The sequence below is a fragment of the Vicia villosa genome, unplaced genomic scaffold, assembly GCF_029867415.1.
Source record: "Vicia villosa cultivar HV-30 ecotype Madison, WI unplaced genomic scaffold, Vvil1.0 ctg.001555F_1_1, whole genome shotgun sequence".
NCBI lineage: Eukaryota > Viridiplantae > Streptophyta > Magnoliopsida > Fabales > Fabaceae > Vicia > Vicia villosa.
In genome coordinates, this window is record NW_026705663.1 from 82810 (window position 1) to 154898 (window position 72089).

General features: G+C 31.6%; 3 protein-coding genes across 3 annotated transcripts; all 3 read right to left on the reverse strand.

Moving 5' to 3' along the window:
- Positions 1 to 21831: 21831 nt before the first annotated feature.
- On the reverse strand, positions 21832 to 23108 carry LOC131635812 (putative dehydration-responsive element-binding protein 2H). Its single transcript, XM_058906457.1, has 2 exons — positions 22939 to 23108; positions 21832 to 22658 (listed from the first exon to the last, which is right to left on the reverse strand). The coding sequence occupies exon 2, from the start codon at positions 22636 to 22638 to the stop codon at positions 22078 to 22080; it is 561 nt and encodes a 186-aa protein (XP_058762440.1). The 5' UTR covers positions 22639 to 22658; positions 22939 to 23108; the 3' UTR covers positions 21832 to 22077.
- A 16059-nt stretch (positions 23109 to 39167) lies between these two features.
- Positions 39168 to 41015, reverse strand: LOC131635814 (xyloglucan endotransglucosylase protein 6-like). Its single transcript, XM_058906458.1, has 4 exons — positions 40764 to 41015; positions 40456 to 40556; positions 39919 to 40112; positions 39168 to 39789 (listed from the first exon to the last, which is right to left on the reverse strand). The coding sequence occupies exons 1-4, from the start codon at positions 40921 to 40923 to the stop codon at positions 39369 to 39371; spliced, it is 876 nt and encodes a 291-aa protein (XP_058762441.1). The 5' UTR covers positions 40924 to 41015; the 3' UTR covers positions 39168 to 39368.
- Positions 41016 to 49335: 8320 nt separating this feature from the next.
- Positions 49336 to 52418, reverse strand: LOC131635830 (uncharacterized). Its single transcript, XM_058906477.1, has 4 exons — positions 52235 to 52418; positions 52011 to 52165; positions 50004 to 50712; positions 49336 to 49859 (listed from the first exon to the last, which is right to left on the reverse strand). Exons 1-4 carry the CDS (start codon positions 52416 to 52418, stop codon positions 49336 to 49338), a joined length of 1572 nt encoding a protein of 523 aa, XP_058762460.1.
- Between the last annotated feature and the right edge of the window lie 19671 nt (positions 52419 to 72089).

A 72089-nucleotide genomic window follows, 5' to 3' on the forward strand; every position in this document is an offset into this window, starting at 1 on the left:
ACATAATGTCACGACATCAGTTAGGACATCTGGTTTTTCCTGTAAGCTCATACTCAGTTGTAACAAGAGATCAAAATGTTGTGACATGTTGCTTAACATATTTCAAACACCATGTTTTAGCAAAATTCTCTCAACCCAAAAACAAAAAACTATAAACAATAATCATTGAGTGGCCCTCCCTCCGCTAGAAAGATTTTTTTATTTTTATAAATAAATACATATATTAACTTTTCTAATCGAAAATAATATAATAGATACCAAAAATTTTACTTAAATGTACTATTTCCAAAAGTTAACTTTCATTCAAAAATTAATACCTGTACTATTTTCCAGCTATAAAATTAAAATCCAAGGTCATATTTAGGGCTGACCTTCTTCATCAACTAAATTAATTCGATGATAAAAATTTTAAAATACAAATTAGGAGATACATAATTGAGTATATAATCATGAAATATGGGTTAAATCTTTTACATCTTCCCGTTTGGCTTAAATGGGAAAAGAAATCTATATATTATTCCCTCCGTTTTAAAATGAATGTCGTTTTAAAAAAAAATTGTTTTATAATAAATGTCATTTTTACTTTTTAATATAGCAATGATTATTATTTTTTTAATTGTATCCTTTAATTATTAGTTTGTACACTATTTCTAAGATATTAATAGTGTTAATTTAGTAAAAGTGTTATCTTTTGAAAATATTATTGTATTTCTTAATTTTTGTGCAAAAAATTTAAACAAGAATATAATATATATTTTATTGATTTATCAAATTATTATAATCTATCTGTTTTTTTATAAGAAAAGTCGTTTCTAACCTCTGAATTATTCAAAAACTCTAAGACTTAAAAAATATTTCTTAATTTTAGAATTCTGATTTTCAAAACAAACTTAAAATTCTAGAATCGAACAGTTATTATAACATAATATTTTTTTACCTCTCATTTTTTGTTTTGCTTAAACAGACAATTTCCTCTCTAATAGTCTAGTGTTATAGACTTAGGGTGTGTTTGTTTTAAAGTTACCAAAATTATTCCTGGGAATATGAGCATGGGAATATAATATTCCCATGTTTGATTCAAGTTTTAAAAAGTTATTTCAAGGAATTTTTTATTCTAAGGAATATTATTTACACATAGTTTTTCAATTCTTATTCTAAGGCATAAAGAGTGGGAATAAAATATTCCCATGGGAATAAGCTAAATCAACTCTAACTTCCAGCTATTACTCATAATTATTTTTATTTTTATTTTTTTATAATTTAAAATTAAACAAATTTTATTATTATATATAGGAATTTAAATTTCTACCAAACACATAGGCGGGAACAATATTCCCGCAAATAATAATCCTTGGAATAGTATTACCAAATATATAATCTTAAGCCATGAAACAAACACACCGCTAGAAGGATTAACTATGAAAAAATTCTTAACTATGAAGAAAACAAGGAATCATGGAGCGAGATATTTAGTCAAAAGGCAATGTAAATTTCTGAGCAACTTTTTACATTTCCATGTGGAAGAAAGAAAGTACTTTAATTTTTTTCTTATTACTCTAACAAAAAATAACCTCAATGCAGCTTCCTTTCTCTATTATTTTTATATAAAGAAAACGGGTAGTAGTAATTGAAGAAGAGGAACAAAAAAATAATGTAAATAGACAATGTCAAATGATATCTATAATACTCCCTCTTATCTTATTTAAAAGAAAAGATTTTATTTTTAGATACATCGAATAAATAATAAATAATGTAAATGGACAATATAATATATTGTCCAAATACATTATTTATTTAATATATCTGAAAAATGACCGGAAATAGTACAATATATGAACATTATATTTCACTTATTGAAATAAATCCTCAGCATCATTCTCACTCATACAAAAGGATCAACTCCTTTAAAAAAAATCGTTTCAAATCACCATTTTCTTCGTAATCCCTCCTCATATTAATACTAAAATTATGAATATAAAAAAAATGAAAAGACAAATTAGTTGAGCATATCAACCATTGGAGTTGGCATATTGAAGAATGCTTGAGTCTTGAGATGTCTTCCTCCTAAAATTTCAAGTTCGAATTTTGCTAGATGATAATAATTTCTGTGTAACTTTAAATGGGGCACACAAATTCAGTCGGGTGCTATAACAATTTTTGTGTTACACTAAGTTCATATCAAATTTTGTTCTGTCTTTAAAGGGGCACACGTTGTTATGAACATAACTTTGAGGCTAAGAGAAATAGAGAGAAACTACACTAAAAGAAGCTAACAAACTTAAAATTAATTTTTCCATTCATTTCATTGATAATCTATTACATTCAAAAGGCACCTATTTATAACATTGCAATCCATTAATTAATCACTATCTAGATCCTTCTAAATAGTAGTGACTCATCACTAACTAATGGGCTTAGGGAACTTGGGACAAAATCATTCATTACATTCCACCAACCTTGGCAAACAACCTTGTCCTCAAGGTTGTAAAGCCTTCTTGCTATGACAAACTATCCTGGATCCAACAGTATGAAGAGAATGACTGCTCTAGTGTAGATATATCCAAGTACCTGAACACACCTTAAAAACCAAGCTATCAACCAATCCATCTCATTATAGGTATTATACACAGCATGTGTCTTGAAAAGCAAGTACATTTTTGGAGAAAAAAATGTTGTAGTACTCTCATATTATGCTACTTTTCCATTTGTTCTTGCATTTGAAAATGCTGCTCCATTGGGGAGGATGTAGAAACTAAAACAAGATTTGAATATGCTCAAGAGAACTAATGCAAAATTTTGCACCCAAAAGAAAATCCTACAAAAATAGCTAGTAGTGAACCAACTATTTTGTGTTGTTGTTTCAACCACTAGGCCACTTTTGACCATAACAAGCATATGGATACCAACAATTATTAAGAATCTTTGGGTAATCAATAAGAAAATTCTTTGCTCAGCTTGTGAATTAATAAGTAAACCAACATAAATACCATCAATATCAATAACACAGGCCATTGTTGAAGGAACTATTAATTTTCTCATCATTTTCTCATACCTCCGGGTTGAATTTGGAATCCAAACGCCTCTAAGTGATGAACTAGGAGCCACCATATATAGCTTCCAAAATGATGGACACCAAAAAGAATATGTAGAATAATATTCAATCCATATAAAAGCATGACTATTTCCAACAAGGATTAGTGGAAATTGTATGACCTCCATAAATTGATGTATCATGTAGCCCTCATGGATCTCAAAATTTCTATCTCTTTTTCCTAACACCTACACAATGGGTTGCCTTAGTGTATCCTAATGCAGTGAATATGGGGTCATTAGACAACAATAGAGCAGCATACATTACAGAAGATATCAATGGATCACTTATGACTATTGTTGAGAATAATATCCACTTAATAATGGGAATCATGCTGCCAAGATTCAAAGTACCCCTCAAGGAACAATCCATGAGCCATCTTGGTCCACCAGTTCGTGTTATGGGTGCTAGAGTCAACAGTGAGCATTCTGAGCACAACAATACAACATATGACTTATATCTCAGCAATAGAAGAAAGTTTTTCTCCATGTAAACATAATGAACAATAACACAAGTAGAATGAGATTTTATGTCATGGATAATGGAAGTAGGAAAATCATGATGTAAATTGTAGGTTGTGGACTCAAATATTCGCAATGAATACGTTGGTTCATCAAATTCGTGGACAGACATGAGACAACCAAAACTAAGAAAAATGTCATTTGCTGTATACCTTGGTTGTGTTGTCTTTCTCCATAAGGTTGACATTGATGAACACCTAACACTATTGTAAAGCATAACTTTGGAGCAACTTGTCAGAATCATGTTCATGGCTAAGAATGAAAATTTCGGTGACGGTGGACAAATGGTGAATCTGTATACTCTCATAAAGGCTTCATAAATGCTTCATAAACGCCTCAGGTGCGCATGTTCTTTCTATCTTTGAGATATCATCCAGAGGTTTTGGTGGAATTTCGTAATCGACGTCGTCGTGAAAATATCCACGGTTGGAAACATCCGCTAGCCACCTCGCTGGGTCGGGATTCATGACAACTCTAGAACAATATCTTTCAATTGCTCTTTGACATATGAGGATAAATCCGAAAAAACATTAGCTTTGAACTCAGAGTTCACAATATCAACGTTATCGACTACGAGCTCTGAATTGATGTTCGATGGGGTTAAGGTTGGAACGAGGATTTGAGTTGCAATCGGAATACTCAACCCAGCCTCATCATTTTCCTTGACAAGATGTTCATCGTTGAAGACGAAGGAAGACAACTTTAACTGCTTTGTGGGAATGATGATGTCATTCGGATGTGTCGAAGAAGATTGGAACGATGACTCCTCGTTGTCATCATTCGGTACTGCGAAATCACTGAATCCTTCTTCCATACCTGATAATTGTTCATCGAAACTCTCACCTTGCTGCAACTGTAGTGGTTTAAACTTTGGATCCCCTTCATCATTGAGTTGTGATTTTGCGATTCCATTCACAAACGGATCCAAGAATGATGCAGAATAGTGAGAATGATCAATGAAGGGAAAATGTTTGTTGGATTTTGTTGAGAAAATGGAGAATGTGAATAACATGGAGAGTGTGAATAACATGGATTTGGCGTATGGTGGTGAGGCGTAGGTTTAGAAGGGGAAATTGCATAAGGGTAAACGGGGTGGAAATTGTGGTGGCTTAAAGATGATAGGTCAGCATTAATGGATGAAAGTGTGTTAACACAGTTGGACATCGTTTGGAAGCAAATTTGTTGAGAATTCAAGATTTGTAGTATCAAGGATTTAGTGTAAGAACATGGGTTATGAGGTGATTCCATGGAGGTTATGGGTTTTAACAAAGTATGGGTGTTGATAGTTGTAGAATCATGGTGGTAGTGATGATAGTAATTGTAAGGAGGAGAATCCATGGCAATGAAAGCACCATTTATTATGAACATAACTTTGAGGCTAGGAGAAATAGAGAGAAAGTACATTAAAAGAAGCTAACAAACTTAAAATTAACTTTTCCATTTATTTCATTGATAATCTGTTACATTCAAAAGATACCTATTTATAACATTGCAATCCATTAATTAATCACTATCTAGATCCTTCTAAATAGTAGTGACTCATTACTAACTAATGGGCTTATGGAACTTGGGCCTAAATCATTCCTTACACACTTAAATAGTATGTTTAATTTATAAGTGTGATTGTCTTTAAAAGGGGCACATTATAAGTGTGATAGTTCATATTAAATTTTTCAATTAATTTTTGAATTCTACTATGAAAATTAGTTGTTTTTCAAGCATAAACAAAATGTTCTTACTATGTCGAATAGAGCTGTTGGCAACTTGACATTACTTTTTCAGGCAGCTAAACTTTTTGAAACTACGCTGAACTACTACATTATGTTATAAAATACAGTGTAGTATCAACATTTTGTGTAAACTTATCAAACCTCTTTTTATAATTACACCGAAAGAAAATTGGAGAAAATAATTTTTTAATTTATAATACAGATTAGTACTAAACAATAGAGGCACCGACCTTTACTTTGTTCTAGATAGATAGAAAGTTACAATAGATATAGGTTGTATTTACCGCCCCACCCTCTTGAACAACTAAAATAATTCAATAAAATTGTAAATTAGAAACAAGGAGATACAGAATCAATAGTGTATAATGATTAATTTATGTTTTTTGTTTCTAGCACTAATCTTTTAGATTTGCCTGTTTTGCTTAAAAAGTATGGAATGCAGCAGATACTATATTATATGTTAGATAAAATATCTAATTTTATAGTGCTAGATGGATTAACAATGAAGAAAACCACAAGGAATCCTGAACTGATACTTCGGCAAAAGGGAATGTAGATTTCTAGTCACTTTTTACACTTTCATATGCAAGAAAAAACACTTTACTTTCACTCTTTACTCTTACAAAAGCATAATCTCAATGCACTTTTTTTTTCTGTAAAAAGAAACAGAGTAGTAGTACTAGACGAAGAAAATATCCGTTTAGTCATATCAGTTGATAGTTCATGCAATGACTATTAGATATAAGGACATGGGTTCAAACACGCGACATTCCACTCATTCATTTTTTAATGAATTTCAGACACTAGACTACTTAACAAAAAAGAAGAAAATTATCTGAATAAAATTTAATTTTGAATTTCATATATGTCCTACACATTACAATATAAATAAACAATACAAAATGAACCTGCAATACAATAACATATGAACATCATATTCCTATCATCAAAATAGATCCTCTGCAGCTCACTTAAACAAAGGATCAACTCCATCACCACCATCCTTTTTCCTTGTAACACGAAGGTAACAAAAAACAACAGCAAAAGTTGCAGTAACAAGCCCACCTATGATCACACCTCCACCAGCCACATCCGATGAATGAGAATGATGATGTTTTCCCATTCTTCTAATATCTGGACCCTCTGCTATTACACTTTCTTCACTCTTGTGATAACTTTGGTGAACTTGTCTCTCATGGTTAAGCTTCAATGGAGCTTCGGAGGGCTCTTGTGCCATCGCTAGCAAGAAGATGTGGGTTATTAACGTTAGAGAAACCAAGGTAAGGTTGTTCATTGTGAACATTAATGTGTGGAGTTGTGATAGTTGTGTTGAGGTTCCGGTTTATGGTTTGTAGAGAAGAGTAAGTGTTACGCAAAGAAATGTGAGGGAGTGCATATTGGGTAGAGGGGGTTTTATAGAAAAGGAATTATGGGACCACTTGTAATAAATGACAGGAGTAGGAGGTTGGTTTTCGGAGTAAAAGACTAAAAAGTAGACAAAATTTAATAATAATATTGTTTTTTCTATAATATTTCATTTATTTCACAATTTCATACACATTACAAAAATAAAATATATAAACAAGTAAATTATATTATTTCTTATTAATATATTTACTATTATTTTAAATATAGAGTTAAATAGATTGACTTGAAAATATGGGTGATAAAACAAATGTGATCCGCCGAACATGTCTGTTTTTGCCGCAAATTTGTATGTCAGGTCAAGAATTTAAGCCACAGTCTATACTTTAGAGTCAACCTTGAGTTCGAACAATTGGGTTCATGGCCCAGAACCTCTCAAAAATAGGAGCTTCAAATATATTTTTCGTAAGTTATAAATTTAAAATAAATAAATAAATAAATAAATAAATATTAGTTATCGAATTTAATATTTTTTTAATCTGGTTAGCATAGTGGTACGAAGTTTTGTTTAAAACTCAAAAGTAAGTGGTTCGATTTATGATGCATACACTTTTACTATTTAAATATATTATTTTATAAAAAATGTTAAAATGTAATATTATTTCCCTACTTTTTTTTTATTATTTAGGCCAATTTTTAAAATTTGTTCAACTCCTCTAAATTATGGACCACGGTCCAATTAATATTGTGTCAAATTCTGTTCTGCCTCATTTTTTTGGGACGTATAACGATAAATATTAGTTAACAAATTAAATTAAAAGTTGAAAAGTGTTACATCCAGTACAAATTAACTTATATAACATATTAACATGTGTCCTTAAATTAAGAACAGGTGTTATTGAATTAAATATATATAGATAAAATTTTAAAAAATATTGAACACGGTATTTCTATTTTTTTGTATAACGTAACATATGCAATGCAAACTACATGTTCGCATCTATGACACTTTATTTATTATTGCACCATTCGCTTTAAGACAGATGAAATAATTCAAATTGAACTTAAACTTGGTAGTTGATAACATAGCTCAGAGCAGCAATGAACTTAATTATTGCATTTAAAAACTTACGCGGAATACCCTCTCAAGTCTCAACTGTGTGTTTTATTATGCATCTTCTTTTTCCTTCCTTTATTTATACACTTACCTTTGGTGCTTTAAGTCATCGTTTCTCTTTTTGTTAACTCTAATTTATAATTTATTTAATGTTTGTTTTGATACACTTCGTGTCTGTACCACTGCGACTACGAGGTATGGTCTGCTTTAGATTTAAAAATTCTCACAACTTTATTCTTTAAAAAGAATGTATAGTTAGTTTGAGGTGTATGAGTATATCCTTGATTCCGAAATAATATGATATTATTTTAGTCAGCCCGAAATAGTTGTTCCTTGTCAAGGCTAAGAGGCATACATGAGTATGTGGACTCGGCCTTTCTTAGTATTGTTATTTCGGTTGAATTCAAATCTAGGACAATGCGCCTACGAAGTATTGTCTGTTATGGGTGAGAATTCTCACGAGTTTATTTATCTTTTTAAAAGAAATATCTTATTAAGTTAAGATGTATAAGTATTGTATATAAATTATCTTTAATCTTGATTTTCAATCAATATGAGACTATTTTAGTCTGTATAATCGAGAATCGAGACTAAGGGGCAGGTGCAAACATGTGGGTCTGACCTCTTTTTCTATCACCAATGTTTCGGTCCACCAGCGTAATTGCGACTACGAAATATTGATATTTTTGGATATGAAGAGTCGTGGCCTTTTAAAAAACGGAATTTATTAGATTAAAGTGTATGGAACTTTTTTTTATGGATTTATCACCATCGGTTTAGTCCGGTTCGGGGGTCAGTTCTGACATCAAGTGATTTCAGTCCGCTCCTAATCGTAGTTGCGGGGATTAAACCGTGATCATCCCTACCAAATTCAACGTCAATCACCATTAAACTAACTAACAATTGATAAAGTATATGAACCTTTAAAATTGATTTCTAAGTAATATATAATTATTTTCTCCGGCCATAAACAATGTTCATTCAAAACTAACGTATTAGAAATTAATTGTTTGGATGTTTATAATTCAATTAATACTCATTCAAAACTCTATGTTTACAACTTTTGATCTAGACTTGTGACCTCAACGGGCATATGCACAGTGGCATGACGTATAGAATTTATTCTTCAAAACGTTATCGCATTTATTTCAATTTTCATACTGAGGACTAGAAATGCAGAGAATAAAACCCTATTCAATACTTTCCTAATAGAGTTTGGAAAACTTGGAAGAAAACAGTTGACATCATTTTGTAGCTGGAAATTAGAAGATAGAAAGATTAATGCATTAATTTCCAATCACTTTCATCATATATAGATATACCTTTCGGGTATAACTAACACTAGATAACAGTTCCTAGTCATTTGCCTCTCCCCACATGATTTTGCATACGTGGCAAATTGAGTTTTTTATGATTTTGTAGTTTGATGGAACCTAGTATTAAGCATAGTAGGATTATTAAAGGCTTAAAACCACAAATCTAACGTTTGCAAGATGCCAGATTGAGTGATATGACATAACAAACCGTGAAACATAATTATTATTTAAAGCTAATTATGAACTGTGGCTAGAAGAAGCCAAGTGATGATGATATGGTTCATGTGTTATCAATGACAACTTTTACTTGACAAAAGAAAGAAGGTGAAGATCAAGGCTCAATTGATTATAACATGAGGAGAGGTCCACATTTTATTTGGATCATTAATAGTTAATTAGGTCATGGCATGTGCATACTAGATTCTATTCCTACACATGTACTAGTATTGAATATGGTCTTTATCAAAATCCATAAACCCTTCCTTTATCTATTTTGAAGTTGTCTCACATGGGTTCTATAAGAAACCCGAGTTTTTAGTCGTTTAAAAATATTTATGCAACTTTCCTGATTTCAGCATACTTGATCGATTTTCACCTTTACTTGAAAAAGAAGTCTACACTTCTCGCTACTTGGACGAGGAATTTTAAAGGATTACAATGTTACGGAAGTGTTCAAAGATATCGGCTTGAGGAACTTCATCTTTGAAGTTCCTTAAGAGAGATTTCTGAAATGGTGAGGTTGTTCTATGCAAATATCTCTTACTCTAATGGTGTTCTTAGCTCCGAAGTTAAGAAGCATCTCATTGAAATATACATTGAAGAGTTTGCACGAATATGCAACCTACTATTCATCAATCAAGAGTATGATAGATCCATCTCCCGATATTCCTACTCTATTCATCGTTTCATTATACGCCTAGAAATTCGGTTGAATCACTATACAGTAAATCATGTTCTCTTTCCAAGAAACTCGATCACCATACACAAATCAGATATACTTCCAGTTTGGTTTTTGGAAAATCGCGTTTAGAAAAATTGAGTCGATGCTATGATCCATTATATGATGGATAAAAAAAGAAAAACATGAATTTATCATATGGTGAATTAGTTATGGAAATATTGGAGTACTTCAACTTCAACATGGATGACGCATAGATTAAACATTCAAAAATAGGAAGAAACATTTTAAGTCAAATGATGTACGTCATCCAAGAAAGGAAATCATCTCTCTACCTCCAAATGCACCATCAATAGCAAGACAATAACAAAGGAAACAATGATCTTCCTACATCCTCTTTAAACATCCTCAATGCCATCCGTAAAGGTCATAAAACAATGAATTCAAAACTTCGCAAACTCATCAAGAAATCGTAGAAATCAACTCTCATATCTCTAATGGTGTCAAGAGAGGGTGATAATGAGAAGATGAATTAGTTATTTGCTTATTTTCTATTATTGTTCCTTTTGTAATTCCCTTATTTTACTAAAATTTGCTTTAAATTGAATACATTGTTATTTTCCTTTTCTAAATGCTTGTGTGGCTATCTGCTTGCATATTTATTTTCCCTCCTTGTATTTGTTACCTGCCTTTTTTATTATGACAAAGGTTGAGAGGCATACTCTCATGGGGAGTAGAGTATACTCTCTACTCAATTGAGGGGGAGTTTTAACACTCCATTTTTCTTTACTTGGTCTTTCTTTTACTACTTCTCTGAGAGATATGTTGTCATAATCAAAAAGGGGGAGAATGTGAAACTATGTTCTTGTAGGTTTAATCCATAAATGGTCAAGCAAGTTATGACTATCATAGTTTGGTTTTGGTGATGACAAATTGTGAAGATGAAACCTTTGATGACAACTTATGAATATTCAATTTGACCTTAAAAGCATAGAGACAAACAAATATGTCAAGCAGTTAAATATACAAAAGATAGTTTGTTCAAGTTCTTCTTCCGAATCAACCTGATGAACTAGGGTTTTGATGATCTCTGTAAATATCTTATGATGATGGTATCCAAATTGAAGATATCTCAAGCCTCAAGAAGACTCAAGCAAGTGCTTATATGATTGGTATATTTGGAAAAGTCTTGAAGCTTCAAAGTACGAAAGAGAGAAAGTATAAAAGCTCGTATGATCATGTGTGAGTGATCTGTGTTTCGTAAAAACACAAAACAGTTTACGTAAATTATTATGGCTAAATCATACAATCACTAAAATCTCTTTTAAAGCCTCTATTTCTCTAATAAATTAACCTAATTTTTTAACCTAGCCAAATGAGTTGGGAATGATTAGAATGATTAGGGAACATTTTTTGAATTATTGATTGAAGTATATTCCCAATAAATTAGATAAGAGAAAATGGCACCCATATTTAGTTTTTATCGGGTTATATGTTCGTGAAAAATTTACAAATAAACAAGACTTTATTGTTTGTCAACATATGCTACATTGAGTGTGCAAAGAGGCTGGGAAATTGGGGTTTAAGATTATAATCGGAAAGTATGACAATGGTTCTGATGGAGACTTTCCTAGTCAAACCCGAATGGTCCCAAGTATCGTTGATTGACTACCACGTCTCTTATAATAAAGGGATGACCCATCAACCACGTTCATTAATTGGTCAATGTCATACTTGTTGGACAAGTAACTCTAAACACACGAGGGAATTAAACTGTGTGGGTTACAAAATGATTTTCAATTATCAAAATATTAGTTTACTAAAAGGTTTAAGTTAATTTTATAAATAGAAAAGAGAATAAGCAGCGAAATAATTAAAAGAAAGAATCAGAAAGATAAGGAAATGGAAATACAGCAGAAAAAAATAAAGACCTGAAATGTAAAGAGAAATGCACCAACGACTTATACAGGTTCGACTTTACAACTTGGCTTACCCATGTCCACGAGAATTTCTTCTTGAGAGTTTCCATTAATAGAGTCGCGAGCTCTTCATAGGTTATGCCCATAACAAACAGGAGGTTTTACATTGGGTTAATCTCATAACTAAACATGGCTTTTACACCAGGATGAGCTCAGGAAGCAAACAAAATTGTTGACGGCTAAACTCAATAACCAAATGCAATATTTTAACAGGTTGAGCTCAAGAACCAAGCAAATATTTTACCTGCCTAATCTCAAAAACCAAACAAAGCTTTTAACTAGTTTAGGGCTCTCAAATCTTAGGTATTTTATATCATTGATTGGATCATCTGTGATTGGAAAGACGTCTATAACAATGATGAAGTCTTTAAAGAAAAGACATGTTCAATCTCATGATTATAACTCAGATTTTAAGGAAGAATAGGCGACCTTCTTGGAGTCAATTGGTTGGACTATAAATCAAGTCTGAAGACCCAATAATTTTAGGTGTTTTTGTGCTCAATTTGTTTTGGCCCTTATAACTTTATACAAATATTTTTCATGATGCCCTAGCTTTGTGTTCAACATCTTTACTATTGGTTTTTATTTGTCTACTCCGGATTTTTTGTGTGTATGTGCTAACATACTAACCTCTATGATGATTGTCCAATATTACTACGGAATACCTTTGCCAAATTATGGAAAAAATAGGAGTAATGGTGTGTAAGGGGGTAGTTTCACTGACTACTAACTACCGATTATTAGGAAGGTGATTTCACCTATTCTCTGATGTGTTTAGTATTAATTATTTTATGTGGAAAGCACACATGCTACAACATCTGAAATGTCATATGATACAGATCTGTGTGCGTTTGTATTGTTATGTGTTAGTAGTAGCTTCTGATCTTTGACTACCGACTACTAACTGATGTGTGTTCATGCATGAATGATTGCATGACTGGGTGTTTTGGATCTTTCTATTGTATGATAGTGTAGCATTCTCATGTGTGTGTAACTACCTCATGACTCATGCGTGTGTAACTACCTCATGACCTCTGACATGCAAACTCATGTGTATAACCACCTCATGATTTTCTGTATGTTCTACAAATTGTTGTTATTGCTCTGACTTTTGCTGCTACTGATATATCATCTAATGGTTTGACTTCTTCTACTACTAATGACTATTCTAAGTATGGAATATTTGATACTCAGTTATGTTTTCTGCTTGAAGATTTGTTTTGCCAAAATTTGTCAAAAAGGGATATTGAAGTTCCTTTTGGGATGACTACATTATGCAAAACAACATAGAGTTTGTTCAATCAAGTTATGGTGCAAAAGGGACATATGTGAAATCCAATGTTCTAACATGTGTGATGCAACATCTAGTCTTTTACAACAGATAGGCGTTATTGCAGTTATGGTTCTGAGTTATTCAATCCAAAATTCACTATACAAGGAAGATCTACCGATTCATGTTGAAGAGTTAATTTGGATATTCTAATGCAACATGTTAAACATGATGCTTCAACATGTGTGCAGTGCAACATCCAGCCTTGACAGCAAGTCGTATGGATGTTTCTTGGTATGCAAATCATGATTAGGATTTAATGAGATTCGCTGCAGTTATTTTAGCAATTTTTGTTTGACTTGTTTGACAGCTGGACATGTTCAAATCGGATTTAAATGGAGATTTGAATTTGAAAGATAAGAAATCATATATTGTTGAAGACAATCATGGAGAGGATCATATACAACTAAATCAACTATTTTATGGACTAAATCAAATCAGAAATCCAAAGGATAAAAGGTTGAAGACATTGCTATATAAGGAGGATCAGTCTCACGTTTAAAACATGGATTTTGTGTGCATGGTTTGAGTCTTTGAAACTTGTATTCCACGCTAATGCCATCATAAAGGTTGGGGTAAATATTTGTGTACACAACTCTATGTTTCAGTAATTTGGCATAGTTGTTGATTTGACTTAGTTGAGTTGTAATAATCAACATTCAATAAATAGCCCTATTGAATTTGATCACTAGAAATTAGTGGTTGAGAGAAAGTGAGAGGAGTTCTCATATTTATGGAGATACCTAAATAGAAAGTCGTTATGACTAGAAAGAGGCATTGAACAACATGGGGTTGCTGTTCATAGAAGACTAAGTGTACTAATTCAAAGTAGTGAATTTCCTTTCTTGAATAAAGTGCCCTCTAGACGTAGGTGTTGTTTGCACCAAACTGAATTACCAATTTTTGAGATTATTTATTGCTTTTTCATTGATTCCGTGTTACAATCCCCCTGTGTGTTAAATATATTTTAACTTGTTGGACCAATTATTCCAACATCGTGTCCAGCATCTGTACCCTCGTGAACAAAATTTAAAATTCTAAAATTAAGGCTCTCAAACTCAATCATACTTGGACCATTACTGAGTTTTCCAAAGGAAAAAGCTAATTAAATATAAGTGGGTTTATAAGGCCAAACATAGAAACCATTGTTTTATAGAGATACATAAAGTTATTGTGAGATTTTGGATCGAACTCTAGTATGGTCGAAGGGTAGCTTCTTGGTTCGACAGGGTTAAGCATGAAGTCGAAGGTTGTTCACATGCTTGTGTCGAAGATGCTAGGGTTGTTAGCATGTTAAATTAGGTTTTAGTGTTTAAACCCTAATTTGTTAAGTTAGCTTGTTTATTAAGTTGACTTGTGTAATGGGCCTTGTGGAAAAAGCCCATTAGTTAGTATGTTAGGTTTTATTATAAATAGCATACTAGTCTCTCATCATTGCTAAGCTGCAAATCCTAATTTAGGGTGAGAGAGGTTATTTGTTATTCTTGTAAACTTGTAATCTTGTTTTAAGAGAAAGTGAAAGAATAGCAGTTATAACCAATTCTTGTGTTCTTATTCTCTTCCCTAATTCCCTATTATACTTTGTTATTGGTATCGTTTTTCACAACAAATTGGTGCGGTGAGCGTGGAGAAGATGCCTTCAACAAAGTATGAGATTGAAAAGTTCACCGGAGTGAATGATTTCGGTCTGTGGCGCTTGAAGATGAAAGCCCTACTGGTTCAGCAGGGTTGTTTGGAAGCGTTGAAGGGAGAGGCAGCCATGAATGCTGCATTAACGGCAGCGGAGAAGACAACTATGATCGAGAAAGCACACAGCGCAATTCTGTTGAGCCTTGGTGATAAGGTTCTCCGGCAGGTATCAAAGGAGACGACGGCATCAGGGTTATGGGTGAAACTTGAAAGTTTGTATATGACCAAATCGCTGGTAAATCGACTCTACCTGAAGCAAGCTTTGTATTCATTCAAGATGATTGAAGACAAAGTATTGGCTGAGCAGTTGGATATGTTCAACAAGCTGATTCTTGATCTTGAAAATATTGATGTGAAGATCGATGATGAAGATCAAGCGCTGTTACTATTGTGCGCTTTGCCTCGATCACATGGTCACTTCAAAGAAACTCTCTTGTATGGAAGGGAGTCCCTGACGTTTGAAGAAGTTCAATCAGCCTTGTACTCTAAGGACTTGAATGAACGAAAGGAGCATAAACCTTCGACTGTTGGCGAAGGTTTGGCCGTTAAAGGAAAACTCTTACGAAAGGATGGTAAGTTCGACAAGAAGAAAGGCAAAAGCCAGTCGAAGACTTACAATGGCGAAGCATCTGGCATTCGATGCTACCATTGTAAGAAGGAGGGTCACACAAGAAAGGTGTGCCCTGAACGCTTGAAATATCATGGAGGTAAGGATAATGGCAACGCTGCCATTGTTCAAGATGATTTCGAATCATCTGATGTTCTTGTGGTTTCAAGCAGTGACTCTAAGAAGGAGTGGATTATGGATTCAGGTTGCACTTGGCACATGACTCCAAACAAAGACTTGTTCGAGGAATTATGTGATCAAGATGGTGGATCAGTATTACTGGGAAACAACAAGGCTTGCAAGATTGCAGGTGTTGGATCTGTGAGATTCAAGCTCCATGATGAGTCAATAAAGTTGTTGACTGAAGTCAGGTATGTTCCTGATTTGAAGAGAAATTTGCTTTCTCTTGGTGAATTCGACAAGAAAGGATATGTTTTCCAAGGAGAGAAAAGTATCCTAAGAGTCATGAAGGGTTCGAAGGAAGTCTTGAGAGGCGTGAAGAAACAAGGCTTGTATACCCTTGAGGCTGAAGTTGTAAGTGGTTCGACAAATGTTGCATCCACGAAACCTTTGTCGAAAACAGAAATCTGGCACATAAGATTGGGCCATGTCAGTGAAAGGGGTCTGGTCGAATTAGGGAAACAAAATCTGCTTGGTAGAGACAAAATCGAAAAGCTGAAGTTTTGTGAACCCTGTGTACTTGGAAAATCTTGCAGAGTGAAGTTCAACAAAGGCAAACAAAGAACACATGGATCCCTTGATTACATCCATGCTGATCTTTGGGGGCCTGCAAGGTGTCCATCACATTCAGGAGCAAGGTATTTTCTATCCATAGTAGATGATTATTCCAGAAAATTATGGGTATTCATCCAGAAGACTAAGGATGAAACTTTTGAGAATTTCAAAAGTTGGAAGACTCTGGTTGAAAATCAGACTGGCAGAAAGGTCAAGAGGTTGAGAACCGACAATGGCCTTGAATTTTGCAATGAGGCATTCGACAGTTTTTGTGCTGCCTCTGGTATTGCAAGGCATAGAACTACTGCAGGTACTCCACAGCAAAATGGTTTGGCTGAAAGATTTAATCGAACTATTTTGGAGAGAGTCAGATGCATGTTGACTAGTGCGGGTTAAAGAAGGTGTTCTGGGCTGAGGCTGTTTCGACAGCAACATATCTGATAAACAGATGTCCTTCGACAGCGTTAGATATGAAGACACCTGAAGAAGTTTGGTCGGGACATCCACCAGATCTCGACAAACTGAGAGTATTTGGCTGCATAGCCTATGCTCACATTAGGCAAGACAAGGTCAAACCTAGAGCTCTGAAATGCATGTTCATGGGATACCCTGAAGGAGTCAAAGCTTATAGGCTATGGTGCCTAGAGCCAGGTCACAGGAGGTGTATCACCAGTCGAGATGTAGTTTTCAATGAAGCTGAAATGGCTTTTAAGAAAACTGATGATGTTGGTCGAAGTACAGAAACATCTGACGAAGAGCTGGAACAGGTAGAGATTCCTGTTGAGGTGGAGCATGTTGATGCTGAATTGCATATCCCAGATGAAGTCGAAGAAGAAGCAGAAGATGCTGAAGTTGAGGAAACTGACGATGACTACCTATTGTCGAGAGATAGGTCGAGAAGAGTCATCAAGCCACCTCAGAGACTTGGATATGCAGATCTTATAGCTTATGCCTTAATCTCTGCAAGTGAGGTTCTAGACGAAGAACCTAGAGACTATAAGGAAGTTATGAGGAGTCGAAATAAGACTGAATGGCTGAAGGCCATGGATGATGAGATAAAATCTCTTCATGATAATCATACCTGGGAACTGATCAAGAAACCTGCTGGGGCAAGGTTAGTCAGCTGTAAATGGATTTTCAAAGTTAAGGAAGGAATTGAAGGAGTGACGTCGAAAAGATACAAGGCAAGGTTAGTTGCAAGGGGTTTCACTCAGAAAGAAGGTGTCGACTTCAATGATGTGTTTTCTCCTGTTGTGAAGCATAGGTCCATTCGAATGTTGCTTGCCATGGTGGCACAGTTCGATCTTGAACTGGAACAGATGGATGTGAAGACTGCGTTCTTGTATGGTGATCTAGATGAAACGATCCTGATGAGGCAACCTGAAGGGTATGTCGAAAAGGGGAAGGAAGATTATGTGTGCAAGTTAAAGAGATCTTTGTATGGGCTGAAACAATCTCCTCGACAGTGGAATAGGAGATTCGACAAGTTCATGGCACGCATAAGTTTCATTAGAAGTCAGTTCGACCACTGCGTTTACTTCAGATTTCGACCTGGTAATTCATTTGTTATTTTGTTGCTTTATGTGGATGATATTCTCATAGCTAGCAACAGTGTTGAAGATGTGATGAGGGTGAAGGCTGAACTCAATAAGGAGTTCGATATGAAGGATCTGGGAGCTGCTTCCAGGATTCTTGGAATTGACATTCGAAGAGATAGAAAGAAGTCGAAGTTATGCCTATCTCAAGAGGCATATCTACGGAAGATTCTTGAAAAGTTTGGTATGTCGAATTCGAAGCCAGTTGTGACTCCAACAAACCCTCAATTCAAGCTGAGTATTGATCAGTGTCCCAGTACTGATGTCGAAAGAGCCTATATGAATAGCATCCCATATGCTAATATAGTTGGTTCTTTGATGTATGCTATGGTCTGTACTAGACCCGACATAGCATACGCAGTAAGTCTTGTAAGCAGGTACATGGCGAATCCTGGAAAGGCTCACTGGCAAGCATTGAAGTGGATTTTAAGGTACATAAATGGGTCTCTGAATAGAGTCCTAATTTATGGTGGAGCCTTGGGTGAAGATGGTAAAGCAGTAATCGAAGGATATGTCGACTCTGATTATGCAGGTTGTATGGATTCCAGGAAATCTATTTCTGGATATGTTTTCACTATGTTTGGCACAGCAATTAGTTGGAAAGCAACACTTCAGAAGGTTGTTGCTCTATCAACCACTGAAGCGGAGTACATTGCATTAACTGAAGCTGTGAAAGAAGCATTGTGGCTTGAAGGTTTTGCGAAGGAGCTGAAACTTCAAGGTCGAGGTATCACTGTTAAATGTGATAGTCAAAGTGCAATACACCTGTCGAAGAATTCAGCCTATCATGAGCGAACTAAGCACATTGATGTGAGGCTGCATTTCGTCAGAGGAGTAATCGAGCGTGGAGAAGTCCAAGTGCTGAAGGTTTCGACTGAAGACAATGCTGCTGATATGATCACCAAGACATTGCCGAGTTGCAAGTTTTTCCACTGTATGCAGTTGATAAAGCTGCATGAAGAAAGCTAGTCTGTTCCTTGATGTTGTAGAGTTAGATCCAAGGTGGAGATTTGTGAGATTTTGGATCGAACTCTAGTATGGCCGAAGGGTAGCTTCTTGGTTCGACAGGGTTAAGCATGAAGTCGAAGGTTGTTCACATGCTTGTGTCGAAGATGCTAGGGTTGTTAGCATGTTAAATTAGGTTTTAGTGTTTAAACCCTAATTTGTTAAGTTAGCTTGTTTATTAAGTTGACTTGTGTAATGGGCCTTGTGGAAAAAGCCCATTAGTTAGTATGTTAGGTTTTATTATAAATAGCATACTAGTCTCTCATCATTGCTAAGCTGCAAATCCTAATTTAGGGTGAGAGAGGTTATTTGTTATTCTTGTAAACTTGTAATCTTGTTTTAAGAGAAAGTGAAAGAATAGCAGTTATAACCAATTCTTGTGTTCTTATTCTCTTCCCTAATTCCCTATTATACTTTGTTATTGGTATCGTTTTTCACAACAGTTATGCTAATGGCTAAGGGGTTCACAAAAGTATAGGGTATACGCTAGTTTGATACCTAGTCCCGTGTTGCCAAACTTACAACCCTTAGAGATCTTTTAGCCATAGCCTCTTCCAAAGACTAGTTTATACACGAGCTTGATGTTCATAGTGCCCTTCTTCATGACACTTTGAATGGAAGTCTATATGTCTTTTCCCCTAGTATACATTCCACTTTAAATAATCATGTTGACAAACTACACAAAGCCTTATAAGGCCTCAAAAGTAGACAGTAATTTTATAAATTGTATTATGCCTTTATTTCTAAAGGTTATGTTCATTCATCTTCAAATCATTCATTGTTTACTAAGCTTTATGCGTCAGCATTTATTTCCATTTTAATTTATGTAGATGACATTTTAATTGCAGGTACCAACATAAATGAAAGCTCTTCAATCAAAGATTTCCTTCATCACAACTTCAAAATAAAAAATCTAGGAAATCTTAAATATTACCTAGGGCTTAGAAGTTTCCAAATCAAAGAAATGCATCCATGTTTATCACAGGAAGTACACATTAGATCTTATTGAATTGTTTCTATATTTATTCCAAACCTTCCACCACTTCCGGACACAAAAGCATCATATTAAGCAAATCCTCTTGTTCACTCTTACAAAATCTCACACCATATCGATAACTCGTTGGTAAACCCATTTACTTGACAAATATCATATATAGTATTACCTATTCAGTTTAACAACTCAGTTAACATATGATTATCCCTACCAGTCACTTTACTTTTATCCTTACCCCTAAATTGTCACTTGGTTGGAGAGAAATTGTTGCAAAAACTATTTTATCTCCTACATTATATCTCTTCATCACAACTAATTGTTATTTTCACGACGGCTCTTGATCCTACATCTTTTCTATAATTTGTGTACAAGTTTGGCAAGCGATCCTACATCTTTTCTAGTTTGTGTACAAGTTTGGCAAGCTTAACATCAGCAGTCTAGCTTGAGAGACATATTAGAGTTAATTGTTAATTAAGTTTGTTAACCAATTCCATCTATTTAAAAAAGTTTGTTAGACTGTTGTTTACTAATTAGTTAGCTTGGTCAATAGATATATATTGACCACATTGTACACTTGATACTCAATTCAAAAATATACCATGGAATCCATTATTCTCTTTTTACTATGTTTTCCAATACTATTTTAACATAGTAAAAATAAACAAATATACAATAAATTAATTATTCTCTTCCTACACAGAAATTTATACGTTAGTCACTGTATCAATTAGTGCTGTGTCAATCTATGAGATAATTTCTTCCATTGTTCAGTTTTATTTGGGAATTTCCACCTACTATAGCGCGGGTGCATTTGAATCCGGACAGGGGGTGCAAGTAATAAGAATGGTTTGAAAGATAAGCGTTGAGGGTTTTTAAGAGGCGGTGAAAGTGAAACAGTTTAACATGCCACCCCGCCAACCTCAATTATGCCACCCCAAATTAAACTTGACACCTCAAATTTTCATTATTTCATAAATGTTTTTGGTGAAATAAGAACTAATATTTTCTAAACGAAATTTCGATACAATATTGAAATTTTCAATATATACGAAAATTTTCGATAGTTTATTTGAAATTTCTGGAAAATTTTCGATAGTTTATCTAAAATTTCTGGTAAATTACAATTAGTTCAGAAAATTTCAAACTTTGTGGTAAAATCCTGAAAAATTTTAAAATTGCCGGTAAAATCTACTAAAAATTTCAAAATTTTCGATTAAAATTTACTGAAAATTTCAAAATTTCAGGTAAAATCTCTCAAAAATTTAAAAATTTCAAGTAAAAATTTCTTTTTTTTTAAAAAAAAAAAAAAAAAATCTAGTATGTGCTTGAAATTTCCAGTATCACGCAGAAGATTTCAAATTTTTGTGAAAATTTTAAACAAAGTTATTTTGGTATTTTTCGTTCCAAGTATAAGGGTGGAGATACCAGGTTAATTTATCTTCTCTTAAAGTGAGTGGTTGTTGGGCTCATAGTAGTGCAGACAGCATAGAGTTCAAAAACATCTTCAATTTTATTGGAAAGTTGATGCTTAAATATTCTCACAGATTTGTAATTAATACAAGAAATTTCTTCACCTTTGGTACCTATAATATACTTAAGATCTTTCATTAAAGCTAATCAAATGTGTGTTTGGAAAATTAGTTTTAGTGATAACATGAATCTACCACAGGATCGAATATATTAACGTCGAACCAAACATACCTTGAAAGAAAAGTAAGAAACCTAGCAAGATTCAATACTTCAATGAGATTCCACACTCCACAGAGGGTCTATACTCTATACTACAAACTACTGTGATCTGATATAAATCTAGCAGCATTATCACACATTATGCAATGTAAGAAACAAGAACAAAAATGTAGAAGAAATGTAAATTACATTTCAGCATTTATCAAAAGGGCACATAAGCCCACTTTCCAACCAAGTTCATCTTAGTTTTGAAAATTACAACAGCAGATCAACAGGACCAAACATCAAGATTCAGTACTCCTAAGTTGATCATTAGCAAGTACTACAATAGCTAGTAGATATTCATGACATATCCATATCAGTTTCAAAATATACATCATGAACAACAAAACTACAAATTCATCACCTGATTCACCTTACTCGTTCTCCCGTTTTACACTTACGGGTAAGGAAACCTGTTCCATATCATTACTAACAACATCTATTCCTATCCCTGAGTTATTCGGTATTATCATCGACTCGGTATTCTCAGTTACTACCATCGAGGAACCAGACTCATTTCCAACCTGAGAGTCATTCGAAGATTCCTCAGGGAACCTCGGAACTGAAACATTAGGAAAGTTCAACCGCGCACAAGAACCATACATTGCCCGGGCCGCTTCATCATAAGCAAGAGCAGCACCAATGGCAGTAGTAAAAGTACCTAACCATAACCTACTCCCCCGATTCGGCTCGCGGATTTCAGCCACCCATTTCCCCCAAGTCCTTTGTCTAACACCCCTATAATTACACCGCGAATTCTCAGGCCCTCCTTTGCCTTTCATACACCCTTTCTTCGATCCCTTCGCCGCAACTTTTCGAACGGGCTTATCCGCGTCGTTGCTGGCATCAAGTTGGGCATTATATTCTTTCCATTTCGCCAGTATCTTACCCAGGGACTTAGATCCATCCCCTTTCTCACAAGCTTTCGCCAACATACGCAATAAATAGCACTACACTACATCATAATGAACAACAAAAATCTCAAATGTTAACATATCTATCATGCGTTATAATTCACATAATTTCATAACCTTCATAATACAATTATCATCACTCTCATATAAACATGTTTCTAACAACCCAATTCAGAGTTTTCAACGGTATATGAATAAAAAACACAGCTTGTGTAAAAAAATTTGAACCGTCACAAATTCAAAGAACATTTTCCTATGAAAAACAAGTAGAGATTTTTAGAATAAAAAACCAAAAACAAGGAAGAGAAAAGATGGGTTTACCTGAGTGGAGGTGGGAGATGATTCGGTGAAGAGGTGAGGGAAATAGGAAGCGCTCCTTAGAGAGCTTCAAAGGAGGAAGAATCAATGTGAATAGGATGGGTGCATATTGGGATGGGGGAAGTGATGAAGAAAACAGAGAGATGTGAGTTTTTTCAAGACAAGACGACACCGACAAGGAACTAGGGTTATACTTCTCGAAGCCGCTAACATCGTTTTCGAGGCATGAAACGTTGTTTGTTTGGTTTTGGAAGGAAAATGAGGGGAAAAAAGTTGAAAGAAAAGAAAATAGAAGGAAAGATAAGAGGTAGAAAATACATAAAAGGTTAAAGTAAATTTTTGTTCCCCAATTTTATCTGAATCATAAAATTAATTTATTAATTTATATTTTAAATTTAAATAATTTTTATTTTTATTTATAAAATTCTACAAAATAGATTTTTATATGATGATTTATCATGTTTCACGAGAAATTTTTCTAATTTAAAAATGGAAGCATCGTTAATTTTCAGTGCAAAAGTATTAGGGAGGACTAAAATTATTTGAATTTAAAATAGAAAGATCAATTCTGTGAATAAGTTAAAATAGGGGGACCAAAACTATAGTTAACCCTTAATATTAAACAAATAAAGTGTTAATAACCAAACCAATTATTCAAATAAGCTAAGATTTTGATGGGATAATTTTAAAAGAGCTGAGATAGAATGAACCAAGTACAATATAGGAGAATCGAACATAGCATATTAGATATCATGTCTTATTGTTTGAATAATTTATGACAAATTTAATAAAGTATTCATTCCGTCTAAATTAGATAAGAAAAATGGAATAGATATGATAGAAATATCTCTTAAATCTTGAGTGATAGAGAGAGAGAGAGAGAGAGAGAATATGTTTTGAGATTGTCAAAAATCATAAAATTAAAAAATTATAAGAATATTAATGGAAGACGCCAAAGCCACGAGGGCGATCTGGCTGATGGTGGCAGTGCTGGGAGTCGGGATGGTGGCAGTTAGGAGGACGCTCAAAATTTGGTCGAAAACAAAGGCCAATGGTGTTGAAGCCGCGATTACGGGGGTTCGACAATATTGAGGAGTCTCATGCTAGTAGTTTAAGCATTCACACCATAGCTCCGGGCGGCAGCAATCAGCAGCGGGCACAAAAAAAGAGACATATGTAGGTTCTAGAGGCCATCTTAGGTGTATCAAGCATCAAGTCTGATTCAGTCAGTTCATGTGTATTAGGCTTGGCTGTTTTGGTTAGCAGATTCGTTCGTTAATGGGTTGTATATTTTTTGTTTATTAAGGATCCATTGGGTTTCAAATTTCATAAATATGATTCTCTTTTATTTTTGTCTTCACAAGTTTCAAAACTTCAGAGCGAAGACAAAGATAAGGGTTATGAATCCTATTGGGATACTTAGAATGTAAATGTTGAAATTCCTTGCAGTTTATGGAATTTGGAAAATTCTAAGAGGTATCTAAGGGGATTGAGAAACACTTCTAAATTAACACTTTAGAATTGTGTGATTCATATAGAAAGAGTTTGAGAGATTGGGAAACTTTTGGGAATAAAATAGAGTTTATTTTTGAAAACTTGGGTGACTGTTTTGTTGTAACTCTTTTGTATTCTCTTGTAACAATTTTTAGAAGTATAGCGATCGGAGAGTTGATGTCTCATCGGGAGTAGATAAGTTTTATTGGAACGGATAAACAATTTCATGTGTGTTTCTTTATCTTTTATTATATTCTTTCTTGTTGTGTATATGCCTTTAGGGGTGGGAATAGGTCAAGTCAATTAATAGGGGCCTATAGCCCAAGCTACATAGGCCCAGGAAAAGCCATACTCTTTTAGTAAGTAGAACTCTTTTTTTAAGTAATAAAGTTTAGGATTTTTATAATCTTACTCAATTGAAAAGGCTACGCCTCGGGCCATCAAAAATTCTTTTAAGTCTGTATCAATATATTTCCGTGAAGGTCATAGAAGGCGATATGGGGATTCTTAATCGCCCATTTATCGGATCAAATTCCTACTTATTAGATAGGTCACATTTCTATTGGATATCTTGCCTTCCTTAAGGGTAATTCGTGCGGCATGAGAATTAAGGAGTGACATGTCCTCACCCTATAATGGAATGGAAGAAGTCGTGGGGGAATGGGTGACGTTCCTCTGAATACCACGTGAAAAAAGCAACTTATCTCTCTCTTTCTTAGTTCATTATCGCACTTTATTCTTTTTATGGAATGAGGTTGCATTAAAAACTCTCTTTGAAAGCATTGCTTACACATTCTATGAATAAATACCTTTATTAAGCTTTTGAGTGTAGTTAGTCATAGTTTTGAATTATTATAGTAAGGGATTCAGTGTTTTCTTTCTCCTGCATCTATTCTTTTTTTCACAAATCCAACATGTCAGATTTTATTCTTCTCTTTTCATCTATGTTCTGAGATCTTCTTTTTTTTTGTATTCTAAAATTTTGTTTAAGAATTTAATATATATATATATATATATATATATAATACACAGTTACCAAAAATTGCATGCGGTTCAGCGGTTTTTGAGTTCTAAGTGGTTTGAGGTTGCTTTCTCAAATTTTGTTAAGGTGTCTGGACCAAAATCGGGTTTGATTTCCAATCCATGTGATATATTTGGTTGGTTCGATCATATTTTTAAAACATTGGATCCTGGTTATGATCTATCATATACAATAATATATTGTTACCTTGTTATTTATCTCTTTGTATGCACATTGAAATGTTATGATTCTCACTTCCCCCTTCTCTTTTGTCATCAGCTAAAAGAATGAAAGAGGAAAAGATAAAAACATGCAATTAAAAAAATATAAGCTTTAACAAAACAAAAAGTAACAAAAATGAGACAAAACATTGAAAAAAAATCCATTCTTTTATTAATTCTAAATTGCATTACAAAAATAAGTTTCCAACTAAAAACAACATAAATTTGCCAAAATAAAATTAATTATACAAACACTTGTGATGTATTATTCTTGACCGTGGATTTATTTCTATTTTAGTTATTCATTTATATTGATATTTATCCTTATATTCACTACTTATCATAAAATGATTAATTATAACTCACCTTATGGATTTGAAATGTTAATGAGAAATATTTTTTAGATTTAGATCCAAGATAATCATTTGTTAAACATCAATCTTTTGAGATAGATTTCGGTTTAACAGTCATAATACTCACAATACTTAATGCTTTCGTATAGGTTAATTGGTTGAGAGATCATTGATTAAGCAACATGATTGATCTCGCGACTTTATTCAGACATAAATAACGCTTGTATAGAGAAAAGTGATAATATTTAGTAGAAATATTATTTTATTGGTCATGAGATGCATTAGATAAAAGTTAATGCAGCATAATCCCAACATTTTCTTATCAGTGTTAATTTCATTACCATTTACCATTTTATAGACTCGTAGTTTATGAAAATCAATCTATCAACCCTCTCACTTAAAATTATATCAATTATTGATTGATTATTTAATCGGACTAGTCCATGTGAATAAGATAAAAATATATTTACTTTTGATGCTACATCAAGTACACAAAATAAGGAGAGAGGAAACTAAATTTATATACACTTACGTAACACAAGAAGTATTAGAAATGCATAAAAATTATCAAAAGTCATAAGCAATGGAGTTTAATGGTCAGAGCTCAGATGCCTAAGTAAATTACTAGATTACAAAAATATTTAATTATCGTCACATACCCCAAAACTAGTATACACGCCCACAATTAATCTCTTTTACCTTATCTCTAACATCGGCCTTTTTCAATAAGTTTTTTAGGCTCCTCGATTTTTAAAATCATAGGATGGTTAAGCATGCCACCAATGACTTCGGTCACAACACCTTGTGTTTGTTATTTTTTTTCTTCTGAATAATATTTCGTCATTAGATATGGGTTAATCATTATAATCACCAATAACCCTAGTTGTCATTTCAAAGGTAGTCTCTTAGGTTTCATATTCATTACTAACTTCAACCATCAATCTATATTTAAAATCATTCACAAACCTTACCTTAAACACATCAAATATGACTTATTATTGATCTTTCTTAAGTCCTCAGCCTTATCATGCAAATATGACTTATTAGATTTCAAATCCTTAACCTCATCTTTTTTGTAACATTTTCGCAGTCTTCAGTTTCCTCATTTGGGATTAAACTCTTTAATATGCATCCATAAAATTTTTATCTCGACACCTACATTTTTTATAGTCTCATTGGAATTTATAGTCTCATAAGAAACTTATGTAGGCTCCCACCCATCGTGTCAGCAACAAGCTTCTTCAGCATTAGTTACTCATTTTCATAAGACATGTTCCTCATCCTCTTATCCACCTCTAGAAACTACCATAATAAAGGTATTATCTATCCTTCCTCACCATTAATAGATCATATTATCTCGTATAGATGTTGTCTTTGAGATACCACATGAAACAATCAACTAGGAGGAAGTAAGAAATCAATGCAATGGAAGAGAAAACACTATGCTTCTTTGATAGATTATACTAAGACTAAAATAGATCTAGGGTTGCAATAGGAAGAGACAACATAAAACAAAATTTTGACCTTTTATTGTCTAACACAATTCAAAATATTACAATATAAATAGTTAGGATTTTCTAACACATTGGGCCAATGACTTATTTTTGAAACATAACAAAATTACTAGATAGAAAAAAATTACTAACTGCACCCCTTTTTACTAATAAAAATCTTTCAGCAAAATTGGTCGTTTCCTTTCTCTAATGGGATTTAAAGTGGACGGCCTACCAATACTATTTGGCCCTTTAAGAACCTTGTTCTCAAGTGCACTACATTGACACGTGGCACATGCTTGTTGGAGGTTATATAGGTAGAATCACAAAGTAGGCTAAGGTCATGGTTTGGAATTTGTTGAAATGTAGTAGGTAGTTTGGTTGGACTATGAAACTGTGTGACAGATGGTGTGGAGTGGATTTATGGGGAATTGATGTCTTGAAAGTAGGGGTATGGTCCATTAATACTTTGACACGTGTGTGGTTTAATTGTGTGTGGGGGGAGCAAAAATAGAATTGTATAATGGTTGTGTGATGGTAATAGGCGTGGGAGAGAGAATTGATGGGATGGAACTAGGATAAGGTGAAGATTTTGGAAAGAGTGGGGTGTGTGTGAAAAATTGAATTTAAAGAGGGAAATTAGGGAGGGAAGTAAATCCCTCACTAATTCTAAGGGATTTTGTGAGGGAAAGTTGTATACAAGGGTGAAACGTCACGCACAAAGTTAGCGAAGATATTTATAACATATTTATTCCGTCATAAAAATCCCTCATAAATTCCCTCACAAATTTGGTAAGAGCAAATTTAGGGAGGGATTCTGAGATGAATTTTATCCCTCCCAAATCATTCCGTCACAAATTCCCATAAATGTGTAACATGTTATTAATGACAAATTTTGTGAGGGAATTATTTTATATTTATTTGTTGTTATATAAAAGATTAAATTCTTTATGATAACATGTGGGCATTTTTTAAATTAGTAAATAATTATATTTTATTAAAATTATTTTGGTGTCTTTGTCCCAAATTTAAATATTAAATAAATTATATGTAAATTAATTAAGTTATAATCATATTTATTAATATTTTTTTAATAAACATATAGGTATAAATTTAAATAAAATCTTTAATAGATACAAATATGAATTTTTTTCAATTATAAAAAATATTGATAGTAATACATATGTTTTATTATGTTATATATATGCATATAAAAATTCAAAATAAAAATATTAAAAATTGATAGATTAAAATTTATATAGTTAAAATAAAAATTAGCCAAAAACAAAAGGAAATTTCAATGATACAAAATCTAGAAAGATTATTTTATTTACATATTGACTCAGTTAATATATAATATAATGAATTTGAGTAAAAATAAAGTTAATCTAATTTTGTTTTCAATTTCCCTTCATCATCTCTTTATCATTTCAGACAAATTTTCATTTCCCTCTCATATCTCCCTCTCACTTATAAATTAATTTTAATTTTAATTTAATAATATTTTAAAAAACCAAAATTGACAAATGTTAAACGCTATTACATTAGAAGCTGGGTAATCAAAACGGAGGAACCACAAGTAGAGAACTAAAACTAAAAACTAGATTCATACAATCCTCAATTAAAAATCGCAAAAGCTCTAATTGAAACAACACAGAAGAAATTTCTCACTCACAGTTCCTCTCTCAAGCAAACAAGAAAGAAAGGAGGTTTGTTAGGGCAAATAAATCAAAAAAAAAAAACCCAAAAACTACAAAGATTCACTTTTTCAAGGTATGCAAATGAGTTTAGCCACATGAAGCAAATTAAGTCATCTTCAATATAGTGGTTGCAAATGGTTCATACTAAGGTACTTAGGTATCAGTTCAAACTACTTATGGGTGATTGAACATTAATAATATTGTAAGCCCTTTAGAACACAATCAACAAAAGGACACTATTAAAAACAACATTTCATATGACTTAGAGTTTGGGCAGTTTGAATCTAATGCTTCAGTTTTTTGCTAAGGCAATATGATCCAAAGTATTAAGAGTTATAAAATAATATGCAACAAAAATATAGGTTACTGCAGCCATAAGAAATATTTGTTCTCTCAAAAGCTACATTAACAAAGTCAAGGAAGTGCGATACATTAATTTTTGAAGTTGATGATAGATATTTTCCACACAATCCTAAGCAAGAGAATGTAATGTTTATCTATGTTTTTCTCTATTTAGTCATTCATATTTATTGAGATCCTATAAAATTTTATGAACATTTTCCTAGATATTTTTAATTTCTATCCCCGCTGATGCATTTTAATTTAACACTCAATGCCCAAAACAATGTTCACATAGAAATAACTATAATAAGAACTAGAAATAAGCATGAAATTGAATAGGACAGGAAGGACATAAATTAACACTCATTGTTCACTTAGTACATTTATGTTATATGTTAAGTATGAATGTATAATTTACTTCTGTTTTTGAAAAACAAAAAAAAAAAACTCTAGTTAAGTTTGAATAGCCACTTATTCAAACTTTTGCCCACTTGTTATATCACTTATTAATTAGCTTTCTTTTCATAACTCACGCCACAAACTATTTACCTACTAGTACAAATTCAAGATTGTGCGATTTCTTATGAACTATTAATATTATGATATGTTGTGTTTCGATTGATTATATTCTTCCTATCTACTTAATTGTTAATTACAGAATGAGTATGAAAAAAGGATTATTGAGAGGGACTCACAAGAGGCACCCGGAGATGATGTTTCTAGTCATCAATATGACAACATCATCTTCTTAGATGTTGTTGGAGGAGTGGACAAGAAGGGTCGTATATATGGTTTTGGACCAGAAGCATCAAAGTACAAGTCATCTGAATCTTCCATATCTGACGGTATCTCACTAACTGAATATGAACACATGAGGACTGTTATTTCTGATTTGTCTGTTGAAAACAACACCCTTAAAGAGAAACTCAAAACTCATGAGGATTTGATTCGCATCACAAGAAGACTCACGTTTGCTTAGAGAATAATTATTCCGATTTATGGAAAGTTTTTCTGGAGGTCATCAACCTCCTCGATTGACTCAAAATCCGTCTTCACCCACTTCTTGAAATACACTACTAAATTGTAGTGAACTCACTTTTGTTTGTCATCACTTAGTTTCAAGAACAATGATAGTACTATTTTCCTTATAATTTCTCAATTGTAAGAGCTTTTTTTGAACTATTGTAGTTTTAATATTTAGTGTCAACAAAAAATACTATGGTTTTAATATTTATTTTTAAGAACTTATTTTTAGTACTATTTGTATCGATTTGGGGAATATTTATGATATTCACAAAAACTGTTTCTGTTGTTTCATATTGTGATTGATTTATTTTTATTATGCTATAGTAAATTTAGTTTCAATATTAAATAAATTTGCCAGGAAATTTACAATTTCAATAACTTTAGGTTGGTTCTCATTGATTAGTGACGGAATAAATCCATCATAAAACGAGTATTCAAACATTAATCTTCAGCAATTAGTGACGAAATATAAATGTCACAAAAGTATATTTACGGACATATTTTAAAATCCCTCACAAATTTCTAACATATTTCTTTGGCATGGTTTCTGACGGAAATTTAAAATTAGTAACGGAATGGTTCCCTAACTATTTATGACAGAATTTAAAATCCCTCACAAATTATTTGCAACATTGTAATTCGGTACAGATATTCTCACCTCGCTAAATCCGTCACTAAATGATTTTGTGACGGAATTTTGTGAATTAGTGACGGAATAATTCCCTCTCTAAAATCAATATTTTTAGTAGTGTTGGAAAATGGAATTTTAAAAGGATCTGAAGGTATGTTAGGTGGGGCACTGTAGTTTGTGTGAAGGGGAAGTATGTGGAAGCGTTAGGGAACTTGAGAGGATATTATGTGGGGCGTTGCAGATTGATGTATGGTGCAGACTATAGCGACTGGGATGTAGTAAAGGGTCTCCATATGTCCCTATCACATGGATTTTGAGGGAAGAAGCAAGGGCCGTGTGATTTGAGATGGACGGTTCAGATGTGGTCTTAACAGATTTGTTGGAGCCGAACATGTGGCAAAGCGTGAATGGTCCCAACGCAGTATGCGTGGGAAGCGTGTCATCGCGTAATTTTTCTTTATTTAGTACTTCTCTTTACATTTACTCCCTAAGGTGCATTTTGAAGTGACTTAAGTGAGTTTCAATATTTTCCTCTCCTCCACTTTTAGAAACTCTATTTTTTTCTTCCTCTCTTCTCTCCTCCCATATTTTCTCAACTTTTTTTATCGCCATTTTTCACTTTCTTTGTTATTTATTCATTGCCTTGCACAAAAAGGTCATTGAAACATGCAATGAAAGTGGAAAAGCATCAATTTCCAAATTTTCACTATAGTAAGGTCTCAACAATAAAATATGAACCACATGATGAATCTTTGAGGAATATGGGAGTTCTAGTTTATAAGCTACTTTGCCAACATGATTAACAATAAAAAAAAGGACCAAAAAACGCTTTACTAATTTTTTAGAAGCTCTCATTGCCACTGTTTGTTGTCTATAAGGATGTAAACGAAACAATACTAAGTCACCCTCTTCAAAGGTAAAATCATCTCTCTTTTTATTTGCCTGGAGCTCTATTTTTTCTCTGCCTTTTTAAGTTAACTTTTAGTTGACTCAAGATCTGTTGTCTTTGTTGCAGCGAGTTGTCTAAAGCACCAATAAAAGTGGAACCAGCGAGATAGTCAGGTATAGATGGAGAGCTACAACTATACAAAGGTGTAAAGGGAGCCGTTTTGATGTATTAATCGAAGGAAGTATTATGCTAGAACTATTCCAAATGAAGAAACTTAAACCACATACGAGGTTGATCACTTGCACATCACCTTAGGTAAACCTCTAAACTCCGATTAATTACTTCTATTTGTCCATCGGTTTTTGGGGTGATTAGTTGTACTATATTTGAGTGTTGTTCCTTAAGCTTTGAACATCTCCATCCAAAATGTACTAAGGAATAAAGGATCTCTGTCAGAAATGATTGATTTTGGGACAACATGGAGACAAAATATCCCAACTGAGAATCTTGTGGAAAAGTCTTTGGTTGTGAATCTGGTCTGGAGGGCAATGAAGTGCACTTACTTTGTAAGGCATTCACGGATAACCCAAATAACAGTGTGACTAGAAGATTTAGGCATATGTGTTATAAAATCCATGGTAAGTTTTTACCGAATTTGGTTGAGTGCTGATAATGGTTGTAACAATCCTTTTTGTGGTTAATATTTGTTATGTTGACAAATTGAACAATGTTTGAAAGAAAATTTAACATCTGAGTAAAGTCCATGCTATGCCAAAGAAGCTCCTAATTTGGCTATGGTGGGTTTTACTTCTGAAGGGCTTGCAGTCAGTATGCCATGGAACTCATTGATAAGTACAAGGCATATTTTGTCACACTTCAGTGTGAAATATTTTTCTTTGAAATAAATAATTCCTTTTGTGAACTTGTCCAACTCACTATTCTCTTACTCCTTTCGTTATACTAATGTTTGTCCTTCCAAATTTGTTGCATAGTAATGGAGAGGATGAGACACGATATCAGGAATTAGCAAAGAAATTGTCAATAATAAGAATTCATCTGCGTAGAACTTTTGGCTAAGAGCATCAGTAACCATGTTTGAACAACCAAGTTTATAAAAAAATTCAAAATTGAACCTCTGAAGTTTAGCAACCCATTTATTGTTGTGGCATTTAAATCTTCTGTAATAACAAATTTCTAAGACTTTCTTATATTTAAAAATGTTGACCAATTAGATACTAACGCCATTTTTTGATGGATTATGTGAATGCATACATTTCTCTCACATAAGCTGAAGCAATAGGAAAAGAAAACAAAAAACAAATTCAGAATATTTCAATATATATAGTTAAGATTTTCTAACACATTGGGCCAATAGCCTTTTTTGAAACATAACAAAATTACAATAGAGAATATTACTAAGTCACCCCTTTTTCTAATAAAAATATTTCGCGCACACAAATTTTTCTCCTTTCTCTAATGGGCCTATTAGGCTTTGAAATGGACTGCCTAACATTCTCACCCATTCAGAATATTCATTAGAGACATTCCAAACCAATCTTAAAGTTAATGCGCCTGTAGCAGAAAACCTTATGATATACTTCTCTTTATCATCAAGATTATGAAGTACTATATTAATCGCACTATGGATGCCAAGTTACTTCTTCATGAATGCATTGTCAAGGAATGATTCATTTAGTTTTCAAGAAGATGCATCAAGTATCCCTTTTTATATTCCATTTGAGTAGGGGGAAAGGTACTGTTTGAAGATACAAAAAGTTTATATTTCATCTTATACTTAGGAACTTTCCATATGGATTTGGCCTCGGTGACTTGTGATTACATGCTCATCTTATAATTTTAGAAGTTATAGTTTTGAGCGATGTCAATAGGTTGTAAGTTTGCTTTGTTGTACGTATCTCTCTAATCAATTATCTCATATCATATCATCTTAGAAAAAACATTTTACTAAAACAAATGATGTTTTCATGTATAAGAATCAAAGATATGTTTTTTTTTTCATTTTAGGTTCCAGCATTGGATAAGGTAATTTGAATCATATATTTTGTAATTAGAATAAATTCAATGGGTTGAATCACACAATTCATTTTAACTGAGGATTAGTCATTGACTTAGTTAATTTGAATCATATTGAAGATCGCTTGAATCACATGATTTTAATTAGGAAAATGATATGCTTACATCTAGTATTAACATCAACACCGTAGATTAGTACATACAGCATATAAGTTTTAATTTTTTAATAATTATTCTATCTTGATTTTTGTGCCAGAATTTTTTTTCTCTTAATAGCTACAGTATAAAATACGGGTGTAGGAAAAAATTGTAAGCATAGCATAGCTCTTTTAATTATATACCATTATCATTTTATTCAAAATGTATTGGTTTAAGAAATAAGAACATGTAATTAGAATCATATAACCACATGATTCAAATTACTACGAGAAAATCTGAAACCATATTATGAAATACGATTTTAATTTATGTAAACATTTTTCAATGTTAATTCAAATCATTCACTAAAAAAATTTATATTTTTTCATTCTAAATCATTTATTCACTAATTATCATATATATCATAACCCTTCAATTTTTTCATTGAGAAACAAACACTCTTATATAATCTTTTTCCTTTTTTTTTCATCTTTTAAAAATAACTCTTAGAATTTCTTTCATGAAAATTTGATTTCCGAGGGATAGATTTAGGAATCAACAATAAGAAATTTGGTTTCTTCAAGGTTACAATTGGCGAGTAATTGAGAAACTACAAGAAAAGACTGGGTAATCCTTTCACCTCTAAATGGGTATTTTCTATCCAAGATATACTATTAGAAATATTTTGTTTTTCTGCGGATTTACCTTAGAGTTAAAATTCGGCAGAAAACCGGTTTCCTGTAGTTTTTCCCGCCGTTATTGGTTTCTAGCTAAAACTTTCGTAGGTAATTGTAAATCCGCAGCTAATACTTAGAAATTTTCTTTCCGCAAGAAACAATTTTTCGTTTGATATATCGCAGGAAAATCCGTAGATATCCTGCTGATAAATTTCTTCGAGAAGGGTGAGTATTTCTAATAGTGGTGTACACGTTATGATTGAAAGATCATCTCAAAATTAGTGAAATTTAGGGGATTAATTTGTCTAAATAATAAAGGAGATTGATTAAGATCTGAATGAAATCTCGAAGACTCGTTTTGAAGGTATCAATATTGGGTTGGTGATTGTTAAGAAACAAAATTGAAGGCGAGAATGATTTTGGGAGAAACTTGTTTTTCTTGAAGGAATTGTTGTATTCTTGTAATCATATCAACAACACATATTATTCATCAATATTAATGGAAGAAACTTTATTTCCTCTGACTGTTTTTCCAAAGTGCATTGGTTCCTAAATTCTAAGAGAGAGATGCTCTCTCTTCTCTCTAAAAAACCTCCCATCAAACCTTTAGAGTTTGTTGGTGACCACCCCCACCTTCATGGTGGCTTCCATCTACCAATTTTATGGTGGTCATCCCTCTCTTTATGAAGGGAAAGTCCTTTTTCATCCAACCTCACTCTCATGCTTCCATCGGAATTAGCTTCCTCATCGAATATCTTCGTTCATCATTGCAAACAACCGTCAATCCGCCGCTCTCTCTGTTGATTCGGCAGCCGCCAGAGCCACCACCACTACTAGGATATGGAAAGCTTGGTAAGGTAGTTCTTAACATCTCAAAGCCACCACTTTCCATTGTTTATGCTCTGTTAGCTACGTTTCGCCCATCTCCAAAGCCCCCGTGGATTTACTACAGGTTGTAAATTATCTCTCTTTCAGATTTATCCATTTATGTTTTAGTGTTGTCTATTTTGTGCTTTTGTAATTTTGAGATTTAAGTCTGCACTTATGGTGTTTGATAAAAAGCCTCAAAGGATTTTTGTATTTTGGAGTAACATTATCTCTAGTCATCAACTAAGTTTTGAGCATACCATAAAAATGGACAATCTTAAGAACAATGAAAGTCGAAATGCACAGACACAAGTCAATGAAATCACCCTTAGTTGAATTTGGAAAAAGACTATGGATTCTCATTCTTATATTGTCACTAATGGTGTTCTTAAGAGAGTTGATGGATGGTTTATATGTTGTTATTTTTGGTTTGATTGTGGTCTTTTAGCTTGTGATCAATTTATGTGTAATGTCTTTTAAGCTTATGCAATTTTTACTAGTAGAGATGCTTCTAGACTATGGATGGGATGTGTCCCATGTCATAATTATCTTGATGATTGTAAAGTCTCTTGGCTTTTCACTTAATGAAATAGTGTTTCCTATAAAAAAACTTTATTTCCTCTAACAATAGAACTAAAGTTGTTTGTTAATGGGTCTTACTTTAACAAATCTTGTACCCGAACTTTGTTTAAAGTTGTGGTTGTTTAAAATTGGTTCAATTTCGAGATTATAAATCATTGTTTAGAACTAATCAACATGTTTTTATATCATTTATTTTTGACACTTTTGGTTTCCTAGTACTAGAAACATTTGATCTTTTACATAAAGTCCAAAGGCTTTGAATAGCAATATTGTATCTTCTAGGTTTATGAATATAATTTTTAAGAGGGTTGATTTTGTCATCCAAAAAGGAGTTGCGGCGCAGTTTGTTTCTTGTTAGCCTTCTATTTATGTTTAAACTTTATTTTTATCAATATTGAAATTCATTTTTTAAAAATTGACTCAATTACACTTGTTATTATATTTTAGTATTTGAGTACTTGTGGTTTATATTACAATTCGGTTATCTTGACTCTTGAGCATAAATTCTAATAAACATACTCTTTTAAAAAAAAATGTTTTAAAAATTATTTTCACAACACGATAACTTGAGCATCATATTCAAGGATTTGGATTCTCTGCTGCCCAACAGAAGTTTTGTTTGGTTTTTATGTGTGTGATAAGAGAGAAATTAGAATTAAAATTAAAGTGAAGAGAAGATAGAGATGAAAATGATGAAAGAGAAAGCCACATAAGAGAAGATGAGAGAGGGATGCATAGACTTTAGCTGCGCAACTGATCCATATACCATATCCAATCCATCTTCTAGATGCTATACTAACTATACTAACTCAATCAACCCTCTCAATTCAACTTAGATGGCAGTGAAAAAACGACTTGAAATTACTTACTAAAATACTTATTCATATTTCAAGGTTAATTCTCAAACCTCAATATATAATTACAATCCATGTAACACATGAATTATAGGTACTCAACAAAGCAATGAATGACAAGAGGAAGTAAGTCCTCATATACAACCTTAACAATAAAAGAGAAACATGTGATTACCAAACTTGTCATGAAAAAGGTAAGGTTCTTCATAAATACATGTCATGTTTAAGAATTTAATTATTAAAGATTTATGTGAGAAATCAAACAGAGAAAAAAAAATCACAAAATAAATGTTCATTTAGGGAACACAAACCAACCTTACCTCAAATTTTGAGAAAATAAAAAACATAAGAAATTAATAAAACTTCAATCAAGGGTTCAAAATTTATAATGATTCTCTCGGAGTCGCCAACCGCAACTACGATATGATTGATGATTTTAGCAATAGAAGTAGAAACAAAGAGGCAGAAATCAAACGTACTAAAGAAAACCTATGTGAGGAACAAAGATGAAACACAAACCATGAAAGTTGGAAAATTAGAGGCTAGTGATTGCAACATTTCCCCAACGGGTGCAAATGCTTCATTAAATTTTTGACAAATTGACATTTCGAAAAAAGATTGTAGACAAACTTAATTAAAACATATTGTTGTTTAGTTTTTGAACAGCTCATCAATTCATTTACATAGGGCCCTCAATTAAATCATTGACCTAAAAAAAGGGACTTGTGTCAACCTTTTTTATGTCAGCCCTGATTTAAAATGACTCATAACCACCCAACTAAAAGGGAAGTTCTAGGTCCACACTTTGGGACCCTTACATTATTACATGGGATTTTGATATTTGTGTGTGTAATTAACAATTATTGGTTTCTATTATACATAATGAAGTATATAAGCATGTGTTTCACGGATTGTTGAGTTGTTGTCATGTCATATCAAGTGACTCTAGTTGGACAATATTTGGAAAATTTTGAAGGTAGCTCCATGACAATCATCAATATTTGTCCTTATTGAAACACAAAAGTGTAAATATAAAACGAGCTTTAAAGTTCACATCAAGTTAGTAAATATCATTAACAATGTCTTTAACTACTTTTTATAAATTATTTGGATTAGTATGACCCGAGTATACAGGTGAAAAAAAGACATGTATGTATTCGTATAATTTGTCTATAGTAAAAATTTCTTAAAAAATGAGATCGTTCGAGCCTATTGAAGTTGTGGTCTAAAATAATAATATGTCTCCTGATATGTGAGATAGACAAGCAGTCTTTACACACGCTAAAAGTTAAAATTGACATAACAACGAACGCGACGATGACATATTGAATGGTGCAAATATAAAACCTTGGTAGAATGGATAAAATTGCAAACAAAAATAGACATGTCAGACGAGCCAACCCCATTTTACCATCACATAAATTTAAGTTATGAAAATCGATTTCTATTATAAAAAATGCAATCAAGTAAATCTCAAGTTATGAAAATCGATTCCTATTAATAAAAAAATGTATTTGAATTTATCTAGGTAATAAAAAAATGCATTTGAATTTTATCTAGGTAAAAGACATTGTGACCAAAATCATAGAATTATTCCCACATAACATGGGAACAAACCTCACCCCATAGATCTAGGTCCTCGGAATTTAAATATTTGGGACCACACTGTCACCTTCACCTTCTCTCAATTATTTTTCTAACTTTATCCAAATTCTCTATACCAAGATAACCCGTGACCTTGCCGTACCCTAAAGAAAAATAATCACATTCTCCAAAATATCTCACTAGATTTTTACACTATTGTATATGATCCACAACTATTTGAAATAAAATAAAATAAACCAGAAGAATAAAAAATTGGATTTTGCACAACAAATTAGGGAATAAAATAATTCACATAATAAATATCATGGCAAAATAAACAAATATATTACAATATCATGTGAGATACATGAGAACATGTTCACACAATTCTTCCCATTCCATTTCATACCCATCCCTTAGAAACTAATTAAAATTTCGACCGCATAATGTCTAATTCTTGTCAATAATTTCTAAACATCATTATGCACCATTTCATCAATCATAATAATGGAACTCTCCATTTCTTTCTAATGGTGATGACGGACACATTCGGCGGGGATGACAGGAAACCTAGCGGAATCAGCACAATAATCATAAACCATATGATTAGCTCTAACCCAAATGAGTTGATGACTTTGATGCAAAGTGAGTTCACTCAACATAGGTTCATCCCACCAATATTTCTTATCTTCACTACTACTACATTTCTTAGCATTATCCATCGATGTAACCGGAGTTGGACATTCACAAGCATTGATTTCGAAATCTTTGTAAGTAGCAACAAAAGGTGCATGAGACCAATCTGTCTTCACACGACCACCTTGTGTGGCCCAATCATCAGCATTCCAGATTGAACTGTAAACTCCCATTGCTTGGTCTTTTGGGAAAGGGATTCCTTTGTGTTCCAAATTTGTGTGTACTCTAATTGGTGTCTCATCCACTAGAAACCTATTACATAATCACAAACAAAACAAAACATTAGAATAATGATTAATGTTAATTAGAGATTAATTAAATAATATAGATAATTATTATTATTATTATTATTATTATTATTATTATTATGTAGGTGCTTACACTACTTGACGTTGGTTCCAAAAGATTGAGTAGGTGTGAAAATCCTTAGAAGGATCAAACCATAGGTTAAGTCTTTGTTCTCTATTACCAACACCATTGACATACACATTTGTTTGAACTGAGTAAGGTTCACCAGTGGTGTTACCCAAAAACTCAAAATCAAATTCATTATGAGTTGGGCCTTCTGATGACATCTACATCAAAGAAAGAAAAAAAATCAAAATTTAGAGTTAGATGCATTCAATTATTATTATGAATTATTTAATTGTGTACGGGTAAAGTCACAATCATTCATAAAGGGACATAAAGTGTGAAATAAATTCCACAACATATAATTAGGTTTATTAATAATAAAATAAAGCTACTACCACATGTTTGTAATAAAGAAGAAAAAAAAAACACATAGACATAGATCAATAATTAGTGGTGTAATAAAATAATAATAACCCTAATAAACTACAAACAAACAAAAACACAGTTAAACTACAGACATTTCAATATGAAAAAAAATTAATTAAAGTAATTTTTTTTACTTACATAGAAAGCAGTAACAGTTCCAGCAGAGTCACCTTCCACAAGCTTAAGCTGAACAGTCACTTTTCCAAACATATATTTGCTTTTAGATCCAAATCCAGCACCTGCAATATTTTCATAAATTATTTTAATTTCTATTAGTAACATTTTTTACAATAATGTAAACCATAATAATTTTCATTAAAACACCTATTAACAATCATAGATCTAACCCTAAACAACACCATTAACATTAACCAACATTCTATTTTAGGAAAAACACTTAAAATAGAAATGCTCTCCATTAATTAATTAATTAATCGATTAATTACCGGAATAATTATCTAGTTTCAGTTTGAGTAAATCTCCTTCATGAACAAAATGGTCCATAGCCCAACCAGGTTGAAAAAGCTCCTCAAATTTCGAAGAAGCAACCAACGCAACAAACAAAAAACACATAGAAATCCCTAAGAGACAAGACATTTTTGTCATGTTGAAAAACACAGAGACAAAAATAAGATGAAGAAGAACAAAGAGAGAAATAGAAGAAGAGTGAGTGAAGTGAAGTGAAGCTTCTACTCTGAAATTTGTGTGAGGGCTCACAACATGGGTGTGATAGTATTTATAACCAACCTCAATTATTTTATTTTTTATTTTTTAATATTTTTTTAATTTTTCATTTTTTCCACGTAATGAAAGTGTGTGTGCCATATCACGTGCCACGTCGAGATTTTAAATTCCCAAGAAATGGACAAAATAATTTATTATTTATTTTTGTGTGAGTAATTAAAAAATGTAGCCGTTGCTGTGGCGAGTGATAGCTGGCGAAAGCTGTTTAAAGAGGAGTGGGTTCTGAAAAGAATGATGGCAGATTTTGGCCAATGGAGATATGACACGTGGCGGTTTACAGCTGTGGATTTATTGTACAGTTGTCATTTGCTGTATGAGCACTTAAAAATCTACTGCTTTTCAGAGCAAGTGTTGGGTTTTAAATCTATGCGGAGAATAGCTTTTTCTATAAAATTGAATTGTTTACTTTTTATGTAAGATTCTTATTCTCAAATTCTTGTTCTTTTGAATTGTTTAATCTTTGATTAATTAGAGAATCAATCATATACTCTATTTTTGGTGGATGGATAATTCAATTGAAATGTAATAATTGGGTTAAATAAATGTATTTTGTTGATATAAATTTGATTTGAATTATGTTTGTCTGCAATCATACAACCTGCATTGTTAATCGTCAGATCAAATTCGAACGAATCTGATTTAAAAAAGTATTTTTTTAATTATTATATATAATTTAAATTTTTTATTTTATATTGTCTGATCAAAGTTGAATGGGTTTAAATATAATGAAAAATACAATTATAAAATTGTAAAAAAAAATTTTGTTCAATTTCTGTAAGCAACGTGTATTTATATTTTCAGTATTAGTATAATTAATTTAAAAGTTCACTTTGAAAAAAATATATAATTATTTTGTGCAAGTTCTATTTAAAACTAAATTTTTTATAAGAAAGAAAAAATAATACAATATAAATTAAAATAGGTATAAGGTATGTTAAAATATTTAAAAAATGCACACCAACCTACCAAAACTATTGGAAATTTATTTGTTTTTTTCATTTCCATGCTATAAAACGTGATATAGTATTAAATTTTGTTGTTGTTGTTGGAGAAATTTAAATGTAATATGTGGGATCCAAAATTTATGATATTTATTGTTGCTTTACCCAAATTCATTGATGAATGTTTATGATTTCATTTGAAGTGGGTTTCTGTTTATCCACTTTGTGTCCAGCTTTTGCTTTCGCCGACCTCACTTCCAGCTGGACAGTACATATCATACTTATGCTACCTGCTGCATTGCGAAAGAAACATGATTTTTAGATTTAATCATCATGAAAATTTAATCATCACCGATTTTGTACTATTTTTTATGGTTAAGAATATAAATACAAATACAATAATCCCTTCATATTTAAATATAAAAAGAAGTCATTATATATTTGAGTATATTATGAGAACAAAGCTACCTACCTGCTTAAGATTACATAGTGAGAGTCATAATGATATGATAAATCAAATATTTCAACTATAAATATAAAACAACAATTAAAAGAGATATGCCCCTCCTTGATTAACATTATAAGCAAATAAGTTATCAATGTATTGAGCTACAACCTACAATATAAGAAAATGAAAATTGATTTTTAATTGTGCTTATAATTTTGCCAAATTACAAATTTAAAGAGAATTGGTGTCTAAGCTAACAATTCTTGACCAAATGTTAGATTTGGTTACAACTCAAATACAATTTACTTCAAATATGCATTGTAACAATTTTAATATTATTTCTTTTAGTAACTAATGGTTGGATGTCAAACAAAATTCAAAAAACAATGTTATCTTTCTCAGAAATATGTCTTTTCTCTACTTCACTTTGCAAAAAAGCTTGTTACGGATATCAAATCCACACGCAAAGCCTCTATGTTCTCACTCTTCTCTTCAAACTACATTTTGCATCTATATATTCTCTTTCTTCACTTTTTCAACCTTCTGAATCCGCATGTGCAACTTCATTTCTCTGAAAATCTGAACACTGATTCCAGTTGAACATGGCAAGACCATTTGAAGAAGTGAACAACATCAATGACACCAAAGAATTATGGAAGATTGCAATGAGAGTACATCACAAGTGGACTGTTGTCTCAAGGAGTAAGGAACATTTTGAGATGATTTTGATTGGAAAAAAAAATAAGTATTTATGTAAAAATATGAACTTCTGTTTAGGTTTATACTTTTTTCAGTTTTTAGAGTTTACATATTTTGGTTACAATGACTACGATGGTTGTGTTGTATATTTAGGGTTAGGAATTCTAATGTCATGCTTTAATATTTGGGAGAAAATAAATTATTTTAATTTAAGGTGTTTTGGGTATTATTTTTTGGGTATTGGTTGGTTCATGTTTAGAGTTAGTTATTTAGGTTAAGTTTATGGTTTTTTTTTGGTTTCACGTTTAGAGTTTTTAGCTTTTTGATATCCTAGTTTCAGTTAATGCTTTTTTATTTTGTGGAATTCGATGAAGAATGGTTGAAGGTGTTCAATATTTCATGGATTTCCATGAAGAATCGTTGAAGGTGTTCAAGGGTCTTTCAATGCTTGTGATGTTTCTTTCTTCAGTAAACCTTTAATGTTTTTGTTTTTGGTTTTTTAGTTTTTGGTTGATCTTTGGGACAGTTGCTAATATACTCTTAATTGGTTGACCTTTAGATGCAGTAATGTGATGTTGTGTTTGTGAAATCTGATAATGATTATCTTCGTACCATTTTTATTTTAGTTTTACGAATCCTTATTAACATAAGAAAAATTATAACAAAAATTTTCATATATGTAGCAATGGAGAAATCTGCAACTTCTGGAATGATGGATATCCAAAATGAAATACAAAATTGTACTAAAGAAATAAATGATGTTTCTGAGGTAAATTCTCTCCTACATTTTATATACTGGTTTCTCAAACTCTACAATTTATACACCTCATTCTTCCCTTAAATTAATCGGAAGCTCATTAAAAATCAAGTAACACGGCGATAAAAGATTAAAGAAGTTGAAGAGAGGTAACTGTATTACCCTTTAAGCTACCATTTGTTTGAAGTAAGGTCATATGTTTACATAACTCAGTAAGATGTTAGTGAAGTTTTTTTCTTTGATTACTACCGCATGTGTTCTCATTACATATTTAATTATTTGATCATTTAGAGGAGATGCATCATTAAAGTTGATGAATGAGAGGGTACTTAATTTGGAGGAACGTGTATTACAACTCCCTTCATCAATTCTCTATATAGAAGCACCAAGAAGAAATGTTACTTGCTTTGAATTAGGAAAAAGAAGACATGTCAAAAGTGAATGTCATACACTTCAACGAAAGAATAAATTTAACAAAAATGAGGATAAAAGGCCAAAGAAAATAAATGTAGCATGGGATGACAATGAAATATGTTTATCGTCAGATAAAGATCAAGCAAACAAGGCATTGATGGAATCACATCATTTAAGTGATGAAGAACATGAGGTTAGTGATTCCAAAATTGATGATAGACCTTTATATGATAAATTACAAAATGCTTTTCATTAAATACATGAAAAATATTTGAAACTTTCTAGACAATGCTCAAAACAAAAGAAACCCGTTTTAAATATATTTGCCTTTTGAGCTTATATTGTTTTTCTCTTATAGGGCATAAATTATATAAAATCTTTTGTGACCTAGATCCATGGATTATTATGCCAACAGGTTGATTTCACCTTTGTCTCGGTCCAAGTAGGAATGTAGTAAAATATTAAGTTGATGATTGAGTGATCATACTCGGGGGTGAACCCCTTACTTATAGAACATATGTTCTCGTTTCCACTCTAGTTAGTTTTTATATTTATTTTGTTGGTCACATGGATTGTATTAGGATAAGTTTGGTGTGTTTGAATAACTAGATGTCGAGATAGGCATTAACATTTATTTGATTTTAATGTGCTCCATGATGCCCGAAATGGTGGAAGAACGCCAACGCTTCTAGAACACCACAAGAACAATTAACTCAAATTTCTACCAATTAAGAACCTAAAAAACAACACCTACCTTACGAATACCGCAGATATAGCTCAGGGAGTAAATTCAAAACACAACCACTCTAAAACACTCCTGTAACAAGGAGATCCACTCACGCCAAGTTCCCCACTACGAACAATGCTCTAGAAAAACAACTTCAAACCTAAATAAGGATACACCACATACGCACACATCAAACTCTGCCTTCCCAAGAAATAATCCAAGTCGACACCACCTGTCTCCTCACCTAAAATGTGGAACCTTCACAACCATCAAACCAACAATTTTTTTTACAACACAATCACTTCTTTAGATTTATTATCCATTGATTAAGATCATAATATAAAATGGACATTTTAATCTTAATCCACTTCCAAGATTCTAAATGAATGTATTCAATATATAATTCTTCACGACCTTCAATGCATCTAATTTTTTTTCTCATTTTACCTCCTCAGTAGTGTCAAAATGCACGCAGAATAACGTTGAATCTCTACTTAAGGACCTTTCCACCTCTACTTAACCCTACAAAAGGAAATAAATTTTACATAGCCGAGTTGTAAGTTACATAGGAAAAATTCAGCCAATTCAGGATGTCGCTCCATACCAAAAACGCTATCGAACATTCAAAGAAAATGTGAGCATCACTTTCCTATTTTTTGCAACCAAATAGACATGAATTTTGAGATTCGTCCAAGATGACTTTCCTGATTAAATTGTCTTTATTTGAGATTTTATTTTTCCATAACCTCCAAACCAACATTGAAACCTTTAGAGGAACTAATTAACTCCAAACAGCCACAAAGTACTTAGCTTCCATGTTAGAATTACTCAAGCCATACATAACCATATGATAAGCCTCTTTAATCGAATAATCATTTTTGGACCATCTCCATTTGTCCTTCACATTGTCCCTTAAGATGATACATTACACCCTTTCTCTGATTCTCAATTCTAGCTTTTTGTTTTTATCATCCAAAATACTTAATCAAATAGCATTCCAAACCAACCCCTCACCCTCTCTTAATCGAATTTATCACTAACACTTTCTTATCTAGTGCCAATCTATACAAATCAGGATGTACATTCTTCAACCTTTTCCTATCATCCCATGGATCCTCCAAGAATAATAATTCAGCTCCATCTCATATTTCTCTAGATAGTTTTTCGTCAAACCATTGTGTCTTGAAAACCTTGCCCCCCTTTATCAATAAATTGGACAGATCTCCACCACAAAGAGCTAAATTTATCTACCCCTCATACTCCACTATTAAACCCCCGTACTTACACTCTAAGACCTAAACCCACAACCTAACTTTTTCGTAATGAACCTCTATTTCCACTTTCCTTACAAAGATAGATTAAAAGCTTTTAAAAAATTTTAACCTAACCCTGATTCTTCTCTATCAAGTCACACATACCTTTTCCTAATGAGCCCAATTAAATTTCCTTTTTTCCACTCCTCCACCCGGCTGAATTTTTCAAAAAAGAGATTCCAATTTAGAGACAATACTAGATGTAACCTGAAAGTAAGAAATAAAATAAACAGTTAAGGAGAACATGATAGATTTCAAGAGCTTAATACGATGAACAACTAATAGGTCACTAGTGTTTCAAGTAGACAACCTACTTCTTACTGTGTCAACCACCAATTTCCAAGTTCCCTCCCTCTGATGATTACCTACCACAAATAGCTCCAAATATTTAAATGTGACTTCTCTCACCTTGCACTTAATAACCACTACGCCCTCATCCCACCATGAATGTTGGGTATTAACACCTATTAATGTACTCTTATGAAAAATCACTTTCATCCCAAAAACCAATTCAAAGTGTTGAAGAACTGCATTGATCTCCTAAATGTTATTCCTACTTCTCTTACCCACTATAATAGTATCACTCGAGTATTGAATATGCGAGACATTCACCTCGTCATTCATAAATTGATAACCATCAAAGAGGTTAATTTAAAAACGTTTGACCATCCTTAGATTGAGACATTTTGCTGTTATAAAAAATAAGAAAGGGGACAATGAATGAAAAGGTTTCAACACCCAATTCTAAGATCTTGCACGCATCTAAATAAGATAATGATTGGATCGTTACTTACATTATAGAGAACACTTTGACCAATGAGACAACCATCTTTCTGATATAAAAAACCTAACAATACGACTTATAGTTGAACTGTCTAGTTTTGACTAGGTGAAACACCTACCACTTATAGGTAGATCCAATAATTCTACATCAGAAACTTAACAAAATCTTCCATCTCATATCTTCTAGTGAACGTTCAAACACCTTTCCTTTCCGACTACACTCTAATTATATTAAAAATCATCCATCACACACAAGCTTATCTTTGGTTTTGATTTTATGAACTCACTTAATTTTCTCCACAACCTTTTTTTGCCACGTTGTCATACGAGGCATACATGTCCACAATGGACACATATACCCCCTTGTAACCTGAACAACCTTCCACAACTATGAAGTAGTCGCCTAAGATTTCCACTTTTTTGAGAATTTTTTTTGAATTCTACATCAATAGCAAACCCCCTAATCTCCCTTCGTTGTCTTTATAAACATAATCACATTCTTTTAACCCTCACATATTTTCATATATCCTACCTTCAAAGTGTTCCATTTTAGTTTCTTGAATACTGATCAAATGGGGATTGTTTTCCTTAATCACCTTAAACACCCCTTTCTTTTTTACTTCCTCTTATAAACCTCTTATATTATAGCTTAAAAATTCATGGGTTTACAGGTACTCCTAGATATCTTTTTATCTCTCTATCACACCTTTACCTAATGAGGTTACTTCCTTATGTAGCCTTCACCAAGTCATTTTGATCTTACTCCTCATGAGCAAACAATTTTTCATAATTTTTCCTTCATCTCTTAAATGAAATATCTAAATATCGTGTCCAAATTTCCACACCCCTTGAAAAGTTTCTTTGGCCTCTTCGTGAACTAAGGCCCACGACTTTAATCCATCACTCTTCTTAAGATTAAGTTGAGATGAAGAAAGTAATGCCTCATTTCTGTTTGACTGATGCTTTCTCTACAATCCTACCCCAAGTTTTTCTCTTTCCATTAAAGATTAATTTTCTTCTTTTCCCCCTCTCTTTGAATTCCAAACCTACTGATGTCTGAGATGCCAAATTCTCAATTTCATTTATTGCGGCCTAACTTCCCATTTTAACGATGCTACATGATGCTTTTGCACAATGCTACCTCGTTGAATAAGGCGTCTTATACTTGTACTTATGGGTTCACTGTTTCCATATGTTGGTCCACATCACAACCTGTGATGGCTTAAATCGATCATGTATCAACCTACTTATTTACCCTTTCTAATTGGGCCTTTTATACACTATCAGCATTTTTGCCCTAATATGTTTTTCTATTTGGCTAGTTCCATTAGGGCCGATAATTGAAGTTAAGGCCCAACAATAGTGAACCTAGTTTCCATAATAGGTGTTGTCTCTCCATCATCATCTAACCATTAGATGATTACATGTCGTATTATTTCCTTGTATCTCAAACTGTGATGCAGTCCATGTATTGGAAATGTTCTAACCTTTATCTTCTAAATTCGGCTCATCAATAGGCATAATTTCTTAGTAATTATTTTCCAACTTTTCCAATTCCATTGCTTCTTTCTCTTCTAGATCTCACATGAATGTTTAGTTATCACCATTCTTTGATTCAGAAACTTCTACCTTCTAACTCCTTTTAATTTTTTGATTTTGATGTTGAAATTCAATTGGACATGTGAAGGCCTCTTCCTCCATATTAATGTTTAAAACATGACCTTTAATCATGACTTGGACTATCTTACTGATATTTTCCATAGACGTTGTTTTCACTAAGAATCGAGCAATATCTTGTCTTTTCCTTTTCTCAGCGACACTGTCCACAAATATCAAGTTCCAATTAATGGTGCACAACTTTTCAAAGAGCTTTGGGTACCCACGTAAATCTACAGTTTGTCACACCTCCGAATACCACTAATCTAAACTGACAAACTAATGTTGAAAGAATTCTTTTGCTTCCTACACCAAGGTGTGAAAGCTTCTTCCTCTTGAACTTTTATGAAATTTTGTTTCCCCTAATGGTAGCTGTTATACCCTAAATTTTACCCCCAACGTCACTAGTTAAATTGAAACCAAGAGCATTTAATTTCATTTTGTTTTGTTAGGAATGGTTTCTTTGCATTTTGATCTAGATTTTTCAATCATAACATTCATTAGGGTTTTGATGGAGAGTCAGAAATCATGGCACTTCATTTGACTTTCTGGCATGCAAAAATGTCATCCTTGGAGGTAGATGCAACATTTTCCTTTGCAAATGTCATGACAATGTCAAGGACACGCGTTCCTTCAAATAATTTGGGATGGAAAGATAGGGGAGACTCCCTTTTGCATACATTATCTGACTCAGTTATGATTCTAGGATGTTGGCTAGGAATAATTCCACATATCAAGGTGGGGAAAACAATTGGCATTTTTACGGAATAGAAGATATCTTGCTTCATAATTTGATCAAAGATATAGGTTCCAAAATCATAACTTGTTTTGTTTTTAACAATGTAGATGAAATTTCCTAGACCAATTGCAATGGAGGGAGTATGATTAGTGGTCACCCAGTTGGCAGCTCCAATTTTTTGAAGGATGGCATACTTCACACTCACATAGCTAGCAGACAATTTATCTTTTCGAGGCCACTCCTTAACCTGGTTTCCAGCGATCTTTCTACAAATGGTGTTATCAGACACCTCAACCTTAAGTTGTTCTTCCTCACTTCTCCCTAGAAACATGTTTATCACAACTAGAGATATTTCGACACACTTGCCTCTTACAAAGACTTTCCTATACTCCTAGCTTTCCTTATTACTACACTCTTAAGTTATGTTAACAACAAATTATTTTACCAATTTTTCATAGCACTGACCAAGCTTGGTCATAATCTTAATTAGTCCAACATTATTAATGTGATCAATTACTTCCTTGCATTCTAAGGCATCTTTCTCCAATTCCCGCTCCAAAGAAATACGATTATGGTGGATGTACTTCCACTTTTTAGCATTTTCAAGAAGATGAAAGGACATATTATCTAGAGGAATATCTGGAATATTTTCAAGACTCTTCTTTGTCACAAACTTACCTTGGATGTTTTGTAGGATGTCTTTAACATTAGTATCAACATCAAACTCAGAATTACTAGAAGCATCATTCTTTCTTTTCAGGTCTTTCTTCTTTGAGCTAGGGAGCAGAACCTTGCTCCAACCCTTGGTTGGTCCCATAATAGTGTTTGTCTTGAATAACTTTGAGATAGTATTTTCAGTAGTTTTAGTCTTTCTCTTTTTCAATATCTTAACTAGACCAGGAGCTAGTTTTTCAACAATGGGTTTATCATCTGAACCACACTCTTCATTGTTGACAATGTTTTGATCAACATCTTCCTTCTCACATGTTTTTGCATTTGCTTCATGCCAAAATTCAAAAATGTTCACTTCTGTATATTTCTCAGATGTCAAAAAATCTGATGCATCATTAGCAGTAGCTTTACCCATTGCAATGTCTGAGACCAATTTACGAATGCTTTTGTCTATGGAAATTTCCTTCTGGCTAGACTCCTTAGCACTTTTCACAAGGTCATCCTGTTTAAGATTGCCCTTACGGGATGTCTCAATATTTTTCGCAGTGTTAGGGTTTTCATTCTTTTGGTATTCGTTTCAATATCCATGGCTTCAGACGTATCATATATAGATGGCTCTTTGATCCAATCAGATGGGTTTGAAGATGTACTTACTTGAGAGTGTTTCTTCCTTCCAAATAGAGTTCTTTGTTCTACTTCTTTTTGGAGTATTACCAGGGATGATAGTAAGAGGAACAACATTTGTTATGACATTTGATAAATCTTCTGAGTCCCTTGCAGAATGAAGAGCAGAGGAGGAAGTATCTTAAAAGTTACTGTTTGCCATACTCGTTTCGTGATTAGAGATAGAGAGATTGAGGGTTATTTCTTCAGAGTGAGTGGAGATATATTTGGGCTGGGAATTGAATAGATGAGAATTTTGAATAATACAGTGGGTAGGTTCCAAGTGGCGTGTAAACTTGGAAATGTCAATCCTCTATAATGATGTTTTCAATTTTCCGTCCACCAATAAGTATGGAGAGAAAAAATATTCCTTGCATGTCTCCACCTTATTAGTTGCCATATTTGAAAAAAATAGTCTTCACCTATTCGTTTCTCAAGTTGATTTACCACCATATCTTTGATAAAAAATTTGGCAAGATATTTCCATGTGATGGCAGCTTGAGTAGACACAGCTTCTTCCCTTGTCAGACAGTTGATGAGATAATAGGGACTACAAATTTGCTTCGTAATGTCTTGTGGAGTAGGAAGTTTCATATTGTCAATGCATATCCAAGTGATCACATCCTAATGACATGACATCCCTTTCTATATTGTAATTTTCATCAATTCTGACAATTTTCATATATTATGACCATTCATTGCCACAATATACATCCTTATTTGTTGAATTTATGTAGTTGATATGAGCATTAAGACAAGTGTTCTCAGTTTTAGAGTTCAAATTTTTACTCATTTTCTTTGCTTGTTTAGGATATCCATACAACTTGTAGCAGAAGGGTCTTATGTGACCAAATTTTCTACAATGGTGACATTTCAGAGCCTGATGTTTAGGTCTGATCCAAGATCCCTGATGATTTCTAGGATGTTCCTTTTTTATAGACATCATTTTGATAGACTTGGTCATGTTTTCAAGCTTAGATGTTAGTAGCAAAACTTCTTTCTGAAGGTCAGATACTTTGGTAAGAAGTTCCTTCTTTTCATCCAATACTTTTGTAGTTTTGCATCTTCCTAAAAAGGCATTGACATACTTGGTAGATTCATTCTCTAACTTCTCTTTTGACCAAGAGGCAGTCATACCTTTTTTTGTTTTTTCTTAACGTAAGTTGGACATTCTATTCTAACATGTCCAAATCCTTTATATTCCTTACACTGAACCCCTTTAGTATTGTTCTCATTTTGAGACTCATACTTTTTACTGATGTCAGATGAGATATTCTCTACATCTGATTTTCCTTTCATATCCAATTTCTTTAATACCTTATTGAATTAATCTCCTAGTAGCACAATAATTTTAGACAGACCCTCATCAGTATCCAAATTAACTTGTCCTTTTTCATCTTTAGCATTGGACACAAAAGCTAAGCTCTTGTTATTTTTATCATACTTGTCACCATTAGCCAATTCAAAAATTTGAAGAGAGCTAACAAGTTCATCAACCCTCATAGTGTTGATGTCATGAGCTTCTTTAATGGTTGTCACTTTCATGTCAAATTTCCTAGGTAGAAACCTAAGAATTTTTTTACAAGTTTTTCTTCAGACATCTTTTCTCCCAAGGAACTAGATGCATTTGAAATTTCAAGAATCTTCATATGATATTGTTGGATAGTTTCATCATCATTCATCTTCAGATTTTCAAACTTGGAAGTGAGAAGTTGAAGTCTAGACATCTTCACTTTGGATGTGCCTTCATAAGTTGTTCTGAGGATTTCCTAAGTATCCTTGGTTATAGTACATGTGTTGATCAACCTGAAAACATTCTTATACTCCATTGAATAGAGCATTCACACCCTTAGAGTTTCCAAGAGCAGATTTATCATCCTCATTTAGACCAATCTTCTTCAGGTTTTAAGGACACATTCCCTTCTTTGTCTTTATCAACAAGATGCTCCCATCCTTTTAAAATAACCTTCCAAGCCTTCATGTCCATGGATTTCATAAAGGCGAACATTTCTCACTTTCCACCAGTCATAGTTTGAACCATCCAACAGAGGTGGTTTGTTGTTGTATCCTCCTTCTCTATCCATAGTACCAGAAAATATTCTCCCCGGAGCTCACCCAATAAACAGAACAAGGTGCCTGCTTTGATGCCAATTGAAATTCTGGCACTTACAAAGTAAATGTTAAGACTTATTTCCTACCACCACATAATGTCTAGACAGATGTTATAACATCTACTGGCTGACAACACAAATATCGAAACTGAAATAAACTTGTAGAAAGCTAAAGAACACAAGTAATTGTTAACCCAGATCAGTGCAAAAATACCTAATATGGGGCTACAAAACCAGGAAGGAAATCCACTATTAGTAGTACTAGTTCAAAGCCTAAACAGTCACAGTTTACAACTTCTCTCCTAATCAACACCCATTGCAACTTCTACCTAGAAATAAACATCTAGATATGAGAAATCCACATCTCACTCCCAATCACCGCGGTGATAAAAACAGTCACACACCCCGTGACTAGAGGAATCAAATAGAAATATTACACTTTCAAATAAAAAAATTAGTCAAGAACCTTAACTTAGAACAATACTTGAAATTGCTTAAAAGCTTTGATCAAGAACAATACTAAACTCTTTTGCTTAAAAGCTTCAAGAGTGAGAATACATGTCCACCTCAATGTATCAAAAGATACATGAGTGACACAAAGAACAAAACACACGAAAGACTTGAACTAACCTAAAAACCTAAACCCTTATTTCACCCACAATTTCCCTTTTGTGAATGCTTGCTATACTAGGTTTAGCAAGCCTCTATTTATAGACTCTTGCAGTATGGGCTTGGACTTCTGAATAGAATCTAATCTTCTCTGTTTTGAATCAGCTGCAAGATCTTTACATAAAATAGGATCAAATCAAATATAAGTTTCCTAAAAATGTCTCAATGATCCTTTTTCTGAAGCTCAATCAAATCCGCATTTGTCCTAAAAAATCCTTGATGGGCTGCACCTGTAATGAGTGTCAGAATCTTCCATAATATCATATTTTTCAATCAAATCTTCAACGAATAAAATCCAGTCTGAACTGTGTTAGCTGGAGATTTCGACAAGATGGTTATGTTCTTCGAAGTCATATGTCTCGAAGAAAGAATGACTTTAAAAAGTTATTTTTGAAGGTCTTTTATGTCACAATTATTTCCTAAGTTGAGATAAGGCATGGGCTGATTATCTTCGAAATCAAAGAAATAAAGGAATTAGAATATTCTGATACATTTTGAAAACTTGTAAAGACACATTGTTTCGCGTTGAAGAGTCTTGAGCGGGATTATTTGAATTTCAAAGCGACTCTTTTGAGTCAGAAGGACGTGTGGAAACTCCAGGGATTCGAAGCGCATGCAAACACACAATGTGGCATCTCATTAGAGTAAGACCGTTAGGGTCAAATTAGTATAAGTAGGGATCTTGGTGGTAGGATTCAAAGGTGTTCAATTTGTACAAAGTTACTCAAAAAAATACTCAAGTACCAAGCGAAAGAGAAAAAGTTTTCATTGAGAATGTACGTATGATACCAACATTGTCTTTATTTTCTTTTCATTTACCAATAAAGTTCCTTTATAGCATTCCTTTTCGAATTCATTTACATTTCAGTAGAAGTACTTGGATTCATTTTCTTGTCATGTATCTTCATTTCTTCTAAGATTTTTCATTCAAGTATTTCTTACTTTACAATATGCATTCGAAGTCATTATTACATATAGTCACAAGTCTTTATAAAAACACCCAAGACAGTTACCAAATAAAGCTATGGATTCAATCATTGATATGGAAAACTTTAGACACATGTCCTAGGATCAATCTAGTCGATCCTGTAAGTTACCAAATTATCAAGTTTGGAAGACTAGCGGTTGTTTGTCAGAAATCACTGGTAAACAAACTGTCAAGATGTTCTGGTATATCGTGTCACATTATCTGGAAGAACATCTGTAAAAATACATAACAACTGAACCTGTTATGACAGTTGGTCAAGATGTTTCATCATCTAACTTAACATTAGTTAAGAACCATGTTTTGGCAAAATTATGCTAATACCATGGAACTAACACCTCGCAAGAGACAAAAGGAATGATCAAATATCACCAAAAGGGAATAAACAAAAGGAGGGGACCACAACCATAACCAATTTACATAAGTTTACAATTCACGCACACTACAACAAACTTGCACAAACTTGCAATTCACAAACAAACAAACACATTTTTAACCGAATTTCACATTTTCAAATTGATCCTAAGCCTTAATTTCGCCATTCATTGAGGTGTGTTCCAATCTAACCATTCATTCTTCCTTTTACTCAACCAAATCCATATTGATCCCATCTAATCTACTCTCACCATTTCCCTCTTATTCCTAACAAACTCTACACACACATGGGCTGATTTTCACACTATAAAGAGTATTATATAATAATACACTATTCTATTAATTGCCTTTAGCAAAAAACCGACAATTACTCTGCGTAAATACTACCTAACCCTTTCAGTAAAGCTCATTCAATCCTAACTAATCAAAGTTTCTCATTGAAACTTTGAGCTAGAGAGATAAAACCCTACAACAAAAACGTTGAACTACAGCAGCAACAAACACACTGTAATTTTATCGCTTTCCTTTATCTTTTTTTATTGCCTCTGTGTGGTTGTTAATCAAGATTAGGATAGTTAAAATCAATTGCTTTCACAAAAAGAACAAAAATAAACTCGATCCATCGTCGAGCCACTTTCTTAACCCATAAGTCGATTACGTCCACATCGCCATTTACCTTTTCACATCCTTCTTAAACTCTTGTAAGTCGATCGCTTTGTGCATCGCCATCAACCTTATCCATTCACACATCTTTCATAATTATTACTTCGAACACTTGATCCAATGTCAAGTTGTTTCTTTGCAAAAATATTTTTCTAAACAAATAGCATTGAATGAACGAGCTGGATGAATATCCATCCTTTTCCTAAATTAATTAGATACAAGATGAATATTTTGGCCATTCAATTAATTAGAATCCGATTAAAACACTGTTAAATAAGCGAGTTAAGGTCAAACTTGATAAACAGTAAACGAGCGAGATGGATGAATATCCTACCTTTCTCTCGAGTATTTAAATACGAGATGAATATCTCAGTCATTTGATGCTCACCAACTGCTAAAGGGTTAAGGCTAAACTTGTCGAACTCTTTTTCAGTAAAAAGGATGAAACAGGCGAGTTGGATGAATATCCTACCTTTCTTCAAGTGCTTGAATACAAGATGAATATCTTGGTTATTTGACACTTGTATCCTATAAAAACAACTCAACCAATCAAACTTCTTTTTTGCCCTCTTGCGACTCCTCGAAAACCTTTTCATAAACGGATGTGTATTATCCATTTCGACGCAAAACGAATAAAACACTTTAGCCTCCACGAGAGAGCAACGAGTCAAGTTTCAAACGTTAGAAATGTCTAACACATCATTCTTCTAAAAATCAATCTACAAACATATGGTTTTCTACCACGAACTACGAAGCTCTAATTTCTGCATTGCACTAAGAGGATACGTAGGCACGAGGTTTCGAAACCTTGGCGAGCACGATAATAAAAAACCTAAAACCCATTTCTTTTCTCTTTTCTCGCACAATAAGTAGAAGATCGCAAATAATTCCCGCTAACTCTAGAATGCAAAACTAACTAAATGGGTACCGTTGAGTACAGCGTATGTGAGGAGTGTTAATACTTTTCCCTTGCATAACTGACTCCCGAACTTTAATTTGGTTGCGATGACCATCTTATCCTTACTTTCACGGGTTTTATCGATATTTTTCCTTTCCTTTTGGAATAAATAAAGATCGATGGAGACTCTTTTGTATTTCGAGCGTGCGATGCGCTCAGGTATTTTTTTCGCCGCGACAGTATATATCATTTCTAATGAGAGAATTCCCACATCTAAATTTTGTTGTTGTAACATTGAGACTTCATTAATATTATGAACTCTTCCCATGAACCCTTTTTTTCCCACTTGATATCCTTTTTGTTTGCAACATACCTTATCCATTTTTCTTCATCCATATCATTTTGCCTCTTATGTTGGTTCTCACCTCTCTGGTTGCCTTTCTTCAGCACCTATGCATAACATGTATTTGACGATCGTAACTTTCCTATAAGCTACTCATTCCTTGTTCTTCCACTAACGACTATACTTTCAAACTTATTCAGAACTCTTTTATTTCCCTCAATATGAATCCTTCAATAAAATCCATGCTTCCTTCCCCGTTCTTACGCATCTTTCTCCTAGATCGAATTTTGATACATTAACACACACATTGTTTGTGCCATACTACACATTTCTAAGTTGATTTTGTAACATCTCCTTTCAGCTATAATCCTTGCAAACCTTACGAAGCCAAATGGTTTTCCACCTTATTTTTCTTTATAGGTACGAATATATCCACCTGACCTCTGAGTCACAAGAATTTAGCTTCTACGTTTGCTGATCCGGTGTTCTCTAAAATATTTGTGAAGTAACACATAACAATATCCTCACATTTTAACTATCTTATCGCCAATTCGTCTATATCATTTCTTCCTCTTGTAGCTCACAAAGGTTCAGTCACACACTCTCTATTCTCCTTCTCATAATTTTTGCTTTGTACATTTTGCTTTCGTCACTTGCATAAACATTAAAATTGTTCATATTAAAGTGGGATCACAATTTAGGATTGAATACCAACAATCATTCATGATCATTCATAGGAGTTACTTTATGAAACATATTCTAAAAATAATAATGTTATAGAATTTAAAAAAAATTAAAAAGAACCACCGAATTTGTTACATTTAACCTTATCCATAAGCTATTTTTACAAATTATCATATTGACTTTAAAATTCAAAGTGGAACTTGTAACGTGTTTATTGGTAATTGGAATTGGAAATACTCTATGATCTGGCTTTTTTTTGGCCGTATTACTCAATAGTTGTACGGTCCATAGATTGGTCCCTCTTCACAAAAACAGTGCCACACAAAACCAGAAAGCATAATAATCACTTTACAAGTAACTATAATCTTGAAAAGTTAACGTTACTGTAATTTATTCATTTTTCACATGCATACAAAAAAACTACAATTTTTTTGAAAACTACAAACAAGAATATATTCCTCGCGTGCAACACTTGCCTCACCATTCAGAATGAGACGTGACGAAATATTTATTTAAATTGATAGTAATAATTTTATGGTTTTCATTTTCAATGCTGAACTGAACCCCATTGAATTGAATTGCATTGATGGTTTCTTGTAGTGTAGACATAGAGTGACCAGAAATGTGTAAGAAAATACTTAAATTATCACTGTTAAGTGATGTAATGCTACGTTGTGAAATGGAGGGCCTCTGCAACGATGCAATGGAATTTATGGGAGTTTAAAGCATATGGGCAAGCACTGAGCATGGTAGTTCTATGAGTAGAAGTAAGCTCCTTCTTTTGGTTTAAACTTTAATGTGTAGCAGCATGAGACTGTACATTTTAGGATGCTTTTATCTTATTTATTTTAGTGGGTTAGGATTGTCTTTGGTGAAAAGCAGAGATGGTTGGATAGCTAGATGAAATTGTGGGGTTGGAGTAATTTTTACTAAGGATTCAAATATTTTAAGAATATTTAAAATCTTGAACAAAATAAAATTAACGTAGAAACTTTAAAACCGCATAAAAATCACGACTGTTGTTAAAGATAACTAGATAATAACATTGTGAAAATTATTACAATATATAGGCTATTATAAAACTCCAATACATCTGCATTTTTCAAAACAAATATTTAACCACCATTCACAACACCCTAAAACAAGAGTATAAGAGAAAATATAAAAAATCAAATACAAGTTTAAAATGTTTTTGACTGGTACATCTTGTAAAAAAAAGTTGAATCATATATATAGCATTGGACTCTCACTTCCATCACAAAAACTAAGCGATGTGAGACTTTTTCAACATATATATTTTTAATCAACCCCAACAATCTCCACCTTGATTGAAAATAATATATTTCATTATCTTTATCAACAATCATACTCCACCATAAAGAATATAGTCACTTGAAACTACACAACTCTAAGAATTTTCACATTGTCTTCACCGACAATCATTGTTTTAAAAACTATCATACTCCACCTAAAGAAAAGTATACTTCACTTGAAGGTAAACTACTTCAAGAATTTTTCACATGTCGAAAATCAAGTTGAAACTTTATGGTGCAACTTCCATGTTGGTAGGAAACTCTTCAAACATCGACATAATCTCACAACACACTTTGTATCAATGCCCATGCGTTAATCCGGTAGCAATAACTCGTTCTTTTCCATGACAGTAGAAATGTCATGAGGAAATACTTCTAAAATTTTAAAAAAGATCATCCTCTCTCACAGGGAGAGAGACACTACTAGCAATTGACTCAGATCCCTTCTTTGACGCCGCCCCATCATGACACTTATACTTTATATGTCAAATCTTTTCACATTTCCAACATTTCACACTCGTTTCATCATTTTTCTTCACACGCGACCTTCCTCTAGAAACCAACATTGAGTTTGATGAAATGTTATCCTCACCCTTCAATCTTCTTTCTTAAGAAATAATTTTACTAGTAACTTTTTCAAAACTCAAAGTTTCCTTCCCATATATCAAAATAGGTTTAATATGTTGATAGGAAGATGGAAAACATCATATGAGTCTCAAAACTTTATCTTCATCTTCAATCTTGACTTCAATAGTTTATACTTCAGAAACAATACCATTGAAAACACTTAGATGATAAGATACTCTTGTAAGTTCATCCTTACACAAGCTATAAAACTGCTCATTCAACAACAACCGATTTGATATACCTTTTCCTTAATACAACGCTTCAAGTTTCTCACAAAGCTCTTTGACTGACGACGTACTAAGAACATTCGCAAAAATATTCTTAGCCAAAGATATGTGGATTGTACTCGAAGCTCTCAAATCTAATTTCTCCCACACCTCGTTGTCCATGTTAGAAATGTTTCCTTTCAATGCCTTGTGTAATCCTAATTGTATTAAAACATCTTTGACTTGAATTTTTCACAAGTTAAAATTGATTCTTCCATCAAATTTCTCTAAGTCAATTTTCACTACACTTGAAAAACTTGACATTGCAACCAAAACCTTTCATGCAGCAAAACAAAATTTTCTCAACCAACACAGAGTATACAAATTATTTTTTGATGTGAAAAATCAAACAAAACTGCGACCACAGAGCATACTAAAATTTTTACTCCACCAAACCAGACTCTTGATACCACTTGTTGGAAAAAAATAAATTATAGAGAAAAAAGAGGAACAAAATAACAACACAAGAGATTAACGTGGAAACTCTTAAATTGGAGAAAAAATGACAACTGTTGTCAAATGACAGTCAGAGAATAACAATATGTGAAAATTGTTAGAACATATAGACTATCCTTAACCTCCCCAAGGACCCAATACACCGACACTCTCTAAAGCAAATAGTTAACTACCCCTCACAGTATTCTAAGAGTATAAGAATAAATATAAAATGTCAAATACAAGCTTACAATGCTTCTTACAGGTATATCCTGTAAAGAAAAACTTGAATACTATATATAAGCTTAGACTCCCTATTCCTTCACAAAATTAAGTGATATAAAACTTCTTCAACATGTATATTTTCAACTGACTCCAACAACTATGTCATCTCATTTTATATGTTATTTATAATTTTTTTATATTTATTAATTTAATCTTAAATAATTAAAAAAAACTAATAAACAATAAAACAAAATACTTAAATTGAAATTTGAATGAAATTTAAACCCAAAAAAGTTATAACACGAAGGTAGTCAATGTCTTAACCATTATGTTCATCAAGAAGGAAAGACAACAATCATATTCTTCATTATGTTTTTCATCTCCATTCATCAAGAAGATAGTCATCTTCTTCACCATGGTGTTTATCACGAAGATAAGACAGCTATCACCTCCTCCATCATGTTCTTCATCTATATTAATTAAGAAGATAGTCATTGTCTTCACCACTATTTATCAAGAAGGAAATACAACCATCATCTTCTTCATTGTGTTCTTTACCATTATTCATCAAGTGTTTTTCATATTGGTTTATCAAAAAGGTAGCCATAGTATTCACATCATTCAACCTCAAATAATTTTAGAAACATTTTTAGTGGCAAGTAATCTTTTTCGTTCGAGAAGGGGAAGGATCCATTGCTACTATTGGTTGAACACGCCTTTGGAGACAATAATGGAAAACTCTGGTTGGAGGTTCTATGGTTATGGATTATGCAAGGTGCATTTTGTAATACCCTAAAATCCAACGCGTATAGTACGAATTTAAAATAACTAATCACATAGAGTGTCATGCAAACACAATATAAACCTACTCCGTAACACAGGTTAAGTAAAACATAATATAACATAAACACCTGTCATCGCATGCTCACCTTCACTTATGGTATCATCGCAGCGAAATTCAAAAACTAAGCATGCTTCACAACTATTAAGTCTCATAAAAAGTACTTCATTTAAATATCAAAATAAATATGGAAAAAGCCTTGATAACTAACATACGCTCAAAACGTCAAGAGTATAACATCTAACTCTCAAAACATAATAATAAAATAGAATCTTTCATCTGCCACATTGCAGCAAAGATTGTCTTTCACTGCATACGTGGCAATCTACGTGGTATTGTTTTTAATTTTTTAATTAAATTTTTATTCCACGTGAGATTTTTTTAAAAAAATTTATGTTTTTAACTTTTTTTTAAATTATCTGTATTAGTATTTTTAATAATATAATTAATTTATTAATTTTTGTTATGAATTAATTTTTTTATTTATTAAAAATAACATTTGGGCTTAAAGCCAAGTTTTGATTCAAGAGCAGCCCATCAATTCATATTGTTTTCAAATTATTAATATCTGTATATTTGTTTTATAAACACTAACACTTTCTTTCTAAAAAACGATGTGGGACTCTATAACTCCAACCATGTTCTTTCTTCATTTCTTTGCCAAGTGAACAACACATTAACACTCCACAAACAGAGTTGCAGAACTCTTTCACAACACAAAACAAGAGTGAAAAGCTTCTTAGAGAAGAGTTTTTCTTAACAATCTTCTAAATATTTTTTTCATAATTATTCTTTCATAAATATTGTTTCATAATTAGTCTTGAAAATATTCTTCAAATTCGTACTGAACTCAATTTTCATTTGCAAGGAACTCACTTCAGACATTGTTGAGAATCATATGGTTGTACTCCATGCATGCAGTATAACACCACTTAAACATTTAATTCCAGTGTATAACTATGATATGCATTGGAAAGGAAACAAACACATTTTATAAAATGGCTTTTTGTGACGGTATTGGATATAGTATAAGGCATTTTGTGTTGTTTCACATTTGAAGTTATGAAACAAGAGGAGTTTGGATGGCTTTCTTGAACTGGTTTTATGAAGTATTATAAAACAATAAGGTCGGTGTTTTGTGAAGTGGTGTCGTATTGTTGAATGAAGATTTACATGGTATTGGTTTATGACATGACTAGTTTCATATACTGGTTCAGTACTATTCTTCATGACTGGTTCAGAAGACTACCTATTAGTCCCACATCGTTTGTTAACAATGAAGAATTGGTGTTTATATATCAAACATATGTCGTAATAAATTAAATATATTGTGAGAGTAACTGGACAACTACTGAAATGTAGATAGGCCTAAACCTATATCTAAAATTTAGAAAACAATTAAAAGAAATAAAAAATACGTGGCTAATACAAATCAAATCTAAAATAAAATAAAGATCCAACTGGGCCTGACTCAAGCAGCTTTATATGGATGGGCCAAAAAAGCCTTGTTCTAATTTTGCCTTAAAAACTGGTCCTCCCGTAATATTTATTATAAATAGAATAAAAGTATTTTTATATCAAAATTAAAATAAAATCCCGTAATATTTATTATAAATAGAATAAAAGTAGTTATTCTAAATATAATATATTTTTAAGTATTATATTATTTTTTATAAATATTATAATATATTTTCAAATACAATACATATCTAAAATTTATAAAATAATAAATAATTATTTAATATAATAAAAACTAATAAAATATAAGGCAATTGTAAAGTAAAATACAATACAACTAAATATTAATAATAATTTGAACATGTTAGTATATAATATTTAAAAGAGAAAGTAAGAATATAATAGAGATATAATTTAGGGAGGTGAAAAAATTAATGCCCTATTTAAGAATTTAATAAAAAAAAACTTTATCTTGAAAATTGTGTATTAAATTAATTATAAATATATAATTATTTTTATTTTTTATTTTATTCAAGATAAATTTTTTAATGTAAGTCTCTTAACACGTGTCATAAGGGCACATGTTAACATTATCCAAATTTAAAAAGTTTATATATAATGTCTCATTTTAAAATAACACATTAATTTTTCTACCTTGTTAAATTTATTTAACCCGGTCTTAAATAACCTAATACCCATTAAAATTATGGTTGTGGGTAGCCATTAGGCTCGCATGACTATCAATTTAAAAAATTTATATTCCAAAATAAAATTTCTTTATTAAGTTGAACACTTGTTAACATTATCCTTTAAATTTATAGTCATGTGAGCATAATGGCTATCCACAGTCATACAAGTTAGCTTTAATGGATAACAAATTATTTAGGACGAAATTAAAAAACTTGAAAATATATGAATTTTATTTTGAAAGACCATACCCTCTGAAACTCGGGTACTCCATTATAGGTAAAGTATCGGTACCGGGTACCGGTACGCGTACGATACTTGCCCGACACATACCGAAGCCGTACCAATTTTATTAATTTTATTTTTAAGTTGGAAACCGGTACACATTTGGTACCACGTACCCAACTTTTTAAATTTTTTTGGATGGTATAATTTAAAATTTTTTTACTAGGTAAAAATTAGATTATTTATTCTATTTATAAATTAACAAAGTGAAAGGAAAACCAATATATTATATTGAAATTTCTGAGAGAAATTTGAGCACATATGAATTTATTCACTCATTGAAAAGAAATAGACTCAACCCAATGCGGGCTGAGGATTTAACTTTTGTTCACACGAATCTCCGTCTTCTTTCGGAGAAAGAATAAGGTTTATAATGAAGGAGCAACGAACATGTGAGATATTTGCGAAGATGAATAAGATCTATTTTATGGAACTAGTATTCTTGAAGTTTTAAGTGTGATTTATTTATGTTGTTGCACTAGAAGCCGCACTTTTTAACGATATTGGAGAAGAAAATATTGATATTCAACCATGATTTTATGATTTTTTTATACTTTTAAGTGTGATTTATTTATGTTGTTGCATAGATAACAACTTTTTTTAGCAAACTATTTTTTGATTATATTATTTTGTTGTTATTTAAATAGTATGATTCCTTAGTTATTTTTATAATTGTATTTTTAAAGCATTATACTAAATACTAATGTATCCGTACTTTAGTTTTTCTAAAAATACCGTACTCCGTACCGGTACCCGTACAAGGTACTGTGTATGCACCCGTATCTATGCAACGCAGAGTCCACACCTTATAATTTATCGAGTTTGACATACCGATCTAATATAAGCTAATCCATTTTGAAAGCTTTACTTCAATGGAGTTAAACTCTATCTCATTCTATTACCAACTAAGTCAATAAAATTAAAACTTAGAGGATTGAAGTAATAACTTTGCCTTATGTTTATAGAAAGAAGTAGTATTAATTAAAAGAGAACTGATATTGGTACACCAAACATGACAACCAACACCGTATTTTGATACGGTTTTCTTTTTTAATATATTTAAATAATTATTTTTCACTTTTTCAGAAAAAGGTTAACACATGCACATGTTGTATTTAGAATGGTGTAGCCATACGGTGTACAATTTAAGGTGTAAGAATATCAACTCTCTAATTAAAATTGAAGAGACTTCTTAATATTATACTATACTCCGTATTTCTCATTCTTCATCGTGAAATACGGAGGATCTCCAAATAAGATACGGAAACAATTGAAATCGAAGAGAAGATGAAATAGAATGCACAATGATATTAGAACTGAAAACATGTGTTATGATCGGATGACACACTGTCTCAGGCTATGGTTGAAGACGTATGCTGTGATCTACAAATGTTTAGTGACTACTAGCTAGTGACCAAGATTGCTACTAGTGGCACTGTGGTAATGTGAGAATGGTGCAGAAATGGCACGTGAAATATGTCATTTCATTACAATATTGAAGTCCACTTGTGGCACGTGATTCTTACGTCAACGATACATGAATATCCTCTTCAATGTTGTCGTGTGTTTTTGGTGGCATGTTCTATCTACCTTATCCCACCCAATCTTGTTCCCTGTCACATTTCCTAGCCACGCACACAAATGGAATTGGGAATCGTAAGCAAGTGGCCAATATATGTTCTTTAATGGGACCAGAATTCTATGTAATCATTCACACAATAAGCATTTTTCTAATCGTTGAATTTATATCATGCACTCCGGTTCAGAGGTGGATCGGTATCGGACATAAAACTTAAATCTGAAATCTGGTGTGAACTGCGATTTTATTTTAATGACTCAATTTCAATTCAAAAAATTTTAATTTTTTGTCGAATTCGGTTAAGCGAGTAAGTCAGGTGAATTTTATCTATTTAATATTTATTGAAATAAACTCATAAAATTATTTTTTTTAATAAAATTTCACATATCCATTTTTTAATTATAAAAAATAAATGAAATTTTAGAATAATTAAAGAATAACTATTTTTATTATTGATTATTATTATGTGATAACATTTATAATATTATTGACATTATTTTGATTACTATCACACTTTAAACTACAAGCTAAATAACATTCAAAATTTTATAGTGCATATTCTTATATTATTTTGATAACACAACATTATCATTTTAACTCTAAAAATGAGAATAACCTGATAATATTGTGAATTTTATTTTTATAATATGTTAGTCTTATAGTTATAAAAATAAATAAAACAAATATTAATTGAGTTTGTTCCGATTTGATTTTTGACAAATTTGAAATGTTCATTTGAACTCGACCAAAACAACTCTATAATACTTAAAATAAACAACTAAATCAATCCGACATCCAATCCAATCCGATTTGATTGTACAAAATAATTAACTGATCGGTCGATTTAAATCAGGCGGATAAAATTTGTCCACCCCTAATACAGTCTATGTTATGAAATCAATATTTTTAAAATAGAAAATAAAAAATAGAAAATTGTCTTGAAATTTGGAACATTAACGTTGAAATTTAGGGATTAGGATTCACTCAATTTTCTCCCTCTTCATTTACTTTATTATTATAATTTTATTAGAAACTAGTGTCTTACCCGTGCGTTCGCACGGGTACCCGTCGTTTTCGCGCATTGTGATTGAGAAAAATAAAAAATATTAGTAAAAGATTAAGTTTTGGGTAAAATTGATAAAGTTATAAAAATAGTAATATTTTATTTAACAAATTATAATAAAGGAAAAGTTTTAAAATCGCAAATTCACGAATTATAATGAAGAAATATTCAATCAAATTATATAATTCAATTAGTGATAACTATTAGCCCAATCTCAAACTATCAGCTAAGGAGAATCGATTATTTTTTGCTAGCTAAGGAGAAAATTAATTATTTTGGCTCAATTATAACTACAAACTATCAGCCCAATCTCAAACTATCAGCTCTGTCTTGTAGGCCAATGAGAAACCACTACAAACTCCATTTATAATAATGATTCATTCAAATTGCATAATTAATAGAAAAATACTTTGACCAGTTACTTCATGTTCCCGTTAATATTCATTATTTTGATAAGTAACTTCGTATTCCCGTTAATATTTCAAATTTCTTCCCGTTAATTTTCAAAATTTTGATCAGTAACTTCGTGTTCTTGTTAATATTCATTATTTTGATCAGTAACTCCTTGTTCCCGTTAATATTCATTATTTTGATCAATAAGTTCGTGTTCCCGTTAATATTCCAAATTCGTTTCCGTTAATATTCAAAAAAATTATCAATAACTTAATGTTCCTGTTAATATTCAATATTTTGTCAATAACTCCGTGTTCCCGTCAACATTTATTATTTTGATTAGTAACTTTGTGTTCCCGTTAATATTCAAAATTTGTTCCTGTTAATTTTTAAAATTTGGATAGTAACTTAATGTTTTCGATAATATTCAAAATTTTGATCATTAACTTTGTGCTCCCATTAATATTTAATATTTTAATCAATAACTCCGTGCTCCCGTTAATATTCAATATTTTGATCAGTAACTCCGTGTTCCCACTAATATTCAATATTTTGATCAATAAACTTCATTTCCCATTAATATTCAATATTTTGACCAGTAACTTCATGTTCCCCTTAATATTTAATATTTTGATCAGTAACTTCGTGTTCTCGTTGATATTCAATATTTTGTTCAGTAACTTCATGTTCCCGTTAAAATTCAATATTTTGATCAATAACTTCAAGTTCCCATTAATATTCATTATTTTGATCACTAACTTCGTGTTTCTGTTAATGTTTCAAAATTGTTCCTGTTAATATTCAATAGTTTGATTAATAACGCCATGTTTCCGTTATTATTCAATATTTTTAGCAGTAACTCCATGTTCCCGTTAATATTATATACTTTGCTCTGTAATTTAATACTCACGTTAATATTCAATATTTTGATTACTAACTTCATGTTCTCGTTAATATTCAATATTTTGATTAATAACTTCATGTTCCCGTTAATATTCAATATAGTTTGATCAATAACTTTGTTTTCCCGTTAATATTCAATAGTTTGATCAATAACTTCGTGTTCTCGTTAATATTCAATATTTTGATCAGTAACTTTATGCTCTCGTTAACATGCCATTTTTTATCAGTAACTTCATGTTTCCGTTAATATTCAATACATTTAATATTTTGATCAGTAATTTAATATTATCTTTAATATTCAATATTTTGATTAGTAACTTCATGTACCCATTAATATTAAAAAAAATTCTATTAATATTCAATATTTTGATTAATAACTACATGTTCCTGTTAATATTCAATTTTTTTTATCAGTAACTTCATGTTTCTATTAATATTCAATATTTTGATGATATTTTTGAAACAAAAATAAATTAATTTTAACATTGTTTAAAAATATTTGATGATAATTAAATTTTTTTATAATAACAAAAATCTTAAATTGATAAATTATAATGAAGAAATATTCTATCAAATTATATAATACAATTAATAATAAATATTTAATATAATTGACTAAACTCAATTTACAAATCAAATATATTATTCCATATATAAAATATTTGAATCAATAGTTAATTATTCCTATATATAAATATTTTTGTTTTGGAATTATTTATAAAACTATTTAGGCTTAATTGCAACTTTAATCCTCCTATTTTGTCTTTTTCTTGATTTTTATCCCTCTATTTTAAAAATCACTATTTTAGTCTCTTTTTTAAGTTTTCTGTGCAATTTTCGTCCATCCATTTTTGTTTTTTTCTACAAAATTAGTCCCTATTCCTGTCTCTTTTTCATTAGAAAACTCAAAAACGGGACCAAAATCGTGGTTTTAAAAATGGGGGGACTAAAATCAAGAAAAAGACAAAATAGGGGGACCAAAGTTGCAATTAAGCCAACTATTTAAATCAATTGTAAACTTATTCTCGTTATTACATTTAATTAAATATGTTAATATCAGTACCATATGTGCGTATCATATAATTACCCGTGTGTATCCGTAATATATTATTTTGTATTTGGATAGAATTGACCCATTAAAGTTTTAATGGTAATATTTCAATTATATTATATTATATTATATATATATATATATATATATATATATATATATATATATATATATATATATATATATATATATATATATATATATTGATTATTGATGAACTTGTTCAATTAAATTTTAAATTTTATAAATGACAAACAAATTGTATGATTAATAAAAAATATCATACAATTTTGATATTATTTATTCATATATTACTTATGTTTCATTCTATTACTACTTATTCATACATTACTTATGTTTCATTCTATTACTATTTATTCATACAATACTTATGTTTCATTCGATTACTTATGCTTATTAACACCCATAGTTATTTATTTTTATTTTTTTAAAAAGTCAATAGATCTAATATATTTATTTTATTTAATAATCTCTAAAAAATTTCATTTATATATATATATATATATATATATATATATATATATATATATATATATATATATATATATATATATATATATATATATATATATATATATATATATAAATAATTTAGTAGTATTAGTAAGAAATCTTATTAAAGTGAAAATAGAAAATAGTAGTTAGTTTTTCTATACAGAGAATGACGATGGCACATGTTGTATTTTAAATATTTTGAAAATATACTTTATTTTTATAATAATATCTATGAATTTTTTATCAAAAAACTCCATACAATATATAAAAGCAATGATATGCCTAAAACATTTTATTAAAATATGTATCTAATAATATTTATCCTTTTGTTAAATGAGAGGTTAAAAATCTTCTAACCATATGAAATTTGGTTTCAAAATTATGTTGATAAATTCATTATTTTGGAAAGTTTCTATTAAATAATTTTGAAGGAAATCAAGTGAGATAAATTATATTTATTAATTTTTAATGATAATATGATTCACTCAATTTTTGGTGATACAACATCAATATAATTGGAGTACTAAATATATTTGTAACGTATTTATTTTATACCAATTAAGATATTGGTAAGTAATTGATATGATTTTAATGTATTGATTCTATATCAATTAAATTATTCCCAACGTACTGATTTTAAGGTATGGGTCGTTAAAAAGACTTTTATATCTTACACAGTTAGATAATTTTAGGTAAATCAAAGTACAATATTTACTCAAAATTATATTATTTTTAGGTAAATCATACAATATTGTAAAAACAATATAATTTTGTAAGATATAAAAGTACACTATTTTCTCAAATCTAATAATTTAAATATACATATGGTAAGTACTAAAAGAATAAGAAATCAAAAGTTGCAATCACATGCATTAAATCATAAATTAAAAGTTGCAATCAATCGATCAATGATTACTAAAGATAATTATGATATTTAACTTTTTTATAAGTAAATGATTTATGTCTTTTCATTCTAAACTCTTTATTTACCTAAAAAAATATACTGTTTTTTTCTTTATTCTTTGATTCTATTTTCTTATACATTTCAAAATTATGTATATGTTTTGAATTTGTAATATTTTATTATATTCTATATTTATTTTTTTTGTTCGACCTTAGAATAAATAAATATCAATAATATTTTATAAAACTAACTTTAAAAATTATATATATATATATATATATATATATATATATATATATATATTGATAAACTTAATTTTTTTAATTTGACCTAACTAAAATATTCTTTAGTTATATGAATTAATATACAATATTATGTTATTTATATATTATAATATCTATAATTTTTATAGCTACTAAGATTTAATATAAATATCACTCAAAGATAAAATCAATTAATCAATGAAATTTATTTATTAAAATTTGCAATAATATACCAATTATTTCCATATCAAGAAAATAGGTGTGCTTGCTTCATTATTTCAACAAACCATTCTTTAAAATCACGTTCAAATCGACCATAATGCTTGGATTATTATGGATAAGAAGTTAAAAATTGTAATCACATTAAATCAAAAAATTAAAAATAATAAATCAAAAGTTGCAATCAGATTAAATCAAAAATTAAAGTTACAATCAAGTAAAATGATTATGATATTTAATTTTTTTATAGGTAAATGATTTATGTCTTTTCATTTCAAAACTCTTTATTTACCTAAACAAATATAATGTTTTTTTCTTTACTCTTTGATTCTATTTTCTTATAAATTTCAAAATTATGTATACATTTTTAATTTATAATATTTTATCTTTATTTTTTGTTTTGTTCGACCTTATAATAAATAAATATCAATAATATTTTATAAAACTAACTTTGTATATATTGATAACCTTAATTTCTTAATTTGACCTAACTAAAATATTCTTTAGTTATATGAATTAATATAAAATATTATCTTATTTACATATTATAATATCTACAATTTCTATAATTACTAAGATTTAATATAAATATCACTCAAACATAAAATCAATCAATTAAGATTTATTTATTAATATTTGCACTTAAAATATAAAAAATTAAAGTTCATTCTATGAAATAATATAAAATATCATGTTATTTACATATATAGTATAATATTTACATTTTTGACAAAACTTGCGCAAGCATAACCCAGTAATTTCAAGCAGATTCTCCATTGTATATTGACACCAGCCAACTTGATTTCTACTTCTACAACTCAAACTTTTTGGACAGTCAAAAACGAATCGTATAGACGATGTTTTCTACTGTCTGCACCAGAAAAAAATCCAAAACACATATTAGGACAATATTTAAATTGTTACTAAAAAAAATAGAAAATAGGGATTGGAAACAACCCATGTAAAAAACGAACCATATACTATGGAGTGACGCCAATTGGTACTTCAGAATGATACATTACAAATTCAACCTGCAAATAACATGAAACGCCAATTAGTACTTCAGAATGATACACTACAAATTCAACCTGCAAATAACATGAAAGATATTTTCTATCAAGAAAAGAAAGAAAAAAAATGTTAAATTCCGGTTTGTCCATGAATAGTCGTGGGAATGACTGTAATTGCAAAAATAGTATAAACCAAAATTTTCCACATGAATAGTCGTGGGAATGGCTATGATTGCAAAAATAGTATAAACCAAAATTTTCCACGATTAGGTTTGATGAATATGATAGATACTGTGAAAGTATGATGGTTATATATAGTAATGATAAAAGTGTTTTTGGAACGTGGAAGGTGGAGAGCTTGGAAGGCAGAAGGGGCTTGGAAGGCAGAAGCATTATATGAGGTCATTAGTGCTGTAAGAAGTTGTGAATGCGAGGTCATTAGTGCTGTAA

Bases quoted from the DNA above. Each gene is read 5' to 3' on its own strand.
- LOC131635814 (XM_058906458.1), bottom strand. From the start codon at position 40,923: ATGACAAAAATGTCTTGTCTCTTAGGGATTTCTATGTGTTTTTTGTTT. The intron at 40,557-40,763 runs GTAATTAATCGA...AAAATATTGCAG, and splicing joins GAAACTAGATAATTATTCCG to GTGCTGGATTTGGATCTAAA. The intron at 40,113-40,455 runs GTAAGTAAAAAA...TCTTTGATGTAG, and splicing joins GAACTGTTACTGCTTTCTAT to ATGTCATCAGAAGGCCCAAC.
- LOC131635812 (XM_058906457.1), bottom strand. From the start codon at position 22,638: ATGTTGGCGAAAGCTTGTGAGAAAGGGGATGGATCTAAGTCCCTGGGT.
- LOC131635830 (XM_058906477.1), bottom strand. From the start codon at position 52,418: ATGAAAGTGACAACCATTAAAGAAGCTCATGACATCAACACTATGAGG. The intron at 52,166-52,234 runs GTCTGTCTAAAA...TGGATATGAAAG, and splicing joins TAATTTGGATACTGATGAGG to GAAAATCAGATGTAGAGAAT. The intron at 50,713-52,010 runs GTATGACTGCCT...AATCTTAAACAG, and splicing joins TTAAGAAAAAACAAAAAAAG to GATGACCTTGTGAAAAGTGC.